The sequence below is a fragment of the Mytilus galloprovincialis genome, chromosome 11 (assembly GCF_965363235.1).
Source record: "Mytilus galloprovincialis chromosome 11, xbMytGall1.hap1.1, whole genome shotgun sequence".
NCBI classification, from domain to species: Eukaryota; Metazoa; Mollusca; class Bivalvia; order Mytilida; family Mytilidae; genus Mytilus; species Mytilus galloprovincialis.
The window spans coordinates 73,171,953-73,236,154 of record NC_134848.1 but is presented as its reverse complement, the minus strand read 5'-3'; the positions used below and the strand labels follow the sequence as shown (position 1 = coordinate 73,236,154).

At 32.1% G+C, this 64,202-nt stretch overlaps 2 protein-coding genes across 2 annotated transcripts; one reads left to right on the top strand and one right to left on the bottom strand.

Moving 5' to 3' along the window:
• The first annotated feature begins 22,642 nt into the window (after nucleotides 1-22,642).
• Nucleotides 22,643-35,552, top strand: LOC143052768 (G patch domain-containing protein 4-like). Its single transcript, XM_076225874.1, has 7 exons — nucleotides 22,643-22,750; nucleotides 25,466-25,539; nucleotides 27,912-28,004; nucleotides 28,852-28,953; nucleotides 32,667-32,758; nucleotides 33,848-33,898; nucleotides 35,052-35,552. The coding sequence occupies exons 1-7, from the start codon at nucleotides 22,696-22,698 to the stop codon at nucleotides 35,524-35,526; spliced, it is 942 nt and encodes a 313-aa protein (XP_076081989.1). The 5' UTR covers nucleotides 22,643-22,695; the 3' UTR covers nucleotides 35,527-35,552.
• Nucleotides 35,553-47,401: 11,849 nt separating this feature from the next.
• LOC143050894 (uncharacterized) lies at nucleotides 47,402-56,215 on the bottom strand. The gene is made up of 6 exons (XM_076223999.1): nucleotides 56,128-56,215; nucleotides 53,461-53,495; nucleotides 52,298-52,618; nucleotides 48,794-49,108; nucleotides 47,787-47,828; nucleotides 47,402-47,412 (listed from the first exon to the last, which is right to left on the bottom strand). The coding sequence occupies exons 2-6, from the start codon at nucleotides 53,492-53,494 to the stop codon at nucleotides 47,402-47,404; spliced, it is 723 nt and encodes a 240-aa protein (XP_076080114.1). The 5' UTR covers nucleotide 53,495; nucleotides 56,128-56,215.
• Nucleotides 56,216-64,202: the final 7,987 nt, after the last annotated feature.

Below are 64,202 nucleotides of genomic sequence, written 5' to 3'. Positions count from 1 at the left end.
CATTGAAAAATCGTCCGAATTTTTTCGCACCGCCCCGCTCGGCAATATGAACATATTTTACCGGAGTCACATCCCCTTTTTAAATCCCTGAACAGCATCAACTGCTTGTCATGCCAAGAAATTGCCTCCGTTGAAATTCTGCAAACACCCCATAGAGCAAATTACATGGATGATTAATATTGACCATTTGGTATATGGCTGTGTTCTAATCGACACGGACATGAAGGTCATAAATTAATTTGTTGAATGAAATCAAATTTTTAACTACTAATGGGTGCCGTAGGAAGTCGACCGGAATTTTTAGCGAGGATTTCTTGGCATTGTAGATCTAGGTAGCGCAAAGCAGAGCAAAAATACGAATACGATGCAATAGATGATTGAAAGCGTAAGACGATGTCGTATAGTGCAGTTCTTACAATAGTTATGGTTTCTATTCATTTGAATATCAGGTTGTAACACTGTAAAACATGATTACTTAAATTTAAAAGTCTTACATATTCATGTACGATATAATTTCTATAACATCATATATTATATATCAAATTTAGTGTGACTTAAAAGTTTTAAGAAAGATTATACGAGTTTCATTTAAAAGAAGCAGCAGGACATATTTCACATTCTTTTAATCTTCTTACCTTGTTTATCGTATTGTGTCCTTGTCATGCAAATTAAATCATATGACTTGTACATGTAATTAGAATAAAACGGGTTCTTCTTGACAGGTATAAAACAGTTACACATGTTAGTTATATTTTCGTGATTGCATTCAAATATAAAACCGGTTTATCATTGAACGGTTTTCATTTCGCTTCGATTTTTATTCATTTATGTCTATGTTCGTCTATGAAAAGGTATATACTATGAAATTTAGAGTGTGGGACCCTGCCTCGAGCTCTTAATTTCATAATATAATCATACCTCTTCATTGCCTATCCAATTGAGCACATATTTTCAACTCGAGTAATTTTTTAATTGGTCTATTGGTAGCTCTTTTTGGCTGACTACTTATAGTGGGTAACATATTTATAAAACGGAGCTCTTAAATGAAGTTTTGTAAATCTACTCACTAACTATCAATGTAACATAAGTGATTTCAAGAGGCCATTCAAAATGAAAAGATGCTTGCTGCTGGTGTAAGGATGTTTATTGATATAAAGCGGTGTTTTACGTCTTTACATGGAAAGAAGACAAAATAAATTGACAAAAATCATGATCAGGCAATTGTAATGGAAGCTTTACATTCTTTAAAACATTTTTTTTTTTTAATTTCACAGAAAAGTAAAGCTATATTTTTTTTGAAAAATAAAGATGGTATGCAGTGGTGGATCCAAAAAAAAGGGGGGGTCACTGGTTGGAAAACGCTCTTCTTGTGCCGATCAATGCTTCTGAATGGAGATATATGTTTGCCACACCACTCCTTTTTGTATCCTGGGTTGGAAATCCCTTTTAAAAATGGCTGGATTCAACCCTGGTATGTACTAGTATTCATAGATAGTCAAGCTGATAGTTATTAACTAGCAACAACCAATAGTCTAAATATACTATATAGGGCTTATGTTTTTTTTTTTAATTTCAAGTGTAAAATAAAAGATTTATCAAAAGATGTATATACATGTGGCGCATTTTCTTCAGGCATTATCATGGTTTTTCAATTCACATCGTCCTAAAAATGTATGAAACATTTGACACTGGACAGTAATCAACCAATTTCTTCACACAAGGTTTCATAGTACACACTTTTTGGTGTATAAAGTAATAGCATGGATGATAAATTATCACAATTTTAAGATGGCATTGACATTTATTGGGCCATTCAAGTTAATGTCTGCTAATTAAAGGGGGATAGATGGTCCTTTCTGAGGGGTGTAAAATTTATACATCTTAGGGGTGTTATTTTTTTTTCATCTGACACGTACTATTATACGCAAAAAAAAAACTTCTGAGGTTCTTGCAGCAGTCTGTATTTTTTTCCTATGAAAGACCATCCGCCCAACATGACCAGACACTCTACATCTGATAGGTCCTTATTTTTAAATCTGATAGGTAGTTTTTCATAATCTTTTGTCTGATACCTATAAAAAAATCTCCCCATCCATCCCCACCTGTCAGAAATTAACTGGAATGGCCCATTACACAAGCATTAACCAGAGTCTTTTACCAACATTGTTGTGCTTAACGGGACTTGTTATTCAAAAGCTTGCACTGGCTTCTACATAAAAATGATGAGATGTGCACACTTATAATTACCGTACATCATTGATATTGAATGATCTTGAAAGTAAAAAGTTAACATAGAAAATAAATGAATTTGTAAATATAGACATGTAATTCAACTAGTCTTCAGCGTTTTCTACATCAATATAGATGTGCACACGTATGTTATTATTAAACTATATACATGTATTAATCTAAAATATTTGCCAAAGGCCTCGTCTGCAGGAACTACGAAGCAGTGTCGTAATCTAAATGAAACAATACATCAAAAATACAAAAAAAATCACAATTTAACAATAAACACGTTGTAACATATTGAAATTTGTATATGTATGGTAAATAAAGGTAAATCATATAAACATTATATATAAGGTAAATGTTGTTTATTTTGAAAATACCGGTATAACCTTAGGTGTTTGTGTGTTGACATTTATATCAATGAAATTAACTTTAAATGAACTCAATACCCTTCCCTGTTGGGATAAAGTTAGGAATGTGTGCTGCACTTTATTTAATTACGATATATTTATCAATAACCATAAAAAAATGTAAATAGAAATAGAAAATGTTAAGACCGACCACAACATTAGCATAATAACATTTAAATGGAGAAATTAATAATTTCCTTATTATATATTTTTACGTAGGGTAAACTATCAAAATCATTAGTATGTGGTAAAGGAGTGGCTTTGTATAAATGTTTAAAGGGTAGTAGTTTTAGATATACAGACGTTGCTATCGGAGACCCCTTTCTCAAAAAAAATAAATGAAATAAAAGTCAATTTGTTTGTTTCAAGGTAAAATAGACTCCGTATGTTCTACATAACTAGCATATTAAACTGAAAATGTATCTAAAATGTCAATTTGGGACCAAACTGTGACCTATCGGGAAAAGATGCATTTTGCTAATGTTTTTTTATGCTTTAAACTGATTTAACTTGAAAACGCGTACATAGACCCCTCTTTTTATCAAATGGCATTAGGTTTGATTACGTATGAAGATTATTTGTTCAAATTTAAATGAAAAAGTCAAAATTGATGTATATACCCGGTATATAGGTTCTACGAAATCAGTCTACCGATGTAGAAGGCCATTTATATTTAAGGCCACTCACTGGAAAATGAGTTACATGTATAATACTATGTCGTATATCATAGGGCTAATACGGACCCTTCGGTAGTTACATGGCTTTTTTAACGTAGCATGTTCTCTCAACGCGGCATCGGATTTAACATTCCAAATCCGACCCAACTGTTTATCTCATTCAGCGAAACAGACTCTCTACTTGATGAAGGATTTACTGACGAACGAGAGAAGTCCAAGAGATGTCAATATTTATAAAAACCCCAGTTTTTATTGGGGTCATAATTGGGCTGATAGAGATATATATGTTTCTTATATTTACTCATTTGTTACTTGTGCGTTAACTCGAATAATTCAAGCCCTTTCCGTGTCCGATTTTCTCCCACACGAGGTAATGTAGCCATCGTAGATCAGCGGAATATAACGACTGAATTATTCAGGTAACTTGTGCGTACTAGTATATGTATTTTGAAAACTGTTTTATGACAATCTATATACTGTGAGTTTTTGACAGTGAACGTCCATTATTTTTTGTTTCATTAAAGATTAATAGAAAGAAACAAATAGAGTCGCATTGTCTGCATTTGTAATATTAGTTTTACATATTACTTCGGAAGAGGGGATGGTTAGTCTTGAATTCCCTGTCATTTTTCTTTGGTATTTAATTTAAATATGCAAGCACTAGTTAGGTGTTTTAAAGGTTGTGCAAGGGCTACTGATATTAGAAAACATTGAGCAAAACCCATGCTGTGCTTGGTTTAAATTTAAAATTTCATATTATATTAGAAGTCATAAGAAATAGATTGATTAACTGTGACCTCGATGATTATAGTAGGAAAAATTGCAGTAGGAGGTAGTAGAAAATATGATTTACAGCAATTCAATTCTTCAAAGTTGTGAATTTTGCATTAAAAAATCTCTTTCTTATTGAAATCGTCTTTATACATGTTTTTAACTTTTCGTCGTTTATGTATCACATCAATGAAAAATTCACGATAAAATGTGTATGATTTTGAAAGATAAGCTTTGTGTCAAAATGAAGATAATTTAATGTTTACATACAAAATGATAAATATACTTCTAACGTTTTAATATTATGTAACTAACAGAAATTTAAAATAACATACCGTTCAACAGTACAGTGTATTCTGTTTATATTTCAGAAACTACGAGGTAACAGTATCATGAATTTATCCAGTTGTCAAACACGTCGATATGTTTACGAATGTTAAACACGTATTTACACTCAAAAATGGTACAGTCATGGTTGTTTATATGAATATGAATTGATAATCCTGGTTAAATCAAGTTTACAATAGATTGTAGAATCAAAAAGCGAATTTTAACAATCCTATATAGGTATTACTAGTTCCTTTGGTTATGTAGTTTGAGTATGAAATCCAAAATAATAAAACATGCGTACATTGAACTCGACGGGAATACACATCTTTTCAATAAATATAATCAGGTAAAAGAAGTTTAAACCACATTATTTGCATAATAAAATAAAAATCAAGGTAAGAGTGTCAAATCACGTTACGAAGTATATCGTCCATCAGTTAACAACTGAAGTTACTCCTACATTCCAATGATAAATCAAATCTATCTTTTATTCCCAAGTGAATAATACCAAATCTATCTTTTATTCCCAAGTGAATAATACCAATTATCACCCTGTGTAAAACTTAAATTGTTACTTCCCCGTTAAGTAGTCGTCTACAGAAGTCACATCTTGTACGTTTTAGCTAAAGGTAAACTTTAAATTTTCTTTGTTATAACATGCGTGGGACTTTAAATATCAAATTTTTGATTTTTTTATGCTTAGTAGGTTAAGGTTGTTTAGGTATATATTTTTTTGTTGTTTTTTTTTTGTTGTTGTATTAAAATAAGATTACTCAAAATTAAACAGGTTTCAAAAGGTTACAAATGGTTACATTTGTTCCTTGATAATGAGTTTTTTTTCGATAATAAAGAGTGCGTTTTATTTAATTTGTATTTCTGGTGTAGAGGGAACTCCATTTGTATCTCCAACATACTTATAACACTCTAGTTTACAAAGATTTAACTGTTACTCTATCTTGACATTTATTTTATTTAAAAACAAAAGCATAAAATTTACGTAATAATTTGTCTAGTAAAGATAAACAAACAAAATGCTATTTATTCATTTTTACAATTATGTAACACGCATGCGATAATCTCGCGATATTAATTAGTACCGTCTCGAGAAAATCGTTCTTTTTCTTCCCATTAAACATGCATTGTATGCAATTACAAAAATCCTGACACTCTATAAATTGACTGCACAATTGTAAATTGTAAGCAAAGTTGTTTTATGATGCAAATTATCAAAATGTCTATACTCACCCACCCAGACAAAAGTACAGATTAAATTTACAGTCGAAAATCTAACTCCAAAACCATTAGTTCCACAGAACACTGTGGGAAACGGAAAGCAATAAGTTCAGACTTTGTTTACAATATATTCACCTGTCGATAATCTACACCTGGCCAACATTATCATCTGCTGATCTCTGGGTTGAGAGGTGGAGAAATCATTACTTTAATCCAATAAATATTTATATCTTTAATATATACAGCAATCATATTCTCCGTCCAATTTGAGATTCAAATATACCGTGACTGATAACTTCAAGCAAGATTTATTCCATTGCATCTTTTAACTAGAAACGTTTGCTTTAATTATAAAGATATCTTAAACTTTTGTATGAATTCGTGAAAATCATGTAGAATGTCGTCAAACTGGAACAACTGTATAGCTTAGATAATATCACTAAATAAATGAAACAGATACTAAACTGTACCGCGGGACCAACTATACTTTGTTAAGGAAAACCAACTATGAAACGATTTTCTTAAATTAAAAAGAAAAAATGAAATGCGTTACAAACTATACGTTCATACCTGGTACTGTTTAGAAAACTTGATTTGTCTTTTATAAAATTTGCAGTATCGCATGCAGCTAAATGTATGTACTTTGGAGTTCTCATACACTATTGCTTTTATTTGTTTATAGTACTCTGTTCGTTGATAGATTGCAAGTCCAATTTTGCGAAGTTCTTCAAAAGTAGCAAGATTGAATAATTTAATACCATTGTGAAACTAGCGCAGGGAAGAAATACATTTTGAAAAAGCCAAATAATCTGTTCTGACTGCCAGATATTTACGGCACCATATCATGCAGATGTAAAACAGTACTATACAATCAATTTTCAAATGCAATGATTTTATTCTGGTTCCGAATGTACAGTGTAAATTTTTCAAAATCAAAATATACCTTTTTGTATATGTTGTCTTTAACATTACTATTTTGTAAATGAGCTAATGAGGCTTTGAGAGAGAAGCAAAATATCTCTTGAGAAAATGTATTTCGATTGAGAAACAGACAATCGATTGAGAAAAAGGCAATCGATTAAGAAACAGACAATCGATTGAGAAACAGACAATCGATTGAGAAACAGACAATCGATTAAGAAACAGACAATCGATTGAGAAACAGACAATCGATTAAGAAACAGACATTCCATTGAGAAAAAGGCAATTGATTAAAAAAACAGACAATCGATTGAGAAACAGATAACCGATTGAGAAATATACAATCGATTAAGAAACACACACTCGATTGAGAAACAGGCAAGCGGTTTAGAAATAGATTTATATAAATAAGGCCGTTAGTTTTCTCGTTTGAATTGTTTTACATTGTCTTATCGGGGCCTTTTATAGCTGACTATGCGGTATGGGCTTTGCTCATTGTTGAAGGCCGTACGGTGACCTATAGTTGTTAAAGTCTGTGTCATTTTGGTCTCTTGTGGATAGTTGTCTCATTGGCAATCATACCACATCTTCTTTTTTATATTTAGAAACAGAATCGATACTGAGAAGCATATTTATTGAAAAACCGTATAAAATTTCGTTGTGATAAAATTTTCTTAAAAACAGGAAATGGAAATTATCACGAAGATAGAAAGTTTCTTGATTTGAAATGCTACAACTGCTTTCTAGTTTTTAATTGACTTAGTAATCTGGAATAAAACGCATTCCTAGACCAACGATAACCAGATCAAGACTGATAGTTTTGTTTGATTCAAGTAAATGTCTACATCCAATTTGGCCGTTTCAGAATCTAAAGCATCATGGGTAATTTCATTGTTCGTACCCGAAAGTGAAAATAACGTTACGTCATTGGTTTAATTTCGATTGTTTAGGACGTTTTAAACCAATCAAAACGCTTTGGTGTACGCTTTTGAAAATATTACCCAGGATGCATTAGATTCTGAAACGGTTGATAACAGAATAGAGAACAATGACCAACAAATGACGAATATAGAAATATGAGCAAAACATAAAGAATAGCTTATAATGGGCTGTACAATTTTTATGTATAAAAAAGCATTTAGGTAACTCATTTCTGCTTACAGAAAACTCGGAAATGAACGATACAATTGAGAATGGAATTGGGAAATATGTCAAAGAGACACCAACCCGACCAAAGAGCAGAAAACAGCCGAAGGTCACCAATGGGTTTTCAATACAACAAGAAAATTTCGCACCCGGAGGCGTGCTTTAGCTGGTCCCTAAACAAAAATGTGTACTAGTTCAGTGATTATGGACGTCATACTGAACTCCGAAACATATTAATGAACTAAAATTGAAAATCATAAAAGTCTAACAAAGGAGGCTCCTGACTTAAGACAGGCGCATACATGTGGCGGGGGTTAACAAGTTATAATATAAATGTGCATAGAATACAGAAGGCATAGTATTACATATGAATTCAATAATGCAATAAGTTCATGAGAATTTACAGATATAGAGTTATCTTCAAAGAAAAAGAAAAATACTGAACTAAAATTAAAGAATATATATGGAAAGGAAGGGTCCCCGTCCAGACCCCATTTCGAGGCTTCTCGTACATCTAAAAAAAACTCAATGTGGACTTGTTATACATACGAAGTGGCGGAAGTGTTTATAAATGTGAAGCACTGGTCTTTACACGAAATCAATTTCAGAATAAAAAGAAATATGTTTATATTATATCTTCATGATCTTTCTGTCTTTCAGCAGTTTTCAATATACTTTACTTATATACAACTATCGACCAAGGTTAGTCAGATGTTTCAGAGTTTAATGATTCACAAATCTTGCAGAATATACAGATCTAATGATTTATCTCAACACAAACAGACATCTATCTCTCGGCCTCGTTAACCAAGAGAAAAATGATATACTTGCACTGATAAAAGTTTAATTACTAAAGTATGCTACTAGTATTTTAGATTTGGTAAAATTCATGTACAATTTTATCATTAATATAATTTAACAATTATTTCAATTTAGTATTTATAAACGCTATTTTAAAACTAAAAAAGTCAGGTAATCTCCATTTTTGTCATTAATATCATTCTATAATTATTTAAATTCAGTATTTATTAAAGTGGACGAAGATATTAGATTGTGCCTTTTTCAATTTTCATTTCAGTCAATATAATCTTATCTCATTTTCTCTTCTGTATTAGCTAGTATATGAATGTACCCTTTATCTATGAAGTTCCTTGATTTTTTACTTTGTACAACTTTAACCTACCCACGTTCAAAAATGGCTTGATGTGCCAAAATTGTCTTATAATGGATAAGCATGCCGATTTTTTTAATGGGAGTTCATTCCTTTGGTTCATATCCTAAGATAGGTTCAGTGGTGCTATTACTGATTTAAATAACCTTTTTAGCTCAACTGGTTCGAAACCGAATATGATTGAAAGCAGTACGTTATGTTTGTTGTGAACACGGCCTGTGTCCTAAAATTGAGAATGGAAATGTGGAATGTGTCAAAGAGACAACCACACAACCATAGAATAGACAACAGCAGAAGGTCACCAACAGGTCTTCAATGCAGCGAGAAATTCCCGCACCCGGAGGCGTCCTTCAGCTAGCTTATATAATTAGCCGTTTCAGAATCTAATGCATTCTGGGTAATATTTTCAAAAGCGTACACCAAAACGTTGTGATTGGTTTAAAACGTTCTAAACAATGGAAATTCAACCAATGACGTACCGTTATTTTCAATATGGGGTACGAACAATGAAATTACCCATGATGCTTTAGATTCTGAAACGGCCAATTAATAACATATATTTACAGCTCAACAAATAATGTAGTCACCAATTCGTAGATTTCAGAAACTACAGGTCACTGTACGACCTTCACCAATGCACAAAATCCTTACAGTATAGAAAGCTATCAAAGCCCAAGGGACAACTAAAATTAATGTTAAAAAAAAATGGAAAAGTATATTTATAACATGGTACGTCATTTGGTCTCTGGTGCAGATTGGTTTCGTCATTGGCAATCGTACCACATCTTCTTATTTATAGAATGGCAAAAACATTTATTTCAAATATGCGACGATAGTAACATAGCAACTCTGCTTATTCTGGTTCTACGATAAACTACAATGGAAGCAACAATTCACAACACTACAATGTCTCTATCTAGAGTCACGTATTATTATGTTATCAAAAATCGATGTGCTTCAAACAATTATCAATCATTTTACTTAAAAAATAATATAAAACAAAGTTTATAAATTATATTGAAAAAAATGGATGTTAAAAAATTAAAAGACGCATACCTGCACAATTGTGTGGCAATCCTTTGTATGATGTCAATATACCTCCGACTAGAAATAATCCGAAAAGTTGTGCTCAATGCCATGTTTGTGAAATTTGAACTATTCAAACATTCTAGCGGGTGAAACGTTTTGATTCTTTTAAAAGAAATATAGCTAGATAGTATCATGTTTTATTTATATATCGAACCCTTTATATATATTTTATTACTTGCTAAAATATTTCCTGTGGTCAATTCTCACCTCAAGGATTTACACGAACGCACAATAGACATTTGAGGTATCTAAACGTTTCACAATCACAAAATAGTTTCAGGGATTTTTTTCTTGTTGTATATATTAGTGCATGAATATTGTATTGCTTAAAACAAGCACAGTGATAAACAAGCAGAAAATGATGACCCCCTCCTTATTTTTTTTTAACACGGAGTGATTTCCAAACATTAATATAGGAGTTTTAATAAATATTTTATAGATATTTTCAACAATTTATCATGTTCAATATCAAAATGTATACATAAAAAATATTTTTTAAGAGTTTATAATTACATTAGATGTATGTTTCATTATAATACTTTATTCTGATTGGCTAACTGCACATCACGTGTTATTCCGTAAGCAGTTGCATTGCTCAATACATATATTTTTTAATAGTTTATGTACGATGTTTTATATCACAAGTGCTGTTCTTTTCATTAACACTAGAACACACCCGCGAAATCGCGGGCATTCAGAGCGGAGTTAAAAGTATGTAAAGTGTTGTAAGAAGTTTTATACCTCCTCCTTCATTTCCAAAATTCCCAATTTTTGGTTTTCTATCAATTTCAATATGAACATACATTTAGTATGTTATGAACATTTAAGTAAGGAGCCTGTAGTTCAGTGGTTGTCGTTTGTTTGTGTGTTACATATTTGTTTTTCGTTCCTTTTTTGTACATAAATAAGGCCGCTAGTTTTCTCGTTTGAATTTTATTACATCGTCATTTCGGGGCCTTTTAAAGCTGAGTATGCGGTATGGGCTTTGCTCGTTGTTGAAGGCCGTACGGTGACCCATAGTCGTAAATTTCTGTGTCATTTTGGTCTCTTGTGGAGAGTTGTCTCAACATGGCAATCATACCACATCTTTTTTTTTTGTTGTAATCAATGAATTTTGTAAAATATTTAATGAATGGAGAATTTCAGAAAAGGTATCAAAAGTTCACATGAATAATTTTAGCGCTTATCTGTATATTACTATATAAATAAAGTGTATTTACTTTCAATTCTTAGTTTAGTAATCGATCCATGGTGGTCAATTGACATAGTATACAGACCCTCTCCATTTAATAAACTCTGGACAGAATTAAAATACACTTTATTCGTACTATTTGTTTGTTCAAAGTATACAGAAAAACGCAAACCGGAAGTATAATCTGACTTAAAATTTCGTCCAATGACGGGACAATATCCGGATGCCTTTTTTCTCGTTTTTCTCCCAAAATAACTCAATCTGAATAATCATATGAATGGATGACAAATGCGGCTATGCACTGTATATATAGGACACAGAGTCGTGTTGATTAATTTATTGTGGAAAGAAGAGAAGCGACACCAAAAATGAGGTCTTCTCGTTTAATAGTATAGATTTACTTGTACATATGAACCTCGTCCTCAATCTATCGACAAAACAGACAAGTAAAGATATCAAAGACAATTCCTTTTTCAAACTTTCTTTTCGTTTTGACATTTGTTTCTTTATTATTTTAATAAAATTAACGGTACCAATTTTCTTGCACCAGATGTGCATTTCGACAATACATGTCTCTTCAGTGATGCTCGTGGCCAAAATATTTGAAATCCAAAGCTTATATAAAAGATAAAGAGCTATAATTCAAAAGGTCCAAAAAGTATAGCCAAATCCGTGAAAGCAATACTCAGAATTTTGACTTTCTCTATTTGAATTGTTTCTCCTTTTCGCATATCAAGATGCTTAATAGCTTGCTGTATTATATATATACGGTATACTGAGGTTTTGCTCATTGTTGAAGGCATCACATTCGTTTTGTCTCTTCTGGATAATTGTCTCGTTGACAATCACACTACATCTTTACTGTTATTATCTTATAGAGATATTTTTTCTTATATTAATAACGTTTTTTAATCTTTAAAATATGTGTAACGGGAGTGGAGTTTCCACTAGTTTCGTTTTCCCGTTGTCTACCCAAGTTCTGGGATATTGGACAAACTACGTAAAACTACGTAAATATAAACAAGATGTTTGTTTTAAAGACAAATATTTGAACATATTAAGTTTACATAATAAAATACTTAAATATACGGTGGTGACTAGTCTACTTGTCCTTATAAAGTTCCATATTTGTAAGCCAAACGGTATGAGCGTCTGCTCATTTCAAACCCTAAGTGTAGACTGCCCCGAACCCGGTGAGTGACGTCATACTTATAGTTCCTAGGGACAAAGAGCCCAGCCGGGCCGGATATCGGGCACGTGCAAGAAGCACGAAGTCTCGAGCGACAAGAATAATTTATACATGGACGGTCTCGGGAGAAAGTGTTACGGAACTATAAGTAATACTAACATTAACCATTTTCCCCATATAAATAGAATGAACAAGTAAACAAAGTGACCACCATTACATATGTGTAAACGCAATTCGTATCTTTAATTGTTTCAACGATAAACTCCTATGAATCAATATTTTTTGTTAAATGTGATAGTATTTTTTCATACATAACATATATAATTGTTAAACTCTAGTTTTTTCATTACCATGGTACTGCTATGTAGAACTAATGTATTACTTTTTTTAAAAGACTCTTACATCCTTCCATGAAGGAGAATATATAGTCATGGGAAATATTTAAATAAGATTCATATGACGGTCAAAATGTATAAGGTGTGTCTGTTAAATTATCTGTCAATTAGCAATTGTGACATGCCGTGAAGATATAACGGTCTGTTTAGTACATAATCAGATTGACCACAGGTTATACTGGTCAATTTGGTCTTTAAAGTATACCTTCCTATTATTAACATCTAATCGTGAAAATTCAAATATGTATATACGTAATTTACCTAGCTCAATTTGTCAAACTTTTGATATACATTACTAGTAATTAAAACGCGTTTCATTAGATCGGTATTATAGATTGTAATTAATTTCGTGAACACGGAGATTAATACAATGTAGTTTGAATGGTAAATTTTGAGAATCTGTATTCATATAGAAAAGTAACATATTCTACCCATCGTTAGACTGTTGACATGAATGCATTATGCACAATTAGTATTCAATATGTATTCAGTATTAATATGTAGTTAACTTTGATTATGTAAACCAATTCTTAACGACTATTTTTTTTAAACTTATATTTTATTCTCATTATCTCATAAATAAATGTCACGAAAAAATTGAAAAACAATTGAATTTGATATAATACAATAATGATGGATGTGTAAATACATGTGAATAATTCATTTTCTTCAACTTTGTAAATAGCAAATAACAAGTTAAGATATACTATTTGATATACAAAGTTGAATTAGAATAAATCCCGAAAGCTATTCTAAATCACCAACAGTAGATTATCATACTTTGATTACATTTTAGAATATTTGCCTTGCCCTGCAGTATTGCCGTACTATATTATTTTCCTTTCAAAGCGATAAACTGAAACAACGATATGCTTATTCTTCATGTTCTTTCAAATTCCACTCATTCTAAACATGTTGCAGTGGCGGATACAGTTTAGGGGGGGGGGGGGGGCTTAGGATCCCCTGGATTCAAATTAACAAAACATGACGATATGATTAAGATAGCTTTTTACAGTTTCTTTGAGCTCAGTGAATATTGAAAAAGCAGAATATAACAATTGGCTATAAGAAAATGACGTTTGATCCTTTGAAGCCTAGACATCTAGCACTCACTGCAAGTACATTACACTGAATATTAAGGAAGACTACTTTCTTTAGAGGACTTAAACTTCAGAACACTTAGACTATCCCTAATCTGATCCATTTGAATCCCTATTGTTTTTAAATGAGTCAGTCGCTGTGTTTCTGGAACAAAACTAAAAGAAAATGACTTACCGTCAATCATGAATTTACTTCTCCTGATTAATACGTTTTGAGTTAAAAAGTAAAGGAAACTTATCAAAATAATTGAAGAGAACGAGTCGAATCGCATATACATTTGTTGACATTTATCATTTCTCATTTTGCACATCACTAAGATGTAAATAGCCTGATGAAAATAATCGAAGTTCCGGAATCAGTGCAAACCTTTATTGGTCATAAAAAGAAAGTTTTCGTAAATTTGAATTGTGTAAGAAAAAAAAGATAGTTAAGGAAGTTTTTGTCAATAAATATGTCCTGGCTACTTTTAATACTGAGAAATATGAAATTCACCTAAAACACTATTAATCTATTATTAATAACTTCCCGGACATCCTCTAATTCTTCATCAATTCTTTTTATTAGGTTTCCACCCTTTTATTAATTTTTAAATGACACGAACGTCATGCTTATTTCTTAATTGATTACTTAGTTACGACGACGAATGAAGGTCCCAAAACATAAAGAATCATAATAGAGTAAAATGATTTAAAATAAGAAAGAAAAAAGAATAGAAAAATGGGTGTTAGAATGTAAAGATGGAAGAATAATAGTCTTAAAAATTATAAATAGAGAAAATGGGGCCATATATTATATATATATATAACTAAAAGTGCAGAAATAAAGATTCCGCTGTCAAAAACCTCTTTACCTCGATAGTCTATTATATTTATTAGGAACATCAATAGCACAAACACATATACAACAAATGGTTAAGGCATGATTATTTATAGACAATAAACTGGACATACAAATGTACAGTAATACAGAGAGCGTCACTCCGTGGTTTTCATAGAGGGGCCTTTTCATATATGATGTTAGAAAATGTATATACAATTATTATTTACAACCTACAAAAATATCATTAACCATATAGCTAGATAAGGAAAATGGAATTTCTACCTCTGGTAAGGGAAGGGGTAAAATTAATTTCTGTTCCGAGATAGGTGATTGTTTAATGTATAAATATATATATGCTACTAAAAAATTAGACAATTGAATTTTCTTAATAATTACCTATGCTTCAAAATGCGTGATGATTTATACCAATATTTTTGATTTTCCTATTGTATTGTAGGATTTAAGAATGTCCTTCATGAAAAAATGTCCACTGGACACATTTTGACAATATTTACTTATTTAAATGTGTCCTGGACACAATTTCCTATGAAAACATGTCCTTAGGTATGAAAAAGTGTCCATGCACATGGACATTATTCACTACCATAATATTGTCCAGGTGGACATTTTTTTCACAGGACATTGTGTCCGCCAGGGCACTTTTTGATATGATTAAAGTATTAAATGATTCCATTGCCTTGTTATTACTGGACGCATTTTAACTTTAATTACGAACTTGAATTAATTGTTACTTTGACATAAAAATTGTCTCATTGGCACTCATACCATCCTTATCTTCATATCTATATTTTTTAATATAATTATATACATGTTAGATGCTGTTCTATTTTATTTTCCTTTGAAGACACAATTAAATAACATTCACTACGAAAATTTGTTCAGCAGATGGACCATATTTCATAACTGTTGCTGTAAAAAGCTACAGTTTCTCGATATAATGTCATTTTTATAATTTTGAAATATGTTGTAGGCCTTGGCGAGTTATAAAATAAAACACAAAATAAAACATAGGTCACCGTGCTTGTTTTCGAGAAAATTGAGGCTGAAAATTGGGGATTTGTGCAATTTTGTAAAAAAATTAGGCAATGTTAATAAATTTTTGGAGCAGATATTCTTCGTCGTAAATTATTAAGATCGGGTTCAATCTGAAGCTGTGATAAGTGACAATAAGGAAAAAAATAAATCACTACACGAATAACTATGAAATTATTCAAGCCTTGCTTGACATTGCGGACCAGATGCTCAAAGTGATATTTTTCTAAACCTAAAAAATTGGAAAAAAAGTGTTTCTGAAAATGTCATTTTTATCATTTTTCTGCATAAACTGCATTTTGTCATGCTTTCTCCAAATCTCAAATAAAAAATATAGGTCACCGTGCTGGATTCCATGATAATCGCGATTTATCCTAAAAATTGCGTCACCCTTTTGTAACCTCAACGTTAGCGCTAAAGTGCACGACGTCGCTGGCAGACAATTTCGACGTTATCGCTTCAAATTACCTGGACATTTTTCAGATGTATAAATATTGCTTGTAAAGTACTATCTATAAATTGGTAACATTGTTTTCGGAAATAAAATCATGTGAATAACAAATACCTCTCTGTGTGTGTGGTCTAAGTGAGAAACATCTCAAGAAAAGTTATAACGGACTGTTGATAATTTTTACGGCTTTCAAAAATTAAAGGCTGGGCAATTTCGAACACGACATACAGGTACATTTACTGTACACACTCGTATATTATTTCATACCGAATGTTGTCCTCTAGATGTTGTTCTTTGTTTTGTTTTGTTTGGTTGGCTGCTGTTTCATTACACATACTCCTTAAAATCATTTTATTTCCCTTTTTATCACTGAGAAATCCGTTTTTGTTGATACAAATTAAAAGTTAACGTCGTTTGGACAGTAATCAAATTTGACGCGCATTGCAATTTGAATTAGAATTTACGTTAGGACGTAAAACATTTCGAATGCGAATTAAACTAATTCGAATTAGTTAATGCGAATTAATTCGAATTACGTGTGAACTCAGCATTATCATGCAAACGGAACTTCTTTTTTTGTACATAAATTGCAGCACATAAATTAGGCCGTTACTTTTCTCATTTGAGTTGTTTTACCTTGTCATTTTGTGACATTTTATAGCTAACTATGCGGTATGGGCTTTGCTCATTGTTGAAGACCGTACGGTGACCTATAGTTGTTAATTTCTGTGTCATGTTTGTCTCTTGTTGAGAGTTGTCTAATTGTATACCACATCTTCTGTTTTATGTGGTCAGAAAACAGAAGCAAAATCTTACAAAGGAGAATCTCCAATTTGCTAATGGATGCTTTTGTCCAGACAGAGAAACTATAATTTTGAAATTTTTGATTTTGCAAAAAAAACGATTGAATTAATAGCGAGAGGACTGGATATATTACGATTAGTTGAGATTAAAATCATTCTCTCATAGCGTATTTTTTTTGGTAAATAACTATACATTTTTTTCACCACAGCGCGTACATAAAATACCGCACGTCCATTCCCCTGTCTGTCCTTCCGGACTTATGGTTAATTAGATTTTTCTAGTGTACAATTCTTGCCAACTTTCTATAAATTTAATATCGTATTGACACGTTCGAAAATCAGTTCATATCAACTATTCTTTAAAAGAGTTATGCCATTTGGAAATATTAATTATATTGGAAATTGCATTGTATTTTCTGTCATTCCGTCATTTCTTTCATATATTTATAAAAAAAAATTAAGAACAAAATAAACAGCTGCGCTACGAGCGCATGATGTGCCCTTGGTCTTATGAAAAAAAAACCATAATACATGTTTTTGAAATAACACGGGGTTTGTACGGGAAGTCATGCTAGGTATATCCTGACTCATTTATTATTCTTGCACAATAGGAAGTTTATATATCACAACATGTTTTATATGATCCCCAAATTGAATCTCAATAAAAATTCAAGAATTCAAAAATGAATTAAAGAATCATCACGAAAAAGTTTACAGATCCTCTGAATAATTTAACTAAAAAGTATGTGAAGTTTTATGCAATAATTATAAATATTTTCTGAGATACGGCGCGACATGTGAACCCCCCCCCCCCTTTTTGTCATAAACTCAATAACTCTAAAATCAAATTTAAATCATTCTCAAAAGAATATACAAATCTTCGGATTAATATAACTAAGAAGTGTGTAAAGTTTTGAGCAATAGCCATATATCGTTTTCTAGATACAGCGCGAACTGTGAAAAAAACTGTCTTAGTTACAAAGTCCGGTAACTCAAAAAGTTCACCAAAAATGATACAGATCGTTTGACCATCATGACTGAAAAAACAACCATTTTCAGTTTAATGATAATATGCTGTACCATATTTACGACGGACAGACTGACGCGTGCATTTTTATACCATTTTACGTCCTGTCAATTTTTTTACGGGTGTATAAACGTATTGTTTGCTATTGCCTTTTGTTAGATAAAATACGTGCAACGTGGAGGAAATAGGAACTTTGTTCTTTTATAAAAGTTGTATCATTGTTTATTTTAGCGGCATACCATTATTTTGTTTACATAATAAATAAATTGAATAAATTGTTCAGAAAGGAAATTGACTTCTTCGTGTACATACATTTTCGGTATTTGTTTGGTTTTCTGTGCTGTAATAAAATGTCAGAAAATCGGATCCGGACCAAATCATGGATGATGAATGATAATAAAATTTTAATTGACATGCATGATATTAGTAACACCAAAAGGGTCAGTCGTCTTGAGATTGCTCACTATACGATACTTGTTGAAGATCTCAAAGAAACAATAATGTGTTTTATTTCTTATTATGTTATTAGACTGTTATCCTGGTAGAATCAAATGCACTGACTAATATTAATGGCGTAGAAATTAGCATGCGGGAGAAACAGAAATTGGAGCATCGAAATTCCACATTATGTTTCTTATTACGGAAAATGACAATATTTTATGGCAATGGACATTATTTATTTTCTATTGCCTTCTTATCTGATATAATAAATATTACAAAGTTCTTCATATTTGAATTTACACTTCCTTCTTATTGTTATTCTTTCATTGTCATAACCATTTGTTGGGAATTTCTTAGAACTTAAATTTCTCTATATTCACTTCCATCCATTATTTATTTGTTTACAATAGACACTAGACAATAGACAATAGACAATATTTTATTTGCAGTGGCGGATCCAGAAATTTTCATAAGTGGGGGCCCACTGACTGACCTAAGAGGGGGCCCGCTCCAGTCACGCTTCAGTGATTCCCTATATAAGCAACCAAATTTTTTCCCAAAAAGGGGGGGGGGCCCGGGCCCCCTGGGCCCCCCCCCCTAAATCCGCCTATGATTTGCACAAACACATTTACATTAAATGGTTATGGCATACAAAATTAAGACAATAAACTGACAATAGTTAAATTGTATATTGATCAATATACAAATTACATTTGTATATTGATCAAGTTCTCACCAATCCTTTATATTTTAATTAAAATTTAAGAATAATAAAACTTTGTAATGACCTTTGTATTACTTCCCTTAGAGGACACAATTTAATAGCAACTACTATGAAAATTTGTCCTGTGAGTGGACACTATTTCATGTTAGCAGTAAAAATTGTCCTTTTGAGGGACACCATTCCATGGCAATGGACATTATTAAATACCAAATTTCAATGAAAAAGCAGTGGCGTAGCCAGGGTTTTTATGATGTGGATGCGAAACTGTTGCCGAGCGGATGGAGGCGAACAAATTTTGGGACCATTTTATGCAGAAAATGATATTTTTTTTACATTTTCCCTGTATGCGTGTGTACGCCCCTACAATCCGACACTGGGTAGATTTTTGTTTAATTTCAAAATACCCACCAATAAATATGTTTCTCGAAGGATCCGAATTGACTCCCGTTTGTTGGAATTTGAGCCTCCAAATGAGGTTTTTGATGACTTTTCTTAACGCGTTGCAGGGGACATGGAAATATCGGTTTTTGATGACTTTTCTTAACGCGTTGCAGGGGACATGGAAATATCGGACGTACAATTCTTGCCATATTTTTGTGATATTTTTATATCATCAGCAATATTTTTGACTCTTGCGATAATAAGTCCTGATCGATTATTTTTAACCAATTAATACCTTTGAAATATAAATTATAACGGAAATCCCACTTATTTGGCCTGAAGCTTTTATTTCTCTCAAGAAAAAAAGTTCTTTTTTTGTTATTTCACTTGTATCTTTGATAGATAAAATATGAACAATGCGGAAAATTAATATTTGTACCTAGATGGAAAAGGGAATGTATAAGTCCAGGAATTATCAAACTCCGTTATCAAATACTAGTCGTGTTTCATGTCCCAGGAAACGATATCAGGATATGATTGATTATTTGTTATGTCATCGCTCTGCTTGGCTCAATTTCAGACCAAACATGTCGGCAGATCTGCGTATCATCATCTTCTGCGCTTGCCGTAGCCGACGATGCGCTACGATGTAGACTTTTTACGAAAAAGTCGAGAGCACTTTTCAGTGATTTATCCATAAACTACATGAGCCTAAAGGAAAGACCACGCTTCGGAAAAAGTTGAACGCTATTCTCATATCCTCACTATTGTTACGTTTAGATACTATAGTACATCTGTGTGTTTCTGCTACGAACACATGCAATTATACATTTATCTATTTTTTTATTTATTTTTTTGGGTCAAAATGATGTGGATGCTTGAGCATCTGAGCATACATGCAAGCTACGCCACTGAAAAGTGTCCATGTGGACACTTTTTCATAGGACACAATTATGTCTTACAGTTGATGTTAATAAAAAAACCTTTGACTAATTACAAACAGACTGATTGAATGATGCAATGTTTATCAAAGTACATTATAATTCTTTATTCCGTATAAGCAAATACAGCTCATAGGATTAAACAGATACACAAATTATACAGTTTACATTACATATACCAGTATACAGCATTAAAATTGAGAATGGAAATGGGGAATGTGTCAAAGAAACAACAACCCGACAATAGAAAAAAACAACAGCAGAAGGTCACCAACAGGTCTTCAATGTAGCGAGAAAACTTCAAATTCCCGCACCCGGAGGCGTCCTTCAGCTGGCCCCTAATTAATATATATATCAGAGTTTGGAATACAACTTACATTGGTAAGGTACATAACAAACAATCAAGTGTTACGAATTTTCTCTGTCTCATACAGGTATTTACCCAGATTATAATATTTAATCCTTTAATATTTCTAAGTATACAGTATAAAAATTATTGGTTTTTATAAATAGCTATGAGTCAGCTATACATTTTTTTCAACTTAATAAAAACTCGAGTAATCATTCATAATGTATTGATTTTTTCTATAAATTTTTATTCTACAATAGAATAAAAAAAAAATCTCTTGTCACAGGGACCTTGACAGTTGTTAGTCAGGGGCGTAGCTAGACAATTTTGATGTGTACGCAATGCCGGAGAAGGTAGTCATACGGCCGGGGGTCTGGGGGCTGCTCAAGGCCCCCTGAAGCTCTGGGGTAAATGGTGCAAAATCCTGCATTCTCGCAATTTCCGAGGACTTAAAATGACCTCACAGAAATCTTACTTTCAGGAGAAAAAAGTCAACTTTGGAAATAAATAATCGGAGAAAAACAAAGAAACCCGTACTGTTGGGCTTAACAATTTGTTTTTTCTTTTCTTATGTGTAGTGGGTTAAAATGGCTTGATTAGGTATATTTTATTTGTTACCTTATCATGCTGAACCCACTTTACATTAGAAAACAAACTAATTTCTAAGCCAACACTGTGCAACTTAAATGGTATTTTTCTTATTGCGAAAATACATAAATAAAAATTCGAATCAGACACATATCTTTATGTTTTTTTTTTAGGAGTGAACAAGCAGTGTTTTTCAGCTTTTTTTTTCTCTCAAAGTTAATTCTGAAAAATCGATGCCCATTTCCTTTCTTTTTTTCTACTAAAGATGTCCAAAACCGTGTCTGTTTTAATTTTTTTTCTTAGTATATGTTCAAAAGACCGAGTCCAGATAAACGATTCGTTTTCATTGTATTTCTCAACTAGGTCTTCACTCTTCTCATGGTACTAAAGAACCGTTTTGCCCGCGTTGCCGTCGAGACCGGCATACATGCAAATACATTAAGTATCTGAAAGATTCCCGGGTATCCTTGGTTTATAACATTTAATGTTTCCTGCAGCTTGTTAGGAATGTTATCAAAATATCCAGTCCATTTTTTAACCATCTCCGAATTTCGATCTTGAAATTCGTCTTTTGTAACATGGGCATCATCTGGCTGCATTCCATTAAAGATTATGTCCCCAACAGCTAAAGTAAGTTGGTCAATGATTGTGGGATTAACTTTTGTGCGACATAACGTGGCTCTGCTGTCAGAAGTCTTGTATTCAACTCTGCTATCAAATGATCGACGAAAGGTAGATACATGTTCAGTTTCATAAGAATGAATTGATGTCCATGGTCTCTTAAAAATGTCATATTTTATTTCATCAGTTATTTTGGAATCTTCAGAAAAAAATGTCAGGATAAGGAGGCATAGAAGACGTGACAATTGTGTTTTGACACCCGGAGGACTCAGCCATTTTAAATTGTTTGTATCAGCAACAGAATCACGATGCTGATTTCGTAAATGAAAAGGGAAGACTAGTTTTCGGAACAGAATATAGCTACAAAGTGATCATTAACATATTTGTATATTTTTTTTTTATTAACTTCATTACTTTAGTTAAATTCTTACTAGATTTACCATATTTTTATTTTTTTTTAGATTTTCGATGTGTACGCAACTGCGTTTTTGCGTACGGGTTGCTACGCGCCTGTTAGTATAGAAAGTTCCTGCTTGTCACTATTTATTTGTGTAATAAAAGTCTCCTTTCCGTATTATCCAGATACGGATAAAAAACGTCATTGTACAGCTTTTATAATGCATCACTCACTTCCGACAGCATGTCGAAAAATAAATTCGCAAGGAGTCAACTAGCTAAACATGGCTGGACTGAAGGTTATTAGAGCTCATATTTACAATGAAAGTTTCAAAATCACACAATTAATATATTCTCAACTAATGATACACGTGTATTTTTTTGGAAAATATTTAAAGTACAGTGATCAGGTGATGCCAAATGTTGTTGTTGGTTGTTCTGTATCTTTCCTCCGCTGTCTGGCGAACTGTAGTGTTTAAAATGGTGACACAACTCTTCTTAAAAAATGTATATACACTTTCCCTCAAAATTGGATCAAATTGTTGATCTTGTATTTGTAAACACATTTGAGCATACAAGTGAATCTGGGTCCGTTCGCCCTGATTCACGTTTGCCCTGGTATCTGTTCGCCCTGATTCCTGTTCGCCCAGGGTCCATTCGCCCTGATTTTTATTTTTTTCTAATTGTTCTGATTTCATAATTTTGAGTATTTGAACAAAATATGTTAGTTTGTTGAAAAATTGACAGAATATTTATATTCCCGCATTCATTTTCCCTTTGATTTACTGAATAAAATACTGGAATACAATGTATTTCTCTTTATTGATTACTACATTGTACTTTCAGAGTATAATACTAAATGAACATGTAAACATACATGTTTCATGATTTACAGTTCGTACATCATTGTTTTTATTAATTTCCAGCTGAATATTTTATCAAAACAAAACGTTTGATTTTTATTAATAATCCATCAAAAGACTAGTATCACAATAATCAGTGATCCGAATTATTCAAGTTTGTCATTGAACAATTTTAATGATCCTAAACAAGCCATACACTTTTAAATATTTCCCTGTTTCCATAAGGCCTAAAAAAAATAATGTTGTGTTTCCGATCACCCCCTTGAAATTTTGAAGGGACGGTAGATAGGGATTTTTTTTTTTTTTTTTATAATATTATGAAATAAGCTTGTTATATAAAACTCAATTTCCAGTTACCAGACAAAAGTTTGGGATTTAATAGAAAGAGATTGATTACCCACTTTAAAAATCTCCCTGAGATAACTTTTAATTTACCCCTTTTAAAATCCCCCTGAAATAACTTTTAGTTTACCCCCTTTTAAAATACCCCTGAAAAAAAAACTAAGTCCAAACCTAAAAAAAACTTGGGCAGCACTTCCCCTAGGAAATTAGCTTTTTAAACCCAATTCCCCTATTTCAGGACCAAAAGTTTGGAATTGTCAGAGAAAGAAATTGAGAAGATGTGGGGCAGATTCATTTATAGGAACATGAACCAAACATCATCCCAATCCTACAGATAGACAAATATATTATATACACTGTTCCCTGGCAGGACACTTTCTTTTGGCAAAGCATCTGTGGCTTTTCATCAGAATGTCTAAAGCGTTGATTGGCTGACCAGTTTCAGATGGATTAATATCAGGTTCATTTTGAAGAAGGGTCTGGTATGAAAATTTGATAAATTTAATTCCAAAAGATTGCATTGTTCCAACAGTTGTGTTATTGTCATCAATCTCGGTCCAGTCATTTTTGCTGGTGGCCGAGCACAAAATTTGTGTTGTGTATTTTTTTTCATCGATGTTAGACATGTTAGACATTGGATGAATTTCATTGATAATGTCAAAAAACATGAAAAAGGTGTTGCTTTCTGTAAAATTTAGAAATATTTTTTTCTCCGCGAAATGGTCACACTTTGCGCGTTGAACATTGAATAGGACGCGTTGTGTTGCCATGTTCAAACACTGACAAACGAAAATTACTACTGCACATGCTCCCGCATATATAATTAGCCAAGAAGATTCCACTTTCCAGTACATTCTAAAAATAAGCCTGGAGTTTAAAATTAGCGTTGTTTTCTTTTGGGGCGATAAAAAGATCGAGGGACTTAGAATTTTTTATTTTCTTTCAGAAAAAACGGTCGGTAGGTATACAAATTATTTTTTTTCCCACATCAGCTTTAAAAACTTTTTGAGTCGGGGGTCTGAAGGACGGTCGGTCGGTCGGGTGACCGGAAACACAACATTTTTTTTTTAGGCCTCAGATATAAAATGACCGGCTGGCTCAAATATTTTTTGGAAGCCCTGAATCCAAGTAGTCATAATTTACTGTCGGAGTAGTCCTGGACCGAGTTTCCCGTAAGCCCAGTTGTCAGAAATTTCTAGTTAATCAAGACTCAGGGGTTTCATTATCTTTCATGTTGACTGGTACTTTCCACGTTTCTAGGTGGTACTTTTCAATTTATTCCATGAATATCTTATATAAAAATTCCTACATTTAGGCGGTACTTGTCAATAGCATAGGAGGATAAAAGTACCGGGTACCGCCTAATAATGAATGGCCTGTCAAGAGTTGCCTTCCATTGTTTTTTCTTACGGGAGAGAAGACCTCTCAGGAAAACATTCAATTCTTTACATTATTAAATTTTTTTTTTTAAATTACTATGATTTGAATTTTAGCAGGAGTGTAGGGCAGTCACCCAGACGTTTTATTTTGGGCCAGTAATTACTTGTCTTTTGACAACTTCTGATCGCCCTGAACAAAATTGGTCACCTCAGGCGAGTGGGGCAACTGGCCATTTCAAGCACTGCATAAACTCTTCCCTTACCTAGGACAGGGGTGTAACAGCAAAATATAAAAATCAGTTGCAATAGGCCTAGCTCAAAAGATCAGTATGGGGAACAAAAACACAAAAACAAAAATCTATCGACAAATACAATAAAGAGTACTCTCACATCATGCACATTTAGTTATGGTTATTATCCTATTTTTCAGGATCTGGTCTTGGTAAGAATGAAAGTGGAATTACAGATGCAATCAAAGTGAAGCTAAAGCATGATACAGCAGGGGTTAGTAAAATAGTTATAGAAACCTTGTTATATCTTTCTTAATACTATATTTTATAACCAGTAACTATGCTGTTAAAAGCTTAGGTCCATCTCTCTTTAGCTATTCTTACATGTCTTACGAGAACTTTTTTTATTTTTGTGCTATTTAATGTTCTAACTTCTAGCAGTGTAATGTGCCTGTGGGATCACATGTACTTGTCTCAGAAATAAAATATCTATATACTTTTATTATTTAATTTTAGATGTAACACTTGATTGACTGACAGTGTTTTGTCTATTAGCTCATTTTGTCGTGTGACTGTGAAGTAATCAATGTTTTTTGGATACGATTGCTTTCAAGCAATCTGTAGACTTATACCAGTGGCTCAGAGCAATTGCCCTCACGTCAATCGTTTTATTCTAAACATTAAGGCACATCTCAGATTCTTATGATTGTCTTGCTTTAAAAGGTAAAAACAAACAAAGAGATTGAAATTAAACAACTTTACTATAATGTTCTTTTCATAATCTACATATTTGATATTTCTCTTGACTTATGTGCGTATTTTTAACAACACGGAAAATCAGAATTAAGCAGTATTTATATTTAGTGTTTTTTTAAATTTAGAAACACGTCAGAGGGAATTCCCAAGTTTTGATAAAAATGCGAGAGTTCTCTGAATTCCGATAAATCTATTTCTGTCATATAAGAACTGAAGTGGAGTTTCTCTTATATGTCACCGTTATGAAACTGGTATTTGATATTGTACTTCCATAAAGAATTAAAGAACCATCTAGGTCGTTTAATTAACATTTAAAATACGTTCTTGCTCCAGGGTTTGTTTATGTAATTATGCGCATGCGTATAGTTTTCTTGGCTTCAAGGGGTATTAGATTGAATGTTGATCTGGATTCCCACCTAAATTGTTTGATTTAATACTCATGGTATCGTTTCTATGTTTGTCTGCTACTGAGGGTTATTGTTGTTTCATTATTTTAAATCATATGCATCCTTTAAATTAAAATAAATGTAGTCATCAGTCATCGCAACACCCCTTACGGCGAAATGGAGTCTTCCATATTATCGTTTCGAGTTGTCTCCCTTCCGTAAGTATTTCCCGTAAATTCTGAAAACAAAACATGTCGAGAAAAATTTAACTCGTTCTGTCGATAAACATCGTGTTATATTAAATACGATCGCAATTTTAACTGAGGAATGTGTACGGAAAGGAGTCATGACCACTGACCCACAGGCACTTGTTTTCTATCCACAGAAAGGTCGACTATCCATATATTTATATGGATAGTCGACCTTCCTATGGATAGAAACAAGTGCCTGTGCACTGACCCAAAGGAAATTAAATATTTAAATAGTTAGGAATGGGGTTCCTCCTACTCCTAGAATTAACGTAGGAAAATAGGTGATAAGATACGAAGTGAAATACCTTCTCTCACTCTGAGTCTCTGCTGTGACTGCTGTGGAAAGTAATTTTGGAATTGATAGTACAAAAATAAAACACAATGAGTACATTGTTCATACACTTGTATCCGGGATTGGCTATTTTGTAACTTCAGATTACGTACATTTTACATGTGCAGTTGAATTAGTTTTGAAAATAATATTATCCAGCTACATGTATACATGTGTCAATGAAAACAATGGCAATCGTATCCCTCAGAGCAATCTGCTCTTTGATTTTATGATTTATTCCGGCTTTGAATAGAACTTATAAATTCAAAATAACATGAAAAATGTGGTGCACACTATAATCATGATAATGTAACATGCTAAAGAGGTTATTTAGTGTGCACAACATTTTTGATGCTTTTTTTTCATAGACATGATAGACAAACAAAAATATTAGTCATTCCTTAAAAATATGATGATAATCCGTGATAAAAAAAATATGTGTTATGTTTTTGAAAGAGACTTATATAGACCCAATGGGTCAGGTGTGTTTTCTTGTTTTTGTATAAATTTGTATTTTGTTAAACTGTTCAGTAAACAGGTGAGACATTTCAGTACATGCACTCTGGTTCAAGTTATTTTTAATTCGAATATTACAAAATTGATATAAATATATTTTTCTTATAAAATCTGATATTGGATAATTTTCTTATAAAATCTGATATAGATATATTTTTCTAATAAAATCGATCAGAAGTTGGTCTCCCATAGAAAATTATGTAACTTCTCCAGGTCATGGTTTGTAATCATGTTACTTTGTGTGAATGAGTATTTATGTTTTTAGTTGAAATGTTCTTATAAAGTCATTCTAATCATTAACTGTGCTTTATTTCGTTATTCTGTTGATTGTATAGCTCAAATTTTGGGCACCGTGATTGGTGAATAAAATCATATATTATCTTATCTTATTTACTTATGTTTACAGGTAGGCCATAACAAAGGAGATGAGTTCACATTCCAGTGGTGGGACCATGTATTTAACAAGGCAGCAAGTAGTATATCCGTCAAGTCTTCTGATGTAAGATGTTTACACAAAAGTGATCCCCCAATGTATAAAAGAATAACCAATTGACCAGCATTTTTGTAGTCACACAATTTATGGTCCTGCTACAAAGTTGTCAGGCCATATAGTTTTACCCTTTTCCATCATTCTGTCATTCCGTCATTCTGACATTCCGTCATTCTGCAACAAACCATTATACAGTCTTTTTTTCTCAATGCCCTCAGATAATATGCTGATTTTTGGTATTAATCGTGATAAGTTACATATCCAGTTTAGTTTTGTTCTGCTCCAATAATTTTTGGCGAAATTTCAGGCTTTGAACTTGGATAAATTTTTGAAAATCACAGTTATAGGGACTTTTTTCTAAACGCCTTAAGATTTTGAGCTGATTTTTTATATATATATATATATATGTGAGACTACCATCATGTTTGTGTCCACATATCATGCATATGTTGTTGAAATCGCAGATTTTCAACTTTTTGAGAAAGGGCCATTCATGTTGTTCCGACACATTTAGTCTATTATCATTCACTCTTTGTTAAGTTGACTTGTTAATGGACTTTTTTATGCCCTACAAAAAAATGTCAAGCAGCATATGGGTCAGTCCATTTATATGACCAAATATAGAGCAAAATAAATGAGAATTAAAATTCAGCAGCAATTAGAAAAAAAAATTCAATTGACCATGTTGTTTTCTACTTGCAAGGTCACACATAGATCACTCACTAAACATGCTAAAAGTAGTTTGTTGAATGTTTACATTTTTAATTCATAAAATTAAATGCTTGTAGAAAAAATATTCCTTTGAATAAAAAGCTTGTATTTTTCATAAAAATTACAAAGTTATAATACATTTCAGGATGGTGTTGCTGTTAAGAAAGTTGGAGAAAGTGGACCTGTTAGTAATAAAAAGACAAAAACATATAATAACAAGGCACTGTTGTATGGCCAGTTTGTCAAGGTAAATTATTTCTATATTAGAATTCTTTTTATGCCCTACACCCCTCAAAAAGGGAGGGATTAAAATGAAAGCTATTCTTTTGCCTTTAGGTGAGTTGATGAACAGTTACCATGGACTAGTGAGTCCACAGATGCATCAAGATTGAAATATTTTGTATAAACTGAACACAGTTAAACACAAATATCATCATTTTATAGCAAAAGTTTAAAAGTGATCTGAATTTAATGTTATTTCATTGTTTTGTTAGGAAATTGAGACTAAAATATTACATTATACATGTTATATTGCAATAAATTATTTTCTTCTTGCTGTTGGACTCATCATGGTTAAAAATTACGAGTCCCTAGACTTGTCTTTAAAAATCCTTAGCAAGAACCCTGCATGATGGTTACTCTGGAAGAGTTTCTGATTGCGTGTAAAATAATAGTATTGTACTTTCATATAAAAAACAACAAAAAATAGTCATATAGTAGTAATGTTTATTTTAATTTTTAATTTTGTATGTATAAATACAGAGGCAAAATATTCTATTTTATTTATTTTCCAAAACTGTCTTGTATGGAGTATAGTTAATTAATAATGTAATATATCTTTAAAATTACTGTATAATTAATATTATTTGTATATGCTCTGAAACCGGCCCTATGATTGGATTTAATAAATATTCTTATTCTTATTCTTATCAAAATCTGTACCAAATTTATCATTTTAATAGTTGTTTGAAAACTTTGAGATACAGAGATTTTTTTAAATGTAAAATGATAAGCAAGACAATCATCAGACAATACCATAATGGAGTTATGATTTAAATTATTATGATTTTTATCATGTTTTTGTGATTTTGCCTAATATCTCAAAAACAATAACCATAATGATAGATGGAAAGAAACTAAAAAAAACTAAAAATGATCAACAGTTTAAGTTGAAGTTAAGATTTAAAAAAAAACCAACATAAGAGAAATCATCAGTTGACTCCTTTTTATATGACTGCAAATTTTTGTTTTTGTTATTAAATATATATATTGCTATGACAATGCATGATGTCATCATTGTCATGATTGTAGTCATTGTTGTCCAAAGACACATTTGGTTTCCACACAATAAATTCAAGTGAATAGATTTCTATGAAATTTTTTAAGAAGGTTCAATACCACAAAAGGAAGGTTGGGATTGATCTTGGGCTTGAGGAATTAAGGGCCAAAAATGGCCAAAAACAGGTATTTTTAGCTCACCTGGCCGGAAGGGCCAAGTGAGCTTTTCTCATCACTTGGCGTCCGTCGTCCGTCGTCGTTGTCGTTAACATTTTACATTTTGAAATTCTTCTAGAGAACCACTGAATGGAATGAAACCAAACATAGCATGAATGTTCCTTATGAGGTGCTGACTAAGATGGCCGCCAGCGGGGGACTTAGTTGAACATAGGACCCTATGGGAAATGCTTACAAATGAATTCTTTTAGAGAACCGCTGAATGGAATGAAACCAAACATAGCATGAATGTTCCTTATGAGGTGCTGACCAAGTGTTGTTACTTTGTAGCCGATCCATCATCCAAGATTGCCGCCAGCGGGGGACTTAGTTTAACATAGGACCCTATGGGAAATGCATACAAATGACTTCTTTTAGAGAACCACTGAATGGAATGAAACCAAACATAGCATGAATGTTCCTTATAAAGTGCTGACCAAGTGTTGTTACTTTGTAGCCGATCCATCATCCAAGATGGCTGCCAGCGTGGACTTAGTTTAACATAGGACCCTATGGGAAATGCATACAAATGACTTCTTTTAGAGAACCACTGAATGGAATGAAACCAAACATAGCATGGATGTTCCTTATGAGTTGCTGACCAAGTGTTGTTACTTTGTAGCCGATCCATCTTCCAAGATGGTCGCCAGCGGGGGACTTAGTTTAACATAGGACCCTATGGGAAATGCATACACATGACTTCTTTTAGAGAACTACTGAATGGAATGAAACCAAACATAGCATGAATGTTCCTTATGAGGTGCTGACCAAGTGTTGTTACTTTGTAGCCGATCCATCATCCAAGATGGCCGCCAGCGGGGGACTTAGTTTAACATAGGACCCTTTGGGAAATGCATACAAATGATTTCTTTTAGAGAACCACTGAATGGAATGAAACCAAACATAGCATGAATGTTCCTTATGAAGTGCTGACCAAGTGTTGTTACTTTGTAGCCGATCCATCTTCCAAGATGGTCGCCAGCGGGGGACTTAGTTTAACATAGGACCCTATGGGAAATGCATACACATGACTTCTTTTAGAGAACCACTGAATGGAATGAAACCAAACATAGCATGAATGTTCCTTATGAGGTGCTGACCAAGTGTTGTTACTTTGTAACCGATCCATCATCCAAGATGGCCGCCAGTGGGGGGACTTAGTTCAACATAGGACCCTATATGGGAAATACATACAAATGTCTTCTTTTAGAGAACCACTGAATGGAATGAAATCAAACATAGCATGAATGTTCCTTATGTGATGCTGACCAAGTGTTGTTACTTTGTTGCTGATTCAACATCCAAGATGGCCACCAGTGGGGGGACTTAGTTTAACATAGGACCCTATATGGGAAATACATACAAAAGACTTCTTTTAGAGAACCACTGAATGGAATGAAACTAAACATAGCATGAATGTTCCTTATGAGATGCTGACCAAGTGTTGTTACTTTGTCGCCAATCAAACATCCAAGATGGGCGTCAGTGGGGGGACTTAGTTCAACATAGGACCCTATATATGGGAAATACATACAAATTTCTTCTTTTAGAGAACTACTGAATGGTATGAAACCAAACATAGCATGAATGTTCCTTATGAGTTGCTGACCAAGTGTTGTTACTTTGTAGCTGATCCATCATCCAAGATGGCCGACAGGGGGGGGGGGGGGGCTTAGTTTAACATAGGACCCTATTGGAAATGCATACAAAAGTCTTATTCTAGAGAACCACTGAATTGAATGAAACCAAACATAGCATGAATTTTCCTTTCCTTTATGAGGTGCTGTCCAAGTGTTGTTACTTTCTAGCGAAATTTTATCTTTTTTTATATGATTTCAAAAACCCAAATAGAGTCAGGTGAGCGATACAGGCTCTTGTGTTTAATTGTATGGATCTCTCTGACATTGTACCACCAGGTTCCATATCACAAAGGGAAGGCTGGAAAAGAGTGTTGTGCTATAGATTTTTAAGATCTTGACCACATTTATTTTGTGTTTTAAACCTATATTATCCCAAAAATTTTGATCACAATCCAAATTCAAATAGTATCAAGCTTGAACATTGTGTCCAAATTTGTCCTAACTATTCATGGTTTGACCTCTGCGGTCATATCAGGCTGTGCTTAGCAAAGCATTTTATTTGCCACTTATTTTGAAACTTTAATATAAAGATAAAGATAGAACCTTTATATATCAAAAATTATCAGCAAGACAAGATTTACAAATAATACTGGATAAATTTCAGAACAGCCCTTAAATGCTTAAGTGAGAACAATGTTGAAATATAAAAAATAACACAATATATGTTGCCATGGAGACATGGATGATATATCCCCACAAATATTTGTTTTTTTTATTGTTTCAGGGAGCTACAAGCTTAACAAATGGTAATGAAGATCAGATAGAGGAAGGCTTTGGTAGCAGTGACAATGTATTCTCTATTATATATTTGTTTTTGTTATTTCAGGGAGCTACCTTAACAAATGGTAATGAAGATCATATAGAGGAAGGTGTGGAAAGTAGTGATGACGAAGAAACAGAAAAACTAAAGATGAACAGGTAGTTAAATTTATGCATTGTTTTATTCAGAAGACAAGGTTCACTTTAGGAAAGGATATATATAAGCTAACATCTTGTTTCTGAATCCTATTATTTATAAAGTAATGCTTTTCCTCATCATAGTATCAATTTTATATTCTTGATTTTTGTAAGTACTCTTTTGAAATTATAAATTCTTATAAATGTTTGACCATACAAAAAGATAAATAAATGTTACACAATGAATGGGACAATGAAATTCTGACAATATTTGTAAAAATATTATTGATACATTGGAACTAATGATATACAATTTTGTTTACAAATATTGTCAGAATTTCATAATCCCATTCAATGTGTAACAGTTATTTATCTTTTTGTATGGTCAAACATTTATACATTAGAATGTAATTTTAAAAGAGGATTTTTTTTTAATTGTTTTACATTGTCATATCAGGGCCTTTTATAGCTGACTATGCGGTATGGGCTTTGCTCATTGTTGAAGGCCGTACAGTGACCTATAGTTGTTAATGTATGTGTCATTTTGGTCTCTTGTGGACAGTTGTCCCATTGGCAATCATAACACATCTTATTTTTATACTTAAAAAAATCAAGAATATAAAATTGATACTATAATGGGGAAAAGCATTACTTAAAGAACAAAATATGCTAAACAATATGATAATTTGATATAGAGCTCCTTTTTAAGATATTTAATTTTTAAATGAATGGGGAATGTGTCCATGTTTACTAATATAGTCAGAATTTCATTGTCCCATTCATTGTGTACAACGAATGGGACAATGAAATGCTGACTACATAAGTAAACAAAATTGTATATCATTAGTACCAATGTATCAAAAAATTATCATATTTATAACTGTTACACAATGAATGGGACAATGAAGTTCTTACAATATTTGTAAACAAATTGTATATCCAGAGGCGGATTTTGAGGGGTTTTCAGGGGCCTTGGCCCCCCTTTTGTGGGAAAAATATGGTTGATTATATAGGGAATCACTGAAGCATGACTGGAGCAGGCCCCCATTTATGAAAATTTCTGAAATGGCCACTGATATCATTAGTTGTCAAAACTATTATATTTTTCAGACTTATGGATGACAACATGGTGGACATTTGTGGTGGTATGACAGCTCATAAGTAAGTATTTTGGACTATATATGTAAATTTATTTAAAAATTCACATCCATGAACAGTACTTACTAAAATTATTAATTAACTGTTGCCATTATAAATTTTAAGATAAAATAAGATAGCTTTATTAGCACTAAAGAATTAACAATAAATGGTTGTGGCAACTCATTACTGACAAACTACAATAACATATGTACAATGAGGGAGAGACAGCGTATAATTATGAGAAGAATATATAAATAAAAGAGAAGCATATAAGTTATTACAGAAATCAAGTACCTTTTTGAGAAAAACAAAACTTGTATGATGCCAACAACTGGTTTCAGTATTTATATAAATGTGTTTATTTCCAATGCAAAGACCCTATGATTGAATCATTATTAAGTAAACAAATACCATCTTTGACAACTAGAAATTGACAACAGTATTGAAATTACATTGTAAAGTTTGGTTAGAATTTTATGAGAATGTTGACATTTTCATTTGATTTTTGTTATTATTTTTTTTACCATGAAATCTTGTATGAAAATGTATGATGAGTATTTAAATTAATAAAATGACAGCAATATTGTAACTACCCCTTTGAATAAGTGTGTTAAAGGTTTGGTAAGCATTTTAGGTGAATGTTGACATATTCTGCTTGGATGATGAATTCCTGAATGTTTAAATTGTCTGCAAGTTTATTTATATTTAAGAATGAAGTAATTGTACCAATGATAAAATATACTAAAAGTTTTGACAAGTTTGTGATATCTATAACCCTGGTGTAATAATTTTAAAGTTTCTTCATTCCTCAAAATCAAATACATTGCTACATACATGAGTGAATTGCACAAGTAAAGATGTTCATATAAACCCAATAAGATGGTGCAAAGAAAATGAATAATTAAAAGTACATCTGTTACAGGATACCGCAGTTAGATGAATCTGAAATGTGACTTCCATCAATCACCATGTGACTAAAATATAGGCATTGTCACTTCCAACACATGTTGAGTGAACCAGTGAACAACTTGGATGTAATACTGCACAAAATATTTGCAGTCAGACATTATTGAAACCAAACATGTCATCCAAATATCTCAAAGCATTATTAAATTTTTGTATCAGATATTGTTTTCACATGCTTGTAATCTTAAATGATTTTTTTCTATTTCAGAGCAGCCAGACATGGCCATAAATTAAGTGCTAAGATGGCTAGAGTTATGGAGCAAGAAAAACAGGAATTGGAAAAATTGAATAGAATAAAAGAGTTAAAACAAAATTCTGGAAGAAAAAGAACGAGAAGTGAGACTTTAAATGATACAGAAGAGAATAAAATAAATGAAGAGGAAAATACAAGTGTAAAAAAGAAGAAAAAGAACAAGAAAAACAGACACCAAACTACAGATCCAGATTTACATTCTAGCAGTGAAAAAGCTAAAAAAAGTAAGGAAAAAGTTGATGTTGATGAACATATGTTAATAGATGGTTACCACAGTGCAATATCTAATGACTGTTTAAAATCAACAGAAAGTGAATCGACAGAGAGCAGTAAGAAAAAGTCAAAGAAAAAGAAAAGAAATAAGGAGAAATTTGAAGAGACAGACGCAATTGAGAATAAAAAAAGAAAGAAAAAGAAACAGAAGAATTAAATTTAAATAAATTCATATTTTATTGATTTAAATTAGAACCTTTTTATTTTGCCACTAGCATGTCTTGCCTATCATATCAGTCCTGTTTCTTGTCATCGCAACTCCTCTCAAACCACACAACAGAATTTCAGGAAACCTTTTTAGATAATAAGAACATACTATGTAGTTGTGCATATCGACAGGAAATTACGATTCATTTTTTTTCTAGGAGTTAAGCCCTTTGAACTTATTTACTTTAAAGTACTACTGCAACAGTTTTTCATCTCAACTCCTCTAAAACCACAACAGAATTTCATGAAACTTTGTAGATAATAAGGACATACTATGTAGATGTGCATATCGACAGGAAATTACGATTCAATTTTTTTTCTAGAAGTTACACCCCTTTGAACTTATTTGCTTCAATGTACTACTGCAACAGTTTGTCATCTCAACTCCTCTGAAACCACAACAGAATTTCATGAAACTTTGTAGATAATAAGGACATACTATGTTGATGTGCAAATCAACAGGAAATTACGATTAATATTTTTCCTAGGAGTTAACCCGTATGAACTTATTTACTCTAATGTTTTACTGCAACAGTTTGTCATCTCAACTCCTCTGAAACCACACTACAGAATTTCATGAAACTTTGTAGATAATAAGGACATACCATGTAGATATGCATATCGACAGGAAATTACAATTGAATTTTTTTTCTAGGAGTTGCACCCCTTTGAACTTATTTGCTTCAATGTACTACTGCAACAGTTTGTCATTTCATCTATAAAACCACACAACAGAATTACATGAAACTTTGTAGATAATAAGGACATACTATGTAGATGTGCATATTGACAGGAAATTACGATTCAAGTTTTTTTCTAGGAGTTACACCCCTTTGAATTTATTTGCTTCAATGTACTACTGCAACAGTTTGTTATTTCAACTCCTATAAAACCACACAACAGAATTTCATGAAAGTTTGTAGATAATAAGGACATACTATGTAGATGTGCATATCGACAGGAAATTAAGATTATTTTTTTTTCTAGGAGTTGCACCCCTTTGAACTTATTTGCTTCAATGTACTACTGCAACAGTTTGTCATCTCAACAACTCTTAAACCACACAACAGAATTTCATGAAACTTTGTAGATAATAAGGACATACTATATAGATGTGCATATCGACAGAAAATTACGATTAATTTTTTTTCCTAGGAGTTGCACCCCTTTGAACTTATTTACTTTAATGTACTACTGCAACAGTTTTTCATCTCAACTCCTCTGAAACCACACTACAGAATTTCATGAAACTTTGTAGATAATAAGGACATACTACGTAGATGTGCATATCGACAGGAAATTACGATTCAATATTTTTTCTAGGAGTTAAGCCCCTTTGAACTTATTTACTTATATGTACTTCTGCAACAGTTTGTCATTTCAACTCCTCTGAAACCACACAACAGAACTTCATGAATCTTTGTAGATAATAAGGACATACTATGTTGATGTGCAAATCGACAGGAAATTACAATTATTATTTTTCCTAGGAGTTAAGCCCCTTTGAACTTATTTACTTTAATGTACTACTGCAACATCTCAACTCCTCTGAAACCACACTACAGAATTTCATGAAACTTTGTAGATAATAAGGACATACTACGTAGGTGTGCATATCGACAGGAAATTACGATTCAATTTTTTTTCTAGGAGTTAAGCCCCTTTGAACTTATTTACTTATATGTACTACTGCAACAGTTTGTCATCTCAACTCCTCTGAAACCACACAACAGAATTTCATGAAACTTTGTAGATAATAAGGACATACTATGTTGATGTGCATATGTGCATATCGACAGGAAATTACGATTATTTTTTTTTCTTGTAGTTAAGCCCCTTTGAACTTATTTACTTATATGTACTACTGCAACATTTTGTCATCGCAACTCCTCTCAAACCACACAACATAATTTCATGAAACCTTTAAAGATAATAAGGACATACTATGTAGATGTGCATATCGACAGGAAATTACGATTCAATCTTTTTTCTAGGAGTATGTTCCTGTTTCTTGTTTCATAGGACAGCCTAAAAAAATAGTAGTTCAGATTTGATTATAATTTTATTATGCCATTTTCAGTGATCTTTAAGTCCTGTAGTAAAGAGCAAACTTAATTAGTCATGTTGCAAATTCAGTGCTTATGAAATTTATTTTATCTGAAAAAGCTGATTGAAACTGCTTATTTTAGATGTTTGCCTTTTCATCTGGGTCTTGATAAAGTAGCCCATTGCCTCTTAAAGGTGGTATTTTGATTTCCATCTGTGTTTGATGAATGTCCAGAAACGCTTCATGCAGTTTAGATTTTTGTCGTAACTGTTAATTCCGAAATGTTTTTATTCCCCCCCCCCCCCCAAAAAAAAAACCGACAGGTTAACAATAGCAATAATTATTTATTTTCTAATTCAAAATTATTTGATATATTTCGTGAAATTTATTCCTTACTAAGAATGGTTATAATCAGAGCCGTGTTTACAAGTACCCCTCTTTTCGCCCCTTTTCTATTTTGATATTTTGATATCTTAATAAAAAAATTACTAATATTTGTTCTTAATCTCAATTTCAGAGAAAAAAAAAAGCTTTTATTTCGTTTCGCAATTTATAAGTACCCCTCTTTTCGCCCCTTTTCTATATTGATATCTTAGTCAAGAATTTAAAAAATCAAATTTTCAAAAAGTGAAATAATCAAAATTGCACGTTAGGTTTACTATCTTTAAAGTTTGATCAAATTTCTAAACTATCAAATTTCTAAACGATATTTAGAATTTTAATATTTTAATTATTTGGTTAAAATTTCAAAATTTCAAAACTTGTACACGATTTGAAATTTTGATATTTTAAAACTTTGATCAAAATTCCAAAAATCTAAAATTTGAAAACTTTTTAAAACTTTGAATTGATAAGTGTTACACGGACCCCTTACTGATGATTGTGGCTATGTTTTGTTTAATTTATTTTATCATTTTAAAAGAACAAGATTTTTGTAAAATATTACAAACTTTTACAAAAAAATTGTCAAAAATATACTATCAAGAGCAATAATTCCTAAAGGAGTCATTTCATCATTTTGGTCATTTTGATTTATTTGTTTATCTCACTTTGCTAAACAATTATGCTGTTTACCGTGTATCTCTATATATAATGTGAAATTCAAGATAATAACCAAGAACTGAAAAAAATCCTTAAACTTCCAATTCTGAGAGAAAAACCCACCAACAGGTTGTTTGATGCTCGTGAAAATTTCAGGGCAGATAGATCTTAACCTGATGAACATTTTCATCTATGTCAGATTTGATGTAAATGCTTGTTTCAGAGATAAAAGTCAGATTACCCCCTCGTTCTATTTTAGCCATTGAGGTCATCTTGGTTGATGGGCGGGATCATCGGATACATTTGTTAAACTACATACCCTAATGATTATTGTAGCCAAGTTTTTAGTAATTTTGGCCAAGTAGTTTCAGAGGAGAACAGTTTTGTAAAAACATGCAAAGATTTACGAAAAAAAATGCTGTTTAAAGTTTATTTTTATTTATTATAATATTCAAGAAACAATAAATAAACTGCAAACTTTTCCTTCAAATTAACAATTAAGGGGCAGGTACCAAACTAAGGGTTGTCTGATGCGTCTGAAAATTTCAGGGCGGATAGATGTTGGCCTGATGGACATGTTTACACCGTCAGATTTTCTCTTTGAGCTTTATGCCATTATGCCAAAATCTGCATTGTAACCCCCCCCTGATGTTCTATTTTTAGTTATGGGGGCCATCTTGGTAGATTAGCGGGGTCGTCGGGTACATTTCGGCTGTCGGAAAAATTTCGACTCGTTGAAAAAAAATGGATTTTGGTATGCATCCATGACACAAAATCAGTTCATGTTTAGCAAAACCAAATATACACAAAAAGCTAAGGATTGAGGCCATCAACATGAAGAAAAACAACTCCCATCTCTCTGCAAGTGTAAAATGGGCCCTATCACTGGCTTGAGCGGAATTCGTCGGATAAATAATGTGGATAGACTTTGTAAGATGTAACACCAACAAATTTGGCCCGGTTATTCGCTTTCCATTTGTTTGCTGTGTTTGAGCTTTTGATTTTACAATTTGATAAAGGACTTTTCTTTAAAGCTGAAACAACATGTAGATTCGTATAATTTTGAATAAATAGACCGTTTAAATTTCAGTGAGTTTGTTTGGTTTATACACATCGTCGCTGGGCTTCCAAAATGTTGTAAAGTACAAATTGTTCAAGAAAAAAGTATCTCACAAACAGGCTTTGAAAATTTTGACAAAATGCATGCTTCCAAAATGTTGTATGTGAATTTTAACATTTTCGTAAATAGCTTAAATTATTTTCACAGAAATAAAGAAATGTATAATTATTTTATTCCCAAAGCCATTATACAACGATTTTCAAGTTTTCATACAACATTTTGGAAGAAAACTTTACAAACAACTGACATTGGCAATTTTGTAATATGTCTTATTTCAAACGTTTTTGATTGGTCTAACTGTATGCTATTTTGTAATACCAAAGATTTCCTGCCGCCAAGACCATTGGTGTCAAAAAGTATATTTAGCCAAAAAGTCATATACGACATTATGGAAGCCCAGCAACGACATAATAAATTATCAATGAAAATGGAATCCGCTTTAACGTTGTACTTTACTGCGCTTTTACAATTGGAAAAGAGGGACGAAAGATACCAGAGGGACAGTACCTAGTCAAACTGGAAATTAGCCAAAGTTAGTTGTGAATAGTGATACTGGCATTTACTGTACCAACTTTACCGTACCTGATGCATAGTTCGATAATGTATCTTCAGTGATGCTCGGGACACAAATATGTGAAAACCTGATACAATCCTCGAAGACCTGATGAAACAAAACAAAAAACTAAAAGTATATCACTCAACGCTTTATCTGAGGGAGATACATTTCCAGTTACTTTTCTTGAAAAACTCTTTCAAAATTTTACGATAAAGTTTAGGAAATGGTGTGCATTATTTTTGATTCGAGCGTCACTGATGAGTCATTTGAAGACGAAACGCGCTTCTGGCGTAAATATAAAATTTCAATCCTGGTATCTATGATGAGTTTATTTAGATTAGAACAATAAGATGTTCAGTTTATATTTTTGTGTCACTATTCTTGAAACGTGAATTAAGTAAAGTTTGATAGGTTTAACATCTGTAAGAAGAATATATCTTGACTATATTTTTAGTCGACTATACGGTATGGGTTTTTCTCAGTGTTGCTTGCCTTAAACTGCTTACATCAATTTCATTTGCACTTTGGTTGATAGTTGCATATAGTATCTCAATGGAAAACGGAAGCACTTTAGAAATAAAACTAATATAAGTATACCGTATATAAGATTTTTTTTAAAGAAATGAAATTAAATGAACGTAGAGACAAACAAATCCGATTTAGAAGAAAATAACAACACTATAAAGTATGGCAATGTTCATGTTCCAAACATAAGGTCACGTCTGCTCCTTTATCAATTAGTGTGTTTGAAATGAACGAATTTTTATTATGGCATGCCTTATATAAAGATGACGCACCTCCTTTCACGCCAATGTTGACATCTGCCCCTCCTGCGATTAGTTTATTTACAATATCAATATTCCCACTACATATTGCAACATATAATGGTGTATATCCTGATTGTGTGTATGTATTGGCAGACGCACCATTATCAATTAATGCGTTTACTAATTCGACTTCGGCAGTATTACAAGCAATGTATAGTGGAGTGAACCCGTTCAAGATACTTTTGTTCAGGTCAGCTCCTGCAGATATCAGCGCATTAACAATAGAAACGTGCCTAATATAACATGCTGTATATAACGGTGAATTAGTTTTGGAACATATATTTACATCCGACCCATTCTCAATAAGTAGTCTGACAGTTTCAACGTGTCCTTCGTGACAAGCATTGTGCAAAGGTGTCATTCCAATGTTGGAGCTTTTATTAACATCTGCACCTTTGTCAATGAGTCTTTTGGCGATCGAACAATGACCGTGCATTGCCGCTACACCCAGTGCAGTTTGTCCATCACTTCTGCAAACATCCACGTTTGCGTTGCAGCTAAGCAAAAAGTCTACAACATCAATATGTCCCGCTTGACTTGCCATAAAAAGTGGAGATACGTTATTCTTCTTTGATTGGTTAATAGCAGCACCATGATTAATTAAAAGTTGAACGATGGGTAAAAGATTCATATACGAAGCAATTAAGAGTGGTGATTCACCGTTTGGTCTGCTCTTGTTGCAATCATTATCGTATTCTAATATCCAGCTTGTAATTTCTTTGTCCCCTTCAAAACAGCTCTGTAGTAAGGCACTGTCATCAGTATTTCTTATATCTGTTTTTTTGGCGAGGTCCGATTGATCAGACGTATCAAAACTCTTCAATTGTTTAAGTAAATCTGTTCTAAAGGACAGATTTTTCATATTAACGTTGGACAAAGCCACGGATACATTTCCTTTTGACCATTCGGAAATAACTCTCAAAATGTATTTGGAAATACATTTTACTGGTAATGTTATTGAAAATTCTGCATTAATATCTTCTATTGGTGTTGGATATGAAAAACGCTCCTTTATAAAAGAACATGCACAGCAATCTAATAGACAGTCGATGTGTCTTGTCCCAGAGTATTTACCAATAAAATCAAACAGTTTATCATGTATAGTATGATATATGTTGTGTTCCTTTGATATAAACGCACCATTAAGTAAGTCTAGTGCTTTCCTAAATACAAGCTTGGATGAACCCTTGTTTAACTCGCATGCCTCGCATACTCTTTCAAGTTTTTCATTAAATACCAGGTCATTTGTTGTAAAATGATTTTCACTCAAACTGTTATCATAAATGACGCAAAGTAGAAGAGCACAGTATTTGTATTTACCTTCATCCCCACCAACAAACAGACTATTAAGTTCATTTTCAAAGACAGAAAAGGGATGTTTTTGCCATCGTAACAGCTTTTTTAGAATAATCCCCAAAATATACATCTGCTAGTAATACTTTCTCGTCTAAAGTTAGACAGAGATCGTCAGCGTTCAGATTGCATACACAAGTTCTAAAAAGAGGCAGTTCTGCCATTTTCGTATCCTTGAAAACTTGCAATCTGCAAGTTGCGATAATTTTACAATACTCGTCTTCTAATACGGTTTGTATGTCTCTCAGCCACAACTTCCATTCTTCTATGCTTTGATAATTAGCGGTGTAATTACCACACAGGTCATCAATAACGAAAATGGTTCTCCTTCCAGTGGAATGGAAGTCTCTGATATCTTTTGGAACAGTAACTGGAATAACTTCATATCCCATCTTTTGCATTTTAAGTGCAGCGTATTGTGTTGTCACTGTTTTCCCGACTCCAGGATTCCCTAAAACTGTCACGCATTTATTGCTCTGGAGACATTCCATTACTTTCGTGCTGGCCCTTGTAGACAAAAACTGCGTATTATCAGTTTCCCAAGATTGTAAGATTCTACAAATGTGGGCTGAAATTTAAAGCAAAAAATTGTTTAAGGCCATTTGTCTTGTAAAAAATTCATATAGTATACAGTTTTTATTTCGCTGTTATTTCGCTGTTGCTTGTTGCAGTTATTCGTTGAAAGAAATTGAAGAATTATCACTAAGACGAAAATATTTCGTTTTCTTTTTATTTTTTGCTGTTCTGATTTTATTAGTATGTTAATTTTGTGTTTTGTTCATTCAATGTATATTGGTAGAGACAGATTTACTACGCACATCAGTTTTACTACTAGTATCTACGATTCCGAGATCTTTTTCATTTTATTGATGAAAGTTAGAAATTAATAACCCAAAACGATTTGAATTACAAAACCGGTAGCAGTAAGTTTGCAAATTAACTCGAAGTGTAAAGAGTAAATATACTATTGTTATACGAATTACTCAATCAAAAATATTTTACTCATTTTTGTTGTCAATATAATGGAATTTTATGCCGGTGTCATACAAGTGAAAGGCTTAGCTAGCAATAACACCAGCTTTGAACCACCCTTTTCAACACAAGGAAATGCCTGTACCAAACCAGTAGTATGACAGTTGTTTTCCATTCGTTTGATGTGTTCGATCTTTTGATTTTGCCATTACATAAAGGATTTGAATTTTCCTTGGAATTGCAAATTATAAGTGTTCAAAATTTGCACAAACATGCCAGTAAAGCAACGATAGTTTTTAAAAAAGTAATCTCTTATATTAAGTACCTCTAACGTTTTTTGGAATACTTTCGTTTAAATCAATTTCTAACCTCTGTACCTTTTCTTGTAAATCCTTCACTAAAGATATATGAAATGAAAAACAATGTAAGATCAACTGAAACATGAGCCATTGACATATTTTTAGTGCTGAATGTTTGTTTAACTTATTGGCTACTAAGAATGTTGTGCAGAAACATTTAATCAATTCAGGAAAATGCACTTGTTATCTTATATATATATATATATATATATATATATATATATATATATATATATATATATCAGTCTAAAGATTTGCACAACGGTACTGATATAAGATGTTATAATACGAAAATGTTGTTATTAAATCGTGTTGACAAATATTTCGGCTCAACAAATGGCCTTCTTCAAGTCTCACAAGTTTTAACAATACTGATACATAATGTATAAGGTGTAAAAATAGATCAGTAATAATACAGGTAAGTTTTGGTCGATTGATTTTAATCCAAAATCCTGAATATCATTATTTGTACGACTTTGCCCCCCGCAGAGCTATAGAAAAACAGTACATTAACGGGTGTTACACGGACTCTTTTTAGATGATACACGGACTCTTTTTAATTGTTACACGGACACTTTTTATGAATAGAATCACTCGTGCATGATAAGTGAGTTCATGGGCACTTTAACTTTCACTTAGATTTGAACTTTTTGGTTCACCGACTTATTTCCTGTCTTTTTATTGAACAAAATATTTACGTTAGCATCAATATCTTTTTTCAAACATTTCCAGTTAAATACTATTCATATCAGTACACTTAGGTATTAGACATTTAACTTTAATAGTGGGGGGGGGGGGGGGGGTGTTTCTCCTAAAATAGATATTTTTATCCCAAATTTTATGAGAAAAAAAATATTATGGTCGAGCAGATGACAAATTAATGTTTTGCATGATTCCTGATTTTCCGAATACCGTTAATAGTGCTAATTTAAACAAAAACATTTGGGTGATGACGTTGAAAAGTAAATAGTTAATATACTAAAAAAAGAACACACCGCCCCCTTTATGAAGCAAAATATTCGGTCAATAAATGTTTTCTTCAATATATGGACATGAATAGTATTTTGGACAATGCTGAAAGTAAAGAAATGCTGATACTTACGTGTATATTTCAATAACAATAAGACAGGAAATAAGTAAATAAAAATCAAATCTAATATCAAAAGATAAAGTGCCTATCAACTCACCAATGCACGATTGATCCTATGAACGAAAAGTGTTCATGTAATACACGTCCAAATAATAAGCAGCAAATCTAGAAGAAAATCATTCAACTTATGTCATCAATTTTGGGCGGTAAGCTGCGATTGGATCATATATTAACACGTGTTTAATCCCGATCAACACTTGCAAATCTAGAGACGAGCATGAATTAAAAAAAATCAAAATATATACCTGAATATATATAATATTAAGACAAAATCCATTTTTTTCATAAACATTTCATTCACTATTGAAGTAGGAAATTCATTCTTTTGATACATTTTTATTGTTATCGAATTTATATAAGTGGCGGATCCAGGTCCAAATCCAGGACAAAACAGGTGGGGGGTCCAACTTTAAGTCCCCATTTAAATGCATTGATCGTCAAAAAAAGGTTGTTCCAACCCCTGCGACTCCACCACTGAATATTAAATTCGTGTATTTTGCAACAAACGCGCGATTTTTACATTTTTTTTTATTGGAGGATGGAATGGCACATCCTACATTTTTTCATCAAAAATAAAAACCACAGCCTCTTTATTTTAAAATGATTAGACCTCCCCCTCTCCGCTTTCCGTTTCATTGATAAAAATCAAACGTTATCTTACTTACCATTAAAATATTTCTTTAATACATTACCTTTTTACGAAGTTGCATTTTAAAAGTCTAAAATGCGTACAACATTCATCTTTTACTTTAAATGGTTCTTTTTTTTTATCGAATTATTAGATTCCTGATTTTTTTTTTCTTGAAAAAAAATCTCGGTTGAAGGGAAATGAAAAAAAAATGTGTTTATACTAATATGATAACTTACATTTATTTACTGCTTTATGGCTATCTAAGTTTCTCAAATGTTTAGTCTTGCTAAAAGTATTATTAGTTTCTTGAAACGTCGTACAAGTCAGATAAAAAACAAAAGTAACAAAAGAAACAGGCCGGTTACAACCAGCCGAATAGTTTTTCTGCACTTGTAGTCAGGTCAAGGTCTGAGGCTATCGCCTCGGACCTTGACCTGACTACTCGTGCAGAAAAACTATCCGGCAACGGTTGTTACCGGCCTGTTTCTTTGTTACCTTTGTATTTTATCTAATACATAAACAAAACACTATAATTCAATATACGTGACTGTGTATATTAACAATAAAAATGAGTGAAAAACAAAACCGTTAGTATTTCTTATTGATGCCGTTTGGATGATGTACATTAAGTTCCTTTATCCAAAAGCTTTCCCGAACCTGTCGCTGGGCATCACTCCAGTGAATGTTCTGTTCAATCACTAGAATTTTCATGCGGTTAAAGTCATCAGGTTTGTGACCCGACTGTCTGAAGTGCTGAGAAACTGGGAGAAGTGGCTTCTTAGAGATATCACTCCTATGGCCATTGAGGCGTTTGTGGAAAGGCTGCTTTGACTCACCAACATATTGGAGGCCACAAACCGAACATTCTAGTCTGTAAATAACATTCATACTTTTGCAGGTGACATTGCAAAATATCTTATAGTTGTTTTCGGTTGCCTTACTGTGAAATGTTGATGAATGCTGCATCTGTAGGCAGCAGTTGCTATATATGTTGCATTTCATTGTTTCTGTTGTTTCGATGTTTTTCCTCATTTTCATGACGTGTTTACCTCAGTTTTAGTTTGTTACCCGGAATTGTTTTCTCTCAATCGATTTTTGACTTTCAAACAGCGGTATACTATTTTTGCCTTTATTTGAAATAAATGATTGATATAAAAATTTAAGTTATCCACAAAAATGTGTTGTTTCATTCTTGAAAGCTATACTCCTTTACAAATAAACGGGTTTGTTTTTGGTGATAAAAGAGAGGGGGAAGAGTTTGTGATCTATATTTTATAACATCACCAACATTGTCACACATGTTTAATGATAGTTTTTAGGATTCGACATTGTACTTCGTAGCTTACTATTTTCGTGTCTGTAAGACGTACGACATACCAATTTTGCTATTCATCATGTTCATTAGTGATATTGTTTATTATTTTATTAATATATGAGCGTCGCCGGAAAGAAATCGCCAGTGCACGTCTACATACATATGTATAAAACCTTCATTTATTTTGTAGCAATGAAATATGAAATAAAAAAAAAGAATTTTATAAAAAACCAAAATTTCTAGTAGTTACAGACTTTCGAATATATTTTTTCCAATTCGAAAAAGGCTAACAGGTGTATTGGTATTAATTTGCATAGGTCGATTTATATCCGACGCAGCTCATATATTAATCATTGTTAATTGTCTGATTCTATAAAAAACAATTGACCGAGAAAGATCGTTTACCAATCTCTGACACAGACAACATATCTGTTCCGATCAATACTACTTTACACTACACCCAATCTGGACATATTAAGTGTAGTATTGTTCATATTAAGGAACTAATATAAAGTGAAGTATTGTTCATATTAAGGAACTAATATAAAGTGCAGTTTTGTTCATATTAAGGAACTAATATGAACTCTGCGCCGGAGATTGATAGTTTACATATTCCAAAGAAATAGAATAATAATAAATCTTAATAATAACATAGATATAGGAAGATGGGGTATCAGTGCCAATGAGACAACTCTCCATTCAAGTATCAATTTATAAAAGTAAATCATTATAGGTCAAGTTACGGTCTTCAACACGGAGCCTTGGCTCACGTCGAACAGCAAGCTATAAAGGGCCCCGAAAATTACTAGTGTAAAATAATTCAAACGGGAATTTATTACCTTTTTCTGAAACTTTTATCCTGTCATTTAGTTTGTCTCTTCCTGAAATAGATATAAGTGATACATTATTACATAACTATGCAGTTTAACAGTCAAATCGTATATTGTTTTGTAATGTTCCTTATTTCCCCATAACACATTCGTCAGGACATATCTTTGGAATCATTATATGAAGGTCTGGAGGGGGAGACGGTCCTTTCATTTTTACTATTCTTTATTCTTTTTGGGGCTATTATTCTGCACTTTTTTATCTTTATTTTCTAGTCTAAAAATCCTACCAGACCCTCATTGATATATTTTAATAAGAACATTTATCTTGAAAAGACTATTGATAAATCATTGTAAACATTTCTTTCAAAGCTGAGCTAGCCACATAACTAGAAAAGATGTTTGCTCTTTATAAAATAGACCAATTAACCTCAAATTTATTATGGAACCAAGTGAAGCCGCTTCATTAAAAACACAAAAAATAGATTATCTGATATGTCCGCGAGCACATGCATACTTGTGCAGTGTTTACCGTAAGAGCTTTTACTTCCAATTCTCTTCAATTTGCAATAATATGAGTTAAAAAATACAGTTTATATCTTTTTAATATCCGTCGTTAGCAAGTTTAAAAAAGTAAAATAAAAAAATACTGAACTTTGAGGAAAACTCAAAACAGAAAGTCCATAATCAAATGACAAAATCATATGATAAAACACATCAAACGAACTGACAACAACTGTCCTGACTTGGTACAGGCATTTTCAAATGTAGAAAAATGCTGGATTGAACCTGGTTATATAGCGCTTAACCTCTCACTTGTATGACAATCGCATCAAATTCAATTATATTTACAACAATGCGTGAACAAAACAGACATATTAGGTAAAATTGTCAAAATATGGACAAAGCAGTCATCACTGTGTCAAAATTTCAAAACAAACAAATGTTTAACAAAGAAGCACAAAAAGCATCTATCAAATTTAACAACCACATTCATTGCTTCACGTTAATGTACTTACCTATCATAATAAATAAGATATCAGTTTGACCAACATCTGTTTGTTCAATTTCATCTGCCAAAGCACTGTCACAATCGTCGCCCCTTAATACTTCTAAAAATGTCCTGTAGCAAATTTTATTCTTTGGAATAAGTTTTTCGATAATCAATCTGTTGCGATCTGTAGCCGTTATTTCTGTCGCCATAATCTGTTCTTTTTCTTCTCGGTCTATTACATCTTCAGAAAACAACTTGTCAACTATATGTAAACTTGATCCCATCCCCTCTACCAAAGATTTGTAGTTTTTCTGCAATCTGACAGAATGTTCTCTAAGATCTGTCAAAAAAACTAAACATTCAAATACAAAATAAATGTGTATTGTAGAAGACTGCTATAGTATACACATGCGTGAACACAAATTTCTTTATATGTGTTATAATTCTAATTGGGTACTGTTAACATTTACAGAATGTTTAAATGACTAATCAGTATTTTATACCATTATTACTTGGTATGATGGTCCAGCTCTTTTCTTTTCACCCGAAGCAATGAAAAAAAGGTGAACATTTGTTAATATGTATATTTATGTCTTTGGGTGCGGTCAGATAGGCTATAATCAAACCTCCTAGTATCATCATTTATCGCATCATGACGGATTTTATATATGGTGCAGGATCTGATTATCCTTTCGGTTCATCGGAGATCAACCCAGGGGTTCGCGTTGCTTAGACTTGAATTTTTTATGCGTTTCTGGACTGATTTGTATTTTCGTTTGCCATATATGTATTGAGATTCCGCCAATTTAGACGCACCCCTTGATTGACTGCAAGGGTACAGCGGATCCATGTAAACTTCCTAAGGATTAATGGGGATGTGTCCTTTACATGATTTTGTCTCTCTGTTTTTTATATTAGTTCTGAATTTCCCTTTGATATCTTCCGCCTCTTTCGACTCGAACACTTAGTCATCTTTTCAAAGCAGAGGTATACACACAAAAACACACCTGATTGAAACACACGTGTGTATAAAGTATGATTTGATTAGAGGCTACTGAGAGAAAATTAAACATACTTAATTTGCTTATATGAAAAATAACAATAGACTTGTGTAAACATGTATCAAAAGAGAATTAAGACACTCATAAGACACTTAAAGTAATTTTAAGTTTGTCATCTTGGCGTCAACATTAGACAAGTGTCCTTATAACTTGCATTTGGCAAACGTTTTATAGCAACTAATCTAGAAATGATAAGCTTTTCACACATAAATCTGTGTATATCCATACAAATTCTATACAGAAGCGTCCTGTAAATTGCCAAAAAGAAAGACCACCATTCTAAAAGTAGAAGATACTCACAAACGTACGTACTCTTGATGTGATGTAATTGTCAGTTTAATGTATTAGTATGTATGTCAAAGTTGCAGAAACTTGTTAGTATTAGAAATAAAACATTCAATGAAATCGGCATATAAGTGATCAGTGTCGATTTGTATGTTTAATGAGAAGGATCCAATATAACAGTCACATGATCAAAGAAAGGTAAATGTGCAAAAGGAAGGAACTACTATAACCGTTTTAAACATTTATTTGTGTGTACAATAAGTGTTTACGTCTCTAATGGAGATTAAAGTTTTTGAATTTATATTGGTGATGTCAGACGGTCTATAATCACAATGTAGATACTATTCTGTACGCTATCCGGAAGTCACGATTTTCGAAGCGAGAACTTTTTGGATCACATTTTAAATTTGATGGATATACTGAATTAAACAATAAATTGATCATCTGTACATTGCTTAATGAAAACTTATGCTGACATCGATATTCTAAAATGGTTTAGAATTAAATCCAGCACATTCATTATTCGTATCTTTGCCTTAATTAAGATATTTTTAAGTGCATCACTAAGGGAAATCAGTCGGTGAACCTAAAAACAAGCTTTTCACCCTCTTAGTGTACGGTTAACGTAAAAACTTGACTTAATTAACTAAATGAAGTATATTTCAAGTGGTGGTATAAGTTTCAACCAGATTTTTGAAGCCAGAAATAAGAAAATTACACTTGTTGGAATTTATCACTGTACGGTTGGTCTCGCTTGTATATTTTGAAAATGTATGATCAGTCTTTATTTCACTGTATTCTTGTGATGATTTTAAAGTTATTTATGATACATAAGAAGGTGGCATTTTTCTAAATAACACAAATATATTTCAATAAATTCACATCCTGAAAACTTATTAAACATGTTTTAGCTTGATAGGGTGTACATTCTACTCGACTTACTACATTAAGTATAAGGATGTTTAAATGTTGCTAAAATAAGAGGACGGTTTGTTGTATATATAAGTTTCAGAAATGTCCTCCGTTATACATAAAATTGTACAAACACACAGATTTAATTGTTATATAAAACTGCATGTTACATTTTAATGCTGTGTCGTTGTTCTCCTGTAATATTTAATGCGTTTCCCTCAGTTTTGGTTTTTTACCCCGATTTTTTTTTTGTCCATAGATTTATGAGTTTTGAACAGCGGTATACTACTGTTGCCTTTATTTACACACATTCGAGGCCGTACTGTAGCCTATATTTGATCAAAGTTCCTTCACTTTGTTTTGGATATAGAGCTGTCTCTGTGACATTCAATTGTACACCACTTTGTAAAGCGGGGGTTTGTAGTGATAGAGAAGTCCGTCTTTCTGTTCGTCCGTTGGACCGGTACAATATGTTAATAGTCTTTAAAAATGTAATAGCTAAACAGATTACTGCAACGACACATTATTACAAAGTCCACAAGCGAATCATGTATTGCTTTTTAGGCATTTGATTTTAAATAAGACTGACGGAACAAAAATATAATTATTTTGCCGTCTACAAAAATCATCAGAAATATATCTGTATTGTCTGATAAAAGAAGTTACACGTTATAGTTCCCTGGACAGTTCATTATATCACATAGACTCGTATATACCTTCAAATTGCCGTTTTTTTAAATCTGGCCATATAGTCAAAAAATCTTAAATCGCTTCTACAATACAGTCAGTTCTAGACTGATTTAAAAATTTATTTTGGGATCCTCAAGGAAAACATATTTTTTATGGGAAATACGAATATTCTACTTAAATACGAAAAGAATATTGAAACAGTATATATTTAACTGTAAACTGATGCAAACATTTAAGATTAAAATAAAGATTATTTGCTTTGTACTACTAGAGCACAATTTTCCATTGATTTCACTTTTCCTATCAAGTTGGTGTGATGCACACGTATATTTTATATTCTAATGCATGTTTTTGTTACAGTTACTCATATTTATGATGCTATACATACCTTGAAGATGTTCAAAGCACTTTATAGATAAAGGAGTAAACAAATGATGAGAAAAGTCACCATAGGCAAAACCGTCCTGTTAGCCAGTTGGAAATCATCGCTTCGAAATCGCGACTTCCAGACAGCGTACAGAATAGTATCTTCACTTTGATAATAGTAAAGACAGATCCATTTTCTAGTATATTAGTCTTACCACTTTTAAAGGAATCTTGCTCAGTTTCAGTGTCTGTTCTTATGTATTTCTTGTTTTGTCTCATCCGTAGCACCAGATCGAGGTATAACGAGCCAGATTCGTCCAAAGCATCAACAAGATAGTAAAAGCTGTTATAAGGCCGGTCTATCAGGATATCTAATAAGATCTTATTTCGTTGAAACTGTCCAGGTGGACATTTTATTTCCCGTGCATCATCAATAGTCAGAACACATCTCGAAATGAGGTAATCAACTACACATGTGTGCAGTTCGGTGTCATGTAACAGTTCGTTATAGAAAACATATATTCCGTGATTTGTAGCTTAAAAAGAAACATGAATACTTACTTACATATTTTGATGAATGTGTTCTTCAGATTCATAAGCTGATAATGTATAGCTAATAAACACGTCTATATATTAACCTAAACAGATCCATGTTTGTACACTACCAACAATTTGCCTAACGTTTACATGTACATTACATGCCGCTATATAAATAGTACTTTTATGAAACATCACTAATCAGTACATTACATGCCGCTATATAAACAGTACTTTTATGAAACATCACTAATCAGTACATTTAATGCCGCTATATAAACAGTACTTAGTCTCTTAGAAAACATCACTATTCAGTACATTAAATGCCGATATATAAACAGTACTTTTAAGAAACATCACTAATCAGTACATTTATATTCTCGTTTCTTGTAGAAAACTTGAAGGTGCGTCATCAAAAAGCGTCTCTAATTATAACTGTTCAATCATAGATTGATGAATAAATGTTATTGCTTATACATAAAAAAAAATCATGCGTTCTGTAGTCTGATAGGTTAATATGGAAATAAGGAGATGCGGTATGATTGCTAATGAGATAACACACCACCAGAGTTCAAAGGAAGTGGGTGTCAGAAATCCAGGTGTGTCCGTGATAATCCTTTCATTATCACTCACCACTTTCTGGTATTGACCATGTGTATGTGGCCATCCTGTAAATATAACTTACCATTATCTACTATTGATCGTTTGTCAGTGGCCATCCTGTAAATACAACTTACCATTATCTGGTATTTGTCATGTGTCCGTGGCCATCCTGTAAATACAACTTACCATTATCTGGTATTTGTCATGTGTCCGTGGCCATCCTGTAAATATGACTTACCATTGTCTGGTATTGATTGTGTGTCCGTGGCCATCCTGTAATTTATATATAAAAAATAATAATTTGTTTTGCTGGATACAACAACAAGCGTAAACTTTATTGACTACAAACATAGATCAACAAACTGTAAATTTTGTCCTTCTTCAATATTTTTTTTAACTTCAAAAAATTTATGAACAATGCAAAAAGACTGGAAATACTCCAAACTTAAATCATCAGAATCAAAAGCATTATCAGAAGCACGTATTTTTTCTAAAACATCTAAAGAATTTTGCACACTCCAAAAATAGTTAAATCTACTATTTTCCTATATTCTAGTACAAACGTTAATAATAAATATTGATAATAACTAAAAGCACTGAAATATTATTTGTAGAATAATTCCTAGAGAACGCGATTAGATAAAATTTTCCTCTTTTTTTGTGTATTTAAGGTAACCAATACATTGCAAAGACCTTCATATAGTCAATAGAGAAATTAAGTAATGATGTGGTCGTGATACGTTTGTGCACTTTATGTCTTTTTGAGATGCACAAGGACTTGAACGTAGAAGAATTAAAAATATCATTTTTAAGAACGTCTGCGTAGTATTTACGGCCCACCACCACCGCATTGTTGGCTGCGTTGTCGGCTGGTACAAACACCAACCACTTTGAAAGTATTTAAAGTTCATTTCTGATTCTACAAATAGTAAACATTTTTTAAGGAGAAAACTGAAGCCCGATTCCAGTTGTGGGATTTTCTTGCTGTGTTAAAGACATATTAGTTGGCTTTGACTGTTTTCTGCTCTTTGGTCGGGTTGTTGTCTCTTTGACACATTTACCGTTTCCATTCTTGTTTTCGTTGTCTATTTGTCCGTTATCAATTTCTTAAGTTTATTTGTTATTTTTGCTTTTTACTAATCCTGTTTACAGATTATATCATAATTCGATTTATACATTGTGATATGGTTTCAATTTAGAAAAAGAAATCAGATGGTGGCCTCACAATTTAATAGTTTCGCTTTATTTAAAAGGGAGGCCAAAGATACCAAATGAACATTCATTCTCATACTTTAAAAAAATAATGACAAGCATGGTTAAAAATGAAATAGACAAACAACAGTACACAAATAAAAGAAAACTAAAGACTGAACAACACGAACCCCACCAAAAACAGGGATAATAAGGAAGGGTATGCAGATCCTGCTCCACACACAGGATAATGCATTAAGTTCACTGATAAGTTTACATAAAGGTGATGCCTTATATACATAAAATACAACATAATGTGTAACATTCAATGATAAACTTTAGGATACTAATACAATTAAATATTGATTTATTAAAATGGTCTCAGGATTAAACGAAACATTATTCAATATATATATTTTTCAAAGATCAACAACCAAAGGTGTAAAAAATTGGTCCATAAAGTACTTCTAAGTACGTTTATTGTTTTTTTTTCCTTAAAATGTTATTTGATCATTTAAACTGATATTATGTAACGATCAAAATAATTAAAATAAAATTGAGAATGGTAATCAGGAATGAGTCAAAAATACAACAACCCGACCAAAGGTCAGACAACAGCTGAATGCCAGTAATGGGTCTTCAATGCAGCGAGAAACTCCTGCACCCGGAGGCGTTCTTCAACTGGTCCCGAAAAAATGTATAATAGGTCAATGATAAGGGACGTAAGTTCTAGAATCGTATTTCAACTGAGCAATGGAATAATTAATATTTGAATCCTTTGGCAACTAGCAGTCATCAAATCTATGGGTACATATTCAACTTGAAAGGAAGAGTGAGGTTAAGCTCCATGTTTAATAATGCTATATGCGTTGTCCGTTTTGCTGTTTTTCTTGATAAGCTGATCAAAATAGAAATATGAAAATATTGTTGCTTATCACTTTTACAAGTCATAAAACCGAATATTTTGTTTGAAGTTTTTTTTATATTATCTATTCTATGTACATGTATGTGAAACCAATGATACAGCAATTGCAATACACTCGTCTTAGACGAACGTTTTATGGTATACCACTGTCCGTCTTTGTTTCCGTCCACTTACTAAAAAAATGTTCATCAATTCTCATGAAACTATCTAATTGGTGAATTGTTTATATCTAGAGACGAAAGCTCCCATTTCATTTTTATACATTTTATATTTGAATTGACGTTTCCGAGTAATGAAATTTTATTGAAAAAAAGCAGATTTTCCTGTTTCAAGACAGTTATCCACAAAAACTTTAAGCGTTGTCTCATTTTTTGGTTCACTACCTTTGCATATTTAATTTGTTATGATGCAATCTATTTCTATTCCGTTATATCTGGATTTTCCCTTATCTTTTTCTATATTTAGTAACTGTGGAACAAGTCCGTAGAACAAGTTTAGAGAACAAGATTGTAAAACTAGTTCGACGAGGAAACCAAGCCTACATTTTGACTTGCGTTTTATTTAGCCATGTAGATAGATAAGAAATGTTATAAATTTTGACGAATTTATGAGGGAGAATTTGAATATATATTATTTAAGCCGCCTTGTTCGGTTACACGATGTTAGTTTAAACAGTATTTATTAATGAAAAATGTCATGATAAATATTACAATGTTACATAAAGTTGTCTCTGATTATATGCAGAAAATAAAATATGCAAATATAGCATTTAAAAATAACATATCTTACCTTTTTCAAAGAACTAACAACCTTTTATTATACATAGTGTAGGCACAAAAGTTAAAAAGTAGAACATTCCTCTAACACGTCATATATAGAAAAGATAAATTACAAATTTTACCTGTAACGTCAACTTCTAATGTGTACCGTATTATCAAGTACCTTTACAGGATAATGACACGATAAAAAATAGGAGATTTTAAACTGTGAAGGAAAACCGATTTAGACACATTTTATTGTTCTAAACCCTAACCCTTTTACATAAGTCTTTTTTGATAATCGTTTATTATAAATTCTGATAAAAGAAGAGCACCGTTAACGTACAATCGTAAGAATAATGTTAATTCAAGACTAGTTTAATTTAAAATTTTATTTGTAAATATATCCAGTTCTTACACCTTACACCTTGTTATTATTTCAAAACTATATGGTTTAAATACTGTAATGACTAGACTAAGAATTAATTATAATATACATTATTTATGATTATTATTGTCCTTTTTCGGTTGTCTGTACATAATTTTATATGTTTCCTTATGTTTTAATGTAATAACAGGTAACTTATATATATATATATATATATATATATATAGGTATATTGACCTACAATGTCACTACTCTTATGTTTTTTTCTTTAAGTAAATGTAACCAGATATTATTTTCCCTAACTTGACCATAACTTGTTTACGTAAATGACTTATATGCATACTATGCAATCCATATTTAAGCATTGCATTTACATAAAAAGAAAACCAATGGATCTTCCTACCTTTTTCATTAAGTAATCATAACCACACATTATTTTTCTTGACCTGACTAAAACTTGTACAAATAAACATGATTCATTTCATAACTGATAAATGTTTATAGTGTTAAAAACATTTCAACGTATCTACACATCCCATTTATTTCACCAAGTGGCACACATTTAAATATTATTTTGCGATTTGAACATATTATACTCAAACTTAAATAGACAGATGCGATATTGATAGTTGGTAAATACAATGCCAATATGTCAAATATATAAATGGGATAACATATCAAAAACAATAAAAAACAATATTTTATAGACTTTATGATTATATAATACAGGAACGAAAGATACCAGTCAAACTCATAGATTTGAAAATAACTGACAACGCCATGGATAAAAATAAAAAGACAAACAGACAAATAATAGTACAGAAGACACAACAGAGAAAACTACAGACTAAGCAACACGAATCTCACCAAACACTGAGGGTGATATCAGGTGCTCCTGAAAGTAAGCAGATCCTGTTTCACGTGTTGCACCCGACGTGTTGCTTATGTTATTATAAATCCTTTAAACAGTCTGATTAGGTAGGTCTCATTTGTAAAAAGGGAAGGGTATTGTAGTTACGACATAAAGAATATATCCGATATCATCTGTGAAGCGGTTATGTCATAACGGTCAACCAACTCGTAATGGCGTCTGTTTAATTTACAAAGTTTTTAATTGATAACATTATTCTTTTTTATTAAATAGGTCACGCATGTCAACAACAAAATGTACAGTTATATTTTAATCATTTTAATAGAAACGAATTTTGATGATAAATAGCAGAGGTCGAACTGTTACAAATCGTGAAATGGTGTTTATGTCATGAGTGAGTTCCATGTTCAGATTGAGCAGCGGACGTGAAGTTTACAATGATCTGTAAGTTATTAAAGCTGGTTGACCGTGATGGAGTAACCGTTTCACAAATGATATCGGATATGTTCCGTACGTCGTAACTATAATCCCCTTCCCTTTCATGAATGTGACCTACCGAATTAGACTATTTACCGGATTTGTTATCACATAAGTAACACGACGGGTGCTACATGTGGAGCAGGATCAACTTACCCTTCCGGAACACCTGAGATCACCCCTAGTTTTTGTTAGTGATGAATAACCCATATTTCAGCTAATACTTACATCTCATATATCCCAGCGAACATGAAATTAAGGATACTACTGATACTAGAAGGACTGCTTCATACCTTGATATTTCCCTCAATATTGACGCAGATGTACGACTTCACACAAAAATCTATGATAAACGGGACGATTTCAACTTTCAAATTATCAAATTCCCATTTCTCAGCAGTAACATACCCTCTGCCCCTTCGTATGGTGTTTACATATCACAATTGATACGTTATTCTCGTGCTTGGTCACACTATACAGACTTTATATACAGAAGTGTGCTCCTTACACAGAAACTGCTTCAACAAAGTCATGAGGAGGACAGATTAAAATTGACACTCCGTAAATTTCATGGACACCATCACGAATTAGTTGATTCATACAATGTGTCTTTGACCAAACTAGCTAAGGACATTTTTACCACATGTTGATTGTGATTTGTCATTACGTCGTCCAATCTTTTAATTACCGAACGTAACTTATTCCCAATTGTGACTGTTTTGCTGAGTGTGAATTCGCTTTACTATAAGACGTGTTACGGTACTTACCTATCCCAAATTCATGTATTTAGTTTGATGTTGTACATGGATTTGTAATTCTCATCGGATTTTGTCAATTTTTTTACGTCTTTTCTATTATATTCATATGTTATGGTAAAGAAAATTAATCACCGCCTTTATTTATTAGATTTCATTTTGTTCAACGTAATATGTACGATGTTTTACGTTTGAAGTTAGATTTAAAACAAACCGGACATATATATATATATATATATATATATATATATATATATATATATATATATATATATATATATATATATATATATATATATATATATATATATAATATAGTTAATTGCCAATGTGCATTGTGTTTAAATGTAATATCAGTATTTAGTTCTATTATAATATCAAATCAATCCTAATTCTTTCTTATTTTTTAAATATAGTTTTTCAAATGTGACGTCATTTTTGTGCTGTTTCAGAAACTCAAATGTGACGTAATTTGTGTGCCTATTCCCGGAGACACATCTTTTGTCCTGTATTTTCCATAGCAACAATTACATGTGCGTCCATCTGTTTGTTATTTTGAAATACCCCCAACACGTTTTGAATATAACATGATAGTGTCAAGTAAGAAATTGTTACTTCTGTAAATATTAAGAGAGTTAACATCCTTCTTCTCTGTGCTTGCAAACAACTATTACAACCATTTTTAGAAAATCTCATCGTTAATTATTAAAACAGATAGATGCATCTTATTTTTACAGTTTTGATTTATGAGAAAATACGACATGGTTGCAAAATACCAATCATAACACCATTACAAACTCAATTCCATTTACATATTATTGTTTTTTTATTGCATAACATAGTGCTTGAAAAACAATTTCCGATCAGGGTTCTTTTAACACATCAGTAATACACATGAGTAAACTAGCTGTTATATACGGTAGAATTATCAAACAAATAAACTGATTAATTCTTTTAAAACACGTGCAATTTAAAATGCACTTTACAATTTTAAAAGTACTTCCACATTTTTAAAAAGTGAAAACCACACCGATATTATGAGTATATATTTATATTTTTAATTATTTAAGTAACACAAGTTACAAAATTAATTATTATAAATACCTAGAAATGACATAATGTCAGTTTGTACATGTCTTTTTCAGTTTTCAATAACATGTATTTGTCTTGTTTTTGTACGAGTGGATCATTGCAAAGATAAACCTGTTTAAGGGAAGACAATCCAATCATTTTAGTAGTACTTACTCTGAAAGTAACTAACTGTCCTAGACGAAAGCATAGGCAATAAAACTCCATACCATTTGTTTGCCTAGTTTTAGTAAGCAGCTACTAATGGACGACACACTAAACTACGAAACACATAAATGAATTAACATATATATACAAGACTAACACAGGCCAGAGACTCGTGAATCTGGACAGGCGGAAAATTGCGACGGGCTTTAACATGTTTTGGACATCTCAACTCTCTTCTTTACTGTTAGCCACTGTAGAATAAACAAACAAAGAAACAGCAATGCGCACTGTTAAACTCAGTTCCTGTTGTGAGATTGGTAACAGAAGAAAAATGACAATGCTACGTATTTAAAAAAAATGGAATACTTGCAGTTCATTACATGCCAGCGACATATATTAAATCCAATACATTATTGTTTAAGGGAAATTACTCTGCGTTAACCGGTTTAATCATTATCAAAAGACAGATAAATTTGTTTGGTTATATTCAAACAGATATTTAAATAACATGTCTTTGTTTATGTAAATTTCAGACCTATGTTTTCACCTATATTCATAGCGATTTAAATCAGGACTTGTATATATATATTCATATCAGGGATGAGGATGTAATGTTTTATACTATTTTCATAGGCTTTATCATATATTTACTACAAAATACAGCAATTTTGTATATATAATAAAGGTTCTTTTTTCCTGTCTTTATCACCTTACCTGTATCGCCTACCCCGTATCGCGTACCCCGTTTCTCATTCCTGGCGTGACGTCATAATTCGAATGACGTCAATGTTTGAGCTATGACGTCCATTTGCTATATTTTTTGGCATAGGAAAAAAAGTTCCCACTAAAAATAAATGTCCTATCCTTTTAATAAAAATCCAAATTTTTGGCCAAAATTATTACCCAGGAACTTTACAAGCGATCAAAAAATACACAATAAGATGTAGCAATATTTGAAGTTTTATTGTTTTTTGGTCATAATTTTCGTGAAGTTTGTATTTATTACCTGATTAGAATAGATTGCAAACTTTTAAAGAAATATTTTTCTTGCTGTTCACCTCATCAGAAAATTAAAATGATCAATAATAATATCATTGCAGGTAAACAATAACACTTATAAGTATTTCTTAATCTTATGATATTTATTTGATAAATATTAATTTTAGTTGACATCTTAGGACAGTATCGTTACAAATGTAGTGGATACGTATATTGAATGTAATAAGACTATAGGGGACATGTAGATATAAAGCAAATAAAGAAGTCTATAGAAAAGTCAGCTGAATTTGATTCTGTTAAAATAAATGATAAACAGAATAGTACATGGCAAAATCCGTATCGCCTGCTGTATCACCACTTGACCAATATCAGACCTTCGGCCCTCAGAACTGAAATAGGTTTCTCGTGCTGATACAGCATGCGATACGAATGTTGCCATGTATTATTCTATATATATATATCAATTAATTACTGCTTTTCGGGCACAATACGTGGTAAATATCTAGGGTGTTTATAATGTCTAACTGAGCGGAAATGTTAAAGAACTACACCGATACGTATGTATTCGTATGTATAAAAATGAAGATTTTATTAAAAACATTAGGCTTCATGGCATACCGTAAAAAAAAATACAAAAACAACAAACCACACAGTTCAATAGAACCGGTTTTTTTTCATGGCATACCGTTTAAATGTTATTGTTAAATTAAATGCCTGGAGATAATCTAAAATTGAAAAATGTTTATAGACTGAATTTTGAAATGCCAGTGCCAGCTTCAAAACGAAAATCAAACGAAGTATAAGTGGGTATTTCTAAACTAAAATTTCAAAAGATAAATGTGTATTACCCTTTATATAGAATGACTATTAATAATGTATTTACTAAGATTTAGCAAATGAAAAAAGATTCAAATTGTGAACGTTTTATGGCAAGAAACAAGCCAAAGGAACAACTTGCCCTTTTTTCAAACATGTAAATGTTCTGAAACGCAACAACAAAAGGAAGAGATCGTGTTGGTATGGATTTACCAACAGGTGACATTATATTAACTGTTTATCTAAGAAAGATGAACAATTGAAAGGAAACTACTCGTGTGTCTTGCGTATCAAATAAGCCTGATACCTATGATAACTTTGGTGTAGATTATACAAAGAAATATTTAAAGCTATTGAAGACGCAACTGAAACCTATTAAAATTGAACCTAAAATATCTTCAACAAAAACCGAATTTATGGATTTCTTAGGATGGCTTAGCTTATTATTTTAAAGTTGCTGTACATTTTTTTTATTACAATTCAGTGATGATTGTACCAAACAAGTAGATCAACTTGAAAAGAATATAATATCGATGTTGACGGATGTAGCAATATATTAGCCTCATCGTTTCTATTGAACTGTGTTACCAAATTGTTATTAAAAACTGCCAACAACATATACAAGAAATTTAAATACTACTCAAATACATACCTATTATGAAATCGATTTGACTATTTATCATTTAATGCAGCTGGCATTTTGTTTAACATCAAACTTATCATTCAATTTTCCTCAAAATTGTACATGTCCTATCAAAACTGTTAAAAAAATATGTTTATTGAGAGCTCTTGGGTGAATATGTAAAATGTTCAGGTATTTTACTCATGAAAAAACACAATAATGATTTGATAAAATGAATTCACTGGTACACACTTAATGTAATATGACAATGTACAAAACATTACAGAGTCAATGATTTCGTTATATGTGTTTGTTATATTCCAGATAATGGATGAAACGGATTTACAGAATATGATTAGTGAATTAGCATCGACTTATTCCTCTGAGTATAAAAACAAGTCAAAGCAAATTTCAGATTTTTTCTTCTGCATTTTTGTTTTGACGAATAAGAAATATTGTGACACAAGTTTCATTGGTAAATTTTGAAATTTTATATAGAAAGGGTAGTTTTACTAATAATTGTAGTTTATACTTACAGCTGTTGTTATTGCAGTATTATTTCGTGTTGAATTCGTTGTGGTTGTAATTAAAAATAATACTGCAACAATTCTAACAAGTCAGCAGTGACTTGATTAGGAAAACAATATAAAAAAGAAGATGTGGTATGATTGCCAATGAGACAACTATCCACAAAAAACCAAAATGACACATACATTAACAACTATAAAGTCACCATACGGCCTTCAACAATGAGCAAAGCCAATACTGCATAGTCAGCTATAAAAGGCCCCGATAGGACAATGTAAAACAATTCAAACGAGAAAACTAACGGCCTTATTTATGTAAAAAATTAACGAAAAACAAATATGTAACCCATAAACAAACGACAACCACTGAATTGCAGGCTCCTGACTTGGGACAGGCACATACATAAATAATGTGGCGGGGTTAAACATGTTAGCGGGATCTTATACTTGAAATCCTCCGATTTGTCACCTACGTATTTATCCTTTTGTCTTGTTTATGTTTTGACAAATAATGATTATTCCCTGAAATGCTTAACAAAAACAATATAAGGGAGAGCAATACCCACAAACACAAACAATTAAAGTGAGAACTCTTTAATCCAAACAAGTATATCAGAGACTTCAATACAAACAAATACAACCAACAGTTGTTAATTTCTATGACATTTGGTCTCTTGTGTCGAGTTGTATTATAGGAAATCATACCACATCTTCTTTTTATGCATCAACAGGGCAGCACTTAAACACAAACAAATGTATCAAAACCAGAGAACACTGATACACACACAATTATCAAAAGGAAAATATACCGTCAATATACACAACTGTAACAACCAAAGATAACACCAATACAAACAGTGTATCAAAAGAATAGAACGTCCGTACACACATGTGTATCATATTGAGATTACATCTATACAAACACAACATGATTAAAAGAGACGAAAGATATCACGGGGACATTCAAACTGAAAATTATCTAAAGACCTTCAAAATGTAAGATTGCTCCCAATTTGAGCACAAATGATATCATTCATATCTTTTGTATAAGTCAGAGTAAAACAAAAAAACAGTAAAAGTCAGATGAAACGAAATTATTAGGAAAAGTCAAGGGAAACTAAATGTATAGTAAAAGTGTGAGGAGATAAAAAAAAAAATCACTGGAATAGTCAGAGGGAACAGCGGATCAATAAAAACGACAAGGGACCAGAGAGATGCAAAGTCAGTAGATACCAAATGGAAAATTTGACGTTTCGACTTACTTTTTGCAGCAAACAATATATACAATGCAGCAAGCTCTTTGTATTGCAGAAAAGTAGTAATACAACTGACATAGACTATCAAAGAAATACCATCGACCTTTTCTTAACATTACAAAATATAATTACATATTATGTTAACTTTCATAGTATACA

Coding starts and splice junctions, on each gene's coding strand:
- LOC143052768 (XM_076225874.1), top strand. CDS start 22,696: ATGTCGAAAAATAAATTCGCAAGGAGTCAACTAGCTAAACATGGCTGG. Junction 28,005..28,851: donor TATCCGTCAAGTCTTCTGAT/GTAAGATGTTTA, acceptor AATACATTTCAG/GATGGTGTTGCTGTTAAGAA. Junction 28,954..32,666: donor TGTATGGCCAGTTTGTCAAG/GTAAATTATTTC, acceptor TTGTTATTTCAG/GGAGCTACCTTAACAAATGG.
- LOC143050894 (XM_076223999.1), bottom strand. CDS start 53,494: ATGGCCACGGACACACAATCAATACCAGACAATG. Junction 52,619..53,460: donor ACAATCAATACCAGACAATG/GTAAGTCATATT, acceptor TTTCTTTTTAAG/CTACAAATCACGGAATATAT. Junction 47,829..48,793: donor TATCTTATTTATTATGATAG/GTAAGTACATTA, acceptor TATCTATTTCAG/GAAGAGACAAACTAAATGAC.